General features: G+C 46.2%; 1 protein-coding gene across 3 annotated transcripts; it reads right to left on the bottom strand.

Moving 5' to 3' along the window:
- Window positions 1–16,675: 16,675 nt before the first annotated feature.
- CAPN14 (calpain 14) lies at window positions 16,676–54,869 on the bottom strand. 3 transcript variants are annotated; one of them, XM_077843696.1, is made up of 22 exons: window positions 54,745–54,869; window positions 53,295–53,380; window positions 40,796–41,071; window positions 39,457–39,526; window positions 38,531–38,649; window positions 38,258–38,394; window positions 37,603–37,777; window positions 36,956–37,021; window positions 34,678–34,763; window positions 33,397–33,471; window positions 32,157–32,320; window positions 31,061–31,236; window positions 28,983–29,185; window positions 27,999–28,035; window positions 27,481–27,537; window positions 26,100–26,157; window positions 23,408–23,472; window positions 22,237–22,305; window positions 21,517–21,595; window positions 20,786–20,902; window positions 20,376–20,431; window positions 16,676–18,064 (listed from the first exon to the last, which is right to left on the bottom strand). In XM_077843696.1, exons 1-22 carry the CDS (start codon window positions 54,797–54,799, stop codon window positions 18,038–18,040), a joined length of 2,253 nt encoding a protein of 750 aa, XP_077699822.1. In that variant the 5' UTR covers window positions 54,800–54,869; the 3' UTR covers window positions 16,676–18,037. The 3 variants fall into 3 exon arrangements, with proteins under 3 accessions (XP_077699822.1, XP_077699824.1, XP_077699823.1); XM_077843698.1 differs by lacking the exons at window positions 53,295–53,380; window positions 54,745–54,869 and adding an exon at window positions 50,526–50,618; XM_077843697.1 differs by lacking the exons at window positions 53,295–53,380; window positions 54,745–54,869 and adding an exon at window positions 43,419–43,672.
- Between the last annotated feature and the right edge of the window lie 509 nt (window positions 54,870–55,378).

The raw sequence follows: 55,378 nt of genomic DNA, 5'->3' as shown, positions 1-55,378 counted from the left end.
CATGTACCCAAACACAGTGTGTTGCATTTAAGGGAGCACAAGATGTCCCAAGTGAAGAGATGCTAATATACAATAAAACCAGAGAGGCAAGGGGCAGCTCAACTCCACAGAACGTTTGAGGTCATGTTCAAACCTGTAGGCTTTATCCCAATAGTTAGGGAAGCAGTGCCATGGGAGGATTTTAAGTGGCAGGTGGGTAAGGAAGGGTTGCAGAGGGCTGACATTATGAGATTGCTGTGTTCAAAGACTCCCTCTGGCTACAAAGAAAAAAATGATTTGGATGGGGGGAAGAATGCTGTGGACAGACCAAAGCAGCAATGTAGTAAATACAAGCAAGATGGTAGAGCTGGGACCCAGCCAGTTGTGCCCAGGTGGGAGCAGGGTATGGATTTGAGAAATATTTGGGGGGAAACTATCAAGAAAGGGCTGTGCAGTCTGCTGAGAGAGCTAATGTACATGCATAACCTGTCAGAGTTCACCTATTATTTTATTTTATTTTTATTTTTTTGAGTTAACCTATCTTAAACGACAGAGAGAAACTGGTTGAAGTGGGGGAGGGTAGTGTTAGCTCTAACCAAGAAAGCCATCATGGAGAAAGAACATAGCTCTGAACTGAGGCTTATTGAACATAATTCGATTTGGACACACTGGGATGAGGGACACTGGGGACCCCAGATATCCCCTGGGTACATGTTTCAACGTTCAGATGACGGGTTGTTGCCATAGTATACTCTATACGTAGCCTTCTAATTGCCCCCTAAGGAGTAAAACCTGAAAAAAATAAATCAGGTAATCTTGAAAGAGGACAGGGGTATTCATTTAACATTGGCCAACGTGTGTGGGATGTGTCTCCTTTGACAGCCACTGTGATGATACACAAATTGACATCCCAGAGGTGCTGCCCTTAGGATGCTTATGGTCCAAGTTCACCATCTTCACAGCCCAGGGAGCAGTCTCTAAAGCAGTCTGAAGGCCACCTGGGCAGCTTGCTCAAAGTTCGGATTCCCAGGCTTCTCCCAAGACCAACCGAATCTAACTCTCTGGACTGAGACCCTAGAACCTTCCTTTAAAGCCACCTCACCAGAGGGTGTGTATGCACCTCAAGTGCAAAAATGGGGTGAGCAGGGCAGCCCTGCTGAGCAGGGTGGCTCAGGGGTTTAGTGCAGCCTTCAGCCCAGGGCCTGATCCTGGAGACCCGGGATTGAGTCCCACGTCGGGCTCCCTGCATGGAGCCTGCTTCTCCCTCTACCTGTGTCTCTGCCCCCCTCTCTCTGTGTGTGTCTCTCATAAATAATAAACAAAATCTTTAAAAATATTTAAAAAAAATTTTAAAGCGGGGTGAGCGGACAGAGGAGGGAACAAGCATTCTCCAAGTGACTGTATGTGAAAGCATTTTACATATTAATTAATTTAACCCTCCCCATAATATGGCCATGTTTCTATTGTTACTTCCATTTTACAGACAAGGAAACACAGCTGCAGAGGTTGAAGGATTTACCTAATGATCCGACTCACGTTATAAAATGGAGGTTTCCAAAGGTGAGATCTCTTGTTTCACAAATGACATTTTTTTTTTTAAGTTCAATGTAACAGTCAAAAATGGAGACAGTCTGCCACCTTTTAGCTCAGCAACAGAATGGCATTGGTCCGTTTGATGAAAATGCCCCATGAAGATCTATGATCTTCCCAACAGACACAGGCAGAGTTCCTCTGGGCATCTCTTACACTGGAGAAGTCAGGGAGAGAAGGAACTGAAGGGAAAGAGGGGGCCAGGGAAGAACAAAACTGACTCACAAGTTGGTAAACTGAGTCAGGCGGGCCTGAAAATCACTGGAAGGGCCACTTGGGGAGTTCATACACATGCTATCAATTGACAAAGTCATTTGCAGATGAAATGGCCTCTGGAGCACTGAGACTCCCTGCAGAGCCTCTTCTTTAGGGAGAAACAGCAAGCAAAAACATCAACACCCCCCTCCCCCTTCCCTCCACTGTCTTTTAAATATAACCACCTGGGTCAGGCACTCCGCGGCCCCTCCTGGATTGCAGATCATACCCAGCAAAGCAGACACACACCCAGAAGACCAAACCTGCAATTAAGCCACTGGGAGTTAAGAGGAGAGAATTGCCAGGTAGGATAAACAGGCACGGAAACGGCAGACGAGGGGGAAGGTTTAATTCTGTCGAGCAGGGAAGATTGGCAAGCATGTCCCAACTGGAGCAGATTATTGCAGTGGAGGTGAAATATTTCATAGGATATTTTCAGAGGGAGATGCATGCAGAGGAAACTGTTCCAAATATTTTTTTTTTTAAATATCTTTGCAGTGACAAGCTAGGTAGGAGCATGTGGGTAATTGATGCATATGCATGAGAGCATAATTAAGAACTATAAGACCTGGAAGATTTTCAAGCTCTATGGCAATTATAAACTATGAAAAAATACCCTTCCTTGGGGTGTAGGGCTATTATTCAAGCATCTCTCCTCATTATGGGAGCTGGAACCTACATAGCACCGCACAGAAATGTAATAAACAAGGGTGAGCTGTCATAAACTAATAATGATTCTTGGCTTTGTGTTTTTCCAAGAGTCTTCCCACACATTATCTTATTTGATCCCTACATGTATTAGTTTCCTATTGCTGCTGTAACAAATTACTACAAATTGAGAGGCTTAAAATAACGTAATTCTTTTTGCTCTTACAGTTCCGAAAGTCAGAAGTCCCAAGTGAGCCTCCTGGAGCTAAATCAGTGTATCAGCAGGAGTGGCTCCTTCCCAAGACTCCAGGGAGAATCCCTTTCTTGCCCTCTCTAACTTGCAGTCCTTGGCCTGTGGCCCCTTCCTGCATCTTCGGGGCCAGCCACATAACATCTTCAAGTCTCTCTGCTTCTGTTACCACATCACCTTCCATCTGGAGGATCTCCTGCCTGCCTCTTGCAAGGACCTCTGTGATTATAGCAGACCCATCTGGATAATCCAGAATAATCCCCCCATCTGAAAATCCTTAATTTGATCATATCTGCAAAGACCCTTTGGCCTTAAAGGTAACATATTTATAGCCTCCAGGGATGAGGATGTGAGAATCTCTGGGGGAAGTTACTCAGTCAACCACATTGCAGAAACCCTAGAAAGTTGGTTCATAAATCCCATTTTGCAGATGAAGAAACAGATTCAGAGGGTTTCTTGACTTGCCTTTGTTGGGTAAGGTCATGCATGTATCCCACCAAGATTTATTAAGTCCTCTGTGTCGCAGACACTATTATATACACAGCGGAGGAAAATCTACTTTGAGGAGCTTACATGCTAGTGGGGAAAATAGACGAATATTTAAAGATTCACATAGATGCAAATACATTTGTGTTATGAAGGAAAGGAAAAGAGTAGTGGAAAAAAAGCAACAGAGGAATCATCATTTAGGTTTGGAGGGTTTACCCAGGGGAGACCTCTTTGAGAGGTGTTTGTGCCAAGACTTGAAGATGTATGGGAGTAAAGAGTCAAGATGAGAGGGAACAGCATATGACGCTGAGGGAACAGTAAATGAGGATTCCCTGGAGTGGGAAGGAACCTGCAATTGCAAAAAGACCAGTGTGGCTGCAGCATGATGAGTAGATGTTGCCTCTGCCTGGAAGTCTTCCCTGATTCTGGATTATGAGCCCTCCTTGGTCTTGCATAACCCCTTACACTTACCCCTCCTCAGAGCACCATGCTGATTTTAATAAACCTGAGCATTTGGGTCCCTTTAACTAGAATACCAATTGTGGATGAACCAGGCTGTGTCTGTTCATCTCTGAATGCCCAGCCTCACACAGTTGTAGACATGGAGTAGGTTCTAAATAAACACTCATGGAATAAAGGTATGAATGAATAACCTAGAAACTGCTTCCTCTATAAATCCCCTGTGCCCATGAGATCCATCAGGCTGCGGAGTTACTGACATGGTAACTACTGTGCAGAAAACTATTACTCCTTTATTTTTCCATAGCTGATCTGATCTTTCTCATGAGCCTCCCCTTCTCTTCTCAATATCCCTCCATCTGCCAGATGAGGGGGAAATCCTATATTTGGTTTATCTGGCTCAATCCTTGGTTGTATGTGTCAGCAGTCTCTTTGTATAACTTAGACTCTTTAGCATACTCAATCTTTCAGATTTCTGATCTGTTCCCACCAAGAGGACATCCAGGGAAACAAAGGCTTTTCTGCATGTGATCCTGTAGCTATTCTATGCTATGCCTCTGCTCAGTAGAAACTAAATTCTTCCATGTTGGAATGGAAGCTGTCTGAAGACAAGGACTTACCTCTGTCAGGCACTCTGGGCAATACTGAAAGTATGGAGTGAATGTCCTATGACATCAGTACCACTATTAATTGTAACTAAGGGGGAGAGATCACATCCCAAGAGAGTCAGCACTCTGTGACCAGCTAGTAAAACAAGCCAAAATGGCTGGGGATGTACTTTTTCTTTGTCTCATTTTCCTTAACTGTGAAACATGGAAAATAAAAAAATATGGATAACATTCTTTGGGTTCAATTTACAAAATCAAGGTGAAAAAGACATTTTGGGGAGGGAAGTCAAGAGATCCAGAAAAGAAGGTAAGATCATTGTCCCCACTCCCCAGCCACCCCCTACTCTGATTTGTCTTCTTCCTGACATTGTCACTTTCACTGAACATCAAGATCCCATAGAGTCAAGTTCTAGGATCTCTCTCTTGGATTCTAGAAATTCCGTTGTTGTCTGATCCGACCTTCTTTTCCAGCCTTGTCTTTCCTGGTTTTGTAACCTCGAGCAATCTGTTTTAACCTCTCCCTGCTTCAGCTTCCCTATCTGGAGCTATACCTCCCTGCCTCACCACTGTGTCACCTGACATGACACAGGCCAGAGAGTAGTGGCTCGGTACCCATCGGGTCCTTCCAGGCAGGGAGGCCTACCCGGACAGCCCATGTTATGTTAGATCCTTCTTCCAGTTTCTGCTCTGGGCCTGGAATGCCTGCTCACCTAAGGCCTCTCCAGGTATCCTTCCCTTCTTCTAAAGCTCAGGGCACATTCCCCTCGGATAAGCCAGGTCAGAATTCTTCACACCAATCTCTTCCTTGCTGAAGACTTACTGTATCGATCCAGGTAGGATCACACATTTCAGGCCTCATTTCTCTTCCATTTGTTCCATGTGATCTCTTTCTTCAACTAGCTGTCAACCCCTTGAGAACTGTGTCTTAGACGTCCTAGCACAGAGAAGGGACTCTAATCTCCACTCAGTGGTAGGACTTTTCTGGATCCTCCTGGGCCCCAGGCTCACAAAGGTCTACAAACTCAGACCACAGGCTCACAAATGCAGAGCCCATCAGCCCGGCCAGATCTACAGGCTCCGACAGCAGTGGGAGGCTTCTCTCAAATGGAGAAGGTGGTAAGAAAGCCGATTTGCCCATAAGTAAATAACTGTTGTAATTATGGAACATTATTCTCAACAGACCAGCGGATGGAAACCAATTTGCATAACAGACGTGGTTATTCATGGAAATGTTTGTGATTTATCTACCAAAGCAGATGAAGACCCTAAAATTAATGCATGCATGCCGGCTCCAGCAAGCCAAACACTCATTTCCTCACCCTCTCCTCGACAAGGCAAATGTGTTGCCAAACAGGTCGGATTCAGTGTCCTGCACTGGGGAGCTCCGGACCAAGTGCAGGTCTGAGAGCAGGAGAGGAGCGAGGATGAGGAAATGCACGAGCCAGCATTTGCCATTATGCCAGGAGGTGAGAGTTGCCAGTGCCCATGGGGCAGGTGTCTGGTATGAGTCTGGTATGTTCTGGAAACGTCTGACCGGAGCCTCTCTTGGAGGGGGATGGAATACGTGAAAGCTAACAGAGAGAGGTGGGTAGAAACACTGTTCTCTGCATACGTCATAACCATTTTTCATCAAAACAGGAGCTTTCGTGAGAAACGTGGATTTTCACATCTTGGCCCAGAATTTTATATGTAGGCGGTGAATTAAGGTGCCTCCCTTTGTCCCCAGGGAAGCTGCCACCCTAAGACACATCCAACACAAAACCATCTGTAAACTCGAAGAACGTGACATGCCACGAAAGTGCCATGTGTTAAAATGAAGAACCTTGGCAGCTGTGCATGTTTGAAACGTCCCCAGAGAATTCTGATTTAAGGCCCCACTGGTCAGATACTCTAGGGAGGTGTCCAGGTATCCTACAACATGTAAAGCACCCAAACCCCTAGAGCTCATGGTTTGAAACCAAGTAGGAGCCTCAGTTTTGAAGCAAACTGACTCCTTCCAAGACCACTTTCCCTACAGGGCTGTGATAGCGAGAGTAGAACAACCAGTAAAGACACCAAGCCACAGGGAACAAATGGGTAATCCCCAAATGAAACCTCATAAATCTAGGGCTCTAAGGAGGGATTCACACTTGAAGATACATACCTGAGGTTTAAGTTATTTGTTTCTCCTAAATATTAGCTTTTAAGTGCCTATTAGCCACATTTGTTTGCTTACCACTTTTTTTTTTTTTTAATTCTTTGTAAGGGAGAAGAAGCTTTCAGTTTCAAAACCCCAAACTTAAAGGTTGGTTCTGCTTATGGCCCATGCACACTATTACTTTTGGCTTAAAGGATCTTTATTTAAGCTCCCATGGGCTCCTAGCAACATGTCAGGCAGCAGCTATTAATGAAATACACTGACCCCTGTGGTGCTTTATGGGCGGCTTGCAGGGCAGGTCACAGAGTCTCCTTGTTCAGGCCTGAGAGGAACCCACGCTCCTGAGGGGGATTCACTGCCTAAAGGGATCTGGGCTGGGGGAAGGATGGGGAGGTCACCCACAGGTGCCAGAGGGCCCGCCCTGCACACTTGATGACACAAACCAACATAAAAGCACCTGCAAAGTTGGACAGCATGGACAGCCACGGAAGCTCCGTGCGCTCACATGAGGACCGTGGTGTCGCACCAGCGTGAGCAGAGGAATGACAGTAACTGACAGCTGATGGCGCGCAGTCGGGAAGCAGAGCTCACCGCTGTTGCACAACGCCGTCCAGGGGGACAGGGGGTGCGCAGCTGGCAGCACAAATATTTAATCACTAGAAAGGCCTCTGCTGCTGCGGCTCAGGCTCGTCTCACTGTTTAGCCATGTAATGATTTGTTTTGCTTTTCTAGGTGCTCAGTGGTGGCCCTTCTTGGAAGGCGGGTGTCCCCATCTGGTCACTCCAAAGGCACATCCTCTGTTGGCAATTGCAGATTGAATTCCCAAGAGACATTAAAAGTACATGAGCGTGATGGGGGGGGGGGCTGGGTTCCAGGAAACCCCTCACTTCTGGGTGCCCTGACCTGGGGTTTCTGACCACGAGAAACTAGCCTGCTTCTCCTCTCCAGCTTCCTGCTGCTTCTCATTAAGGGGACTTCCAACATCCTTTATCTGACTGAAAAAGCATCTGATTTTTTCCCTCAAGGTTTTATTTATTTATTTGACACAGAGAGAAGGGCGGGAGAGAGAGCACAAGCAGGGGGAGCGGCAGGCAGAGGGAGAGGGAGAAGGAGGCTCCCCAGAACAGGGAGCCTGATGTGGAGCTTTATCCCAGGACTCTGGGATCATGACCTGAGCCGAAGGCAGACACCTAACCGAGCGAGCTGCCCCAGTGCATCTAATTGTTTTTGATGCATGATGTAGAAAGCTGGAAAGGCCTCAGGAGGGGTGCTGGGCATACCTAGGAAATGAGAAATCCTGGGAACTGGCTGCCTGGAGACTGTCTTGGGCTATGGAATGAGGATACAGACATGGGATGAAGGGAAGACATCCCAACTGTGGGTTGGGAGAGCTGTGACTATCTGAGAATCCTGTCCTAAGGCTGGGTTTCTCCCCTCTTAAGAAGGTCAAGATTTGGGAATAACTGATCACACTCAGCCCTGCTCTACCCTCTACCTCCTGGGGTGAGCAGCTGCAGACTGCCTGCGTCCTGCCCCGTCTCTGGGGCAGTGCGCCCTGCTGCCTCCCCAGCCTCCCCCACACATGGTGGGCGCCACATGGCTGGGTGCCCATGCTATTAGCAAGCCCACCTGGTCACCAGACCTGATGCTACATCCCTCAACTTGGTCTCTAACAGTGATAAAAATGACATTTAGACTCTAGTTTTATTTCTCAACTTATTGAGAATCTGGACAGGGAAGAGGTATGCTATTTATTGGGCCTCTCAACAGCTTTGGTGGAAAGAGTATAGGAGTTGAAGCCAGGAGCCAATGTCTGAATTCTGACTCTACTTCCTGGTTGTAACTTGGGCAGGTCATTTAACCCCCCAGATCTCCAAGGGTGGTTTGTGGATCCTTCCAGGGCCCAGAGGAGTCAAACTATTTGAATAACAGTGCTAAGCTGTTCTTGCCCTTGTGTCCTGTGTTGACATTTACCCCAATGGTGCAGAAGCAGTGGTGGGTAAACCACAGGTGCCCTGGCACCAACCTGTCCAATTGTGACTGAACCACGTACTCTCGTCCTTCAGCAGCACACACTCATGGTAAAAAAGGGGGAAAATATGCCAATATCACTTAAGAATGTCTTTGATGAAGCAGTAAAAATGACTAATTTTATTAATTCTCAGCCCTTGCACTCATGTCTTTTTACTATTTTGTGTGAGGAGAGTACATTTAAAGGGAGTTTAGCAGCAGAGTACCCCTGGTGGGGCACCTTCCCATGAACAGCGTTCTCTGGCACACTAGAGGGCAGATTTCCAGCAAGTTCCAGGGTTCAGATTTCCACAGGCTCTGCCATTATGACACCACAGTGACTTCTCTGCCATTCATGAGCGACAGATGTGGCCTCTTCATCAAAGTCTGGATCAGCTCCGAGAGGGGGAAGGTGGCCCTCCCTCGGCCACCCTATCTCAACCCTAGGGTTAGCACACGACTTGCCCCTGCTATGTTGCGTTGCTTAGCTCTCATTATGCTTTGTCAGCCAATCTCTCCTTACCCCGATCTCCTGTTACAAAGTCTTTATCTGAAGCTTTCCTGTTCACCACACTGTGCATTTCTCTCTCCTGATTGGGCCCCGATGGCTCCTCCAACAATAAGATGGTTTCCTTCAAACAAACATCCCCTGGAAAGGAAATCCTGTTTCAACAGCCTCCTAGCATTCGGTGAGATTCCACAGAGGTAAAAAGTAATTTTTAAAGCTCCTGCCCAGAAGGTCTGGTCTTATTGGTTTGCATCTGGGTGGAGAATGCCTTGTCTTGTTTACTGAATGCCCCATCTGCTTCTCAGGCTGTGCCTATTACACATCTCACAGGATGGATGGAACAGAGGGGCACCCAGGGGGCTCAGTCAGTTGCACATCCAACTCTTGGTTTCCTCTCAGGTCATGATCTCAGGGTCATGAGATCAGGCCCTGGATCAGGCTCCACGCTCAATGGGGAGTCTACTTAAGATTTTCTCTCTCTCCCTCTCCCTCCGCCTTCCCCACCACCACTACTTGTGTGCATGTTCTCTCTCTCTCAAATAAATAAATACAATTTAAAAAGAAAAGATGGATGGGACAGAAAAAGCTTTCTGGCTGAGTGGGGAAAGCTAAAGCTGAGAACAATCTATGAAGCCACATGTTAGCCTCTTCTTCTTTCCCTACCTCCTTGAGGACCCGCCTGATGGACTGTGGCCTGGGCAGAACAGTAGGGCTTGGCCTGTACACCTGTCTCAGAGCTCCCCTGTCCCCATCACACTTTCAGCCTGGCCTTTGTCTGGGTCTCTGAGACATGCGGTGGAATGGAGCAGCCTCCTTGTCCCACCTCCCTTCCCAGAGCAGCTCATTCCTCAGCCAGCAGACCCAACTGGAAAGGCACTTATCAGGACCTTCTAAGAACTGGGGAAGAGGGCCCAGAAAGAGATAAGTCATGAGAACCTACTGCTTCCTGTAGACCTTGGGTAGTCCACTTATGTTCTCTGAACTTCTTCCCATTTCTAGTTCTGCCAATATGTCCTCTGATAAGCTAGTAGAACAATCTCTCCCAGACAGGCTAAATCATGACAGCCAGTGTCTCTCTCTTGAGGAGTCTGCTTTCTCATGCTTGGTCCTATCTACCTAGATCATCCTTCTCTCCTCCAAGCATTCATGCTGAGTATGTGTCCTCCAGGAATGCTTCCAAGACTCCTGGATTAACTAAGCTGAGTTCCCCAGTGTGGTCCTTATACCCTGTACTGGGATGACTTCCTTGCATTTTTCGCCAACCACACTGCAACCTCCTTAAGAACAGAAGCTGAATTTTCATCTCTGGGCACTAGGATTTAGCCTAGCCTATTTAAAAAACAAAACTAAGAACTATATAAATAATAAAATCAAGTACATATGGTAAAGTAAAATTCAAAAAAGGACTGTCTTACCTGTGCTTGGGTTGTTAATAAACAGTAGCTGTTACTTAGAGCCTGGTTTTACTAATAAAGAAACCAAGACACAGAGCTTGACTAGCTTAAATCTCACAGTATGTGACAGAGGCTGGGCTCTGACCCCATTTTCTTTGTGCCCTTTGCTTAGGACAAGGGGAGGGAGCAGCAAGGTGACTGGGAAATGGTCCAGGCGGTGCGGTCTTTGGCATGGCTCAGTGCTCTGCGTGGCAGCTGGTTTGGGTGCTGAGGACTGTTGGAAAGGGGGCACTGAGGAGTCTCCTCCATCTACCACACATGTAGACACAGCACCCACATCTCAGTAGCCACGCTAGAGAGTTGAAAGCGCACAGTCCTGCCCCAACCCCCACTTCCCTGCTCCAGCCCCAGGTGTCACAGGGGAAATGACCTTGCTGCAGTGAGAGAATCTGACCCCACCACCAGCGCTATTCCAGTGACCAAATGGAAGGGCTCACAACCAGACCAAGAGGCTCAGACCACATGGTTGATGAATCACTTTAAAACACAGTGGGAAGCAAAGGGGGAGAGACAGGGTAAGTAACACACTCAAAATACCGAGGGAGGTGGAAGGACCACACTACTGAATCCTGGGTGGTGCAATGCTCATGTGTCCATCCCTCTGCTGCCTCAGCCCTTCGTGCTGTTGGTGGAGTTACAGACACCAGAGTTGAGGCTTGAGCATGGAGCCCTTCTTAAAGGCAAGAAGGGTCTGAAGCCCAACTGTCAGAGAGATACAGGGGCAGGGCCGGCCCGTCACAACTGCAGCTTGCCAATTGGTCAGCTGGGAGCCATGGCTCTGTAGCTGCATTTCCAGGGCTTAGAATGGAACCATATGGGGGGCACTGACGGGCGGCTGATTGAGGAGGGAGCGCCTTGTGGGCCTCTTGTGTGTTTGCTGCATCCTGAGTATTTGGGGCTTCACGTGCCCTGTGGATATTCAGCGTGAGTCATGAATATTTGGTGTCTACTGTGCGCCTCCCTCCCTATCTGTGTTTACACGTGCTTCCCTTTATCTACATCAAGTGTGTCTCTCAAGCCGTCTGCTTCTACACTTAGCGTGATCTATCCTCATCCATTTGTTTCTCTTATTTTCTAGAGCAGCATCAAATATTCTCCAATAATCTAGCAAATGCACTTGATGCCAGGCCTGTTCCTAGAGCTGTAACCCCCAGCTGTGGGCAAAACCTCCACCATATGGTGTACAGAGCTCTCTCACACTCAAAATCTTATTTAATCTTTGTCACCATCCTGTGAGGCAGGAGTTACCACCAAATCAGAAGGTGAGTACACCAACACCTGAAAAGTTAAATGATTTTCCTGAGGCCACACAATCACACAGCCTGTTGGTGGCAGAGGGGATATAAGCTCAAGCCATCCGGCTTCTGGTCAAGAGTGTTTCCTATGTCACCAGCACCTCCTCGCAGGATCATTCCCACCCCCTGGAAGACGCCACCTTTCACAGCAGAACTCACAGAATTTAGACCTCTTCTCCCAGATTCCAAGCCTCACAGCCAGGCTCTGGCTGACCTGAAGCCACCATTGCTCCTGGAAGCCTGGGTGTCAGACACACTCATCCACACTGACAGGACAAAGATTTGGAGAAATGAGCAGGCCTGAGCGACAATCTCCTAGAACTGCTTCCAGACAATGCCTACTAACCTAACTACATGTTACAGCCTCCTAGAGTCCACAGGAAGCCTGCCTGTGGCCCACTCCTTCCAGAAGTTCCTTCCTCATGCAGAGATGGTAGCAGTTTGAGGAGAGGAGACCACCATGGTCCTCTCAGTATTAAACCCCAGGCCAAGGACACCCTAATAATCTCTGATTTCTCCTTTCTCAAGGAAGCCAAAGACCAGAAAAAGAACGTTCTTCATGAATTACCATCTGAGATGCACCCAGGGAGACCCAAACTGCACGCAATGGGAGGCTTAGCCCAAAGGCCAGTCTTGCTGAGAGGCCTGAACCGGGCCCACTAGCATGTGTGGTACCAAGGGTGAAAGGTTGGAGGTGGGCAACCTAGGGACCCACACCTGGTCCACCTGCTGTGCCTGAGCACATGCTGTTGCCCGCTGTGTGGCCTCGCAGGGCTGACTCCCACCATTACTGTTGGTGAACAAATTGGTCTGAGAGCTGTGTGAGTAGAATGTCAAGCTTGGTGAGGCTTCCTCTTGGGGGACACTTGATGTGAGGCCAATGGGAAGTCAGAACAAAGACGACAATCATTTCGATCCTTTCATTCAGCCAAAATGAAAACGAATCCAGGACCTGGATCGTTTGTACGAAAGCTTTCAAAGAGATGGTTTCGAAGCAGAATCGAAGCTTGGGTATCAGGCATCAGAACCTCGTGGCCTCTGCTTTGCCGTGGTTCAGAAACCGTTTAGCTTTTCCCCTAGTAGAGAGGGCCCAGCAGAGGCCCAGCTCTGTGCTGAGCAATTGAAGTATGTGATCATGCGTGATCCACAGGGCGTCCTCTGGACTGTAGATATGAACACTTGGTGATTCGTTAAGGTAACTTATACCAGTGGATGGTAGAGCTGGACTCAAGTACGCATCTTTTTTTAAGGCAAGCCTGTGTTCTTGTAAATTCGTTATGTCCTGCCAGAGGCTGATTTAGAAGTTTTACAACCCAATCTCCTCCAACTGCACACATAACTTTTTTAAATCGTTGAATTGAGAAGTCAGAGAACTCATCTATGGCCGCGTGGACAGCTGGTCAGGGGAGCAAAAATACAGCCAGACTCCCTGACAAGGTGAGGTCTGCGCCTTCCACCATACCACCCTGCCTGGGTTGGGCTACCCCCTCCCAGCCTCTTCTTTTGCAAGCAGGAGAAACTGAGCAAGCTGAGGATAGAGATAAGGACTTTTCCGACCTGGCCTCGCCTTGGTCCACATCTGGCCCAGGACCCGCTCCCTCCTACTGCTCACAGAGCTTCCACTGTCTCTTGCAATCTGAAAGTAAATGCTTCGGAACTTGACCCAGAGAAGAATGTCTTCAGGGAGAGTCTGATGAGCTTTCCAGCAGTGGTTTGAATGCCCTGGGAGTAAACTTTCTTAGGCCTCAGCAGAAAGCCCCTTTCAGAGGAAAATTGTATGTTTCTTTAAGCAATCCTTATATGCTAACATTTTTGGTTAACATCTCGAATATGCACTGACTTTTTCATGATGGGATTCACCTGAATTACTTCAAAAGTTGTTCACTCATCAGTAAATCCCAAACATGAGCTAGGTGTCAAGCTGGGTGCCAAGCAAGATGCTGGGGTTCGTGGGTGTGTGGCCTGGGAGTGGTTGTATCTCTCAAGGAGATGCTTTTACACTAAGGGCTTAAAAACATAGTTTTGCTTTTTTCAGAAACAAACAAAAAAAAGCTGTACATTACTCATAGGACAGTGTTTCTAAAACAAAGTGCAGGGCATCCATTAAAAACTAAGCAGAAAAAAAGAAGCAAGAAAAGGAAAATGAGCCTGGGTGGGCTGAAGCTGGCCTTTTGAGCTGGGTGAGGCTGGCAGGGCGCTAAGGCCGCCCCATCTCCCAGGCTAGTGGGCGAAGTGGTCACCTGCCCGCCCACAGGTGGGAAGGAGCCCTTGCACGGGGACAGCGCGCCATCTAGTGCTGGAACAGCCTCAGCACAGGCCACCAACCGGGGGAGTAAAGGCGCCCGCCTCCAGGGAAATCAGGTGCAAGGCCAAAAGCCAGAAAGGCTGGTTGGGTATCTTATGACACTCACCTTGTGGGGTGAGCGTTGTCCTCACCATTTTATCAGTGATGCTGTGGAGATTCAGAAAGATGATGTCCTTTGACCGAGCTCCCCTGAACTAGGGCAGGGATTTGGACTCGGTTCTTCTATCTGCCTCCTGTCATTACCTGCACCCTGCTGACTTCCTAGCTTTGCTGCCGAAGAAGGGCCTGAACGGCTCAGGACCAGGCTTGAGGTTCTCAGGGGATGCCTCGGCCCTGGGTAGAGGATCCGGATGCCATGAGGTGACAGGGCTTGCGGGGCCCTGGCCATGGCCTGCTTCTGCCACCTGGGCCCCGGCGGCCCCCTGGAACAGAGCGAGGCTCCGGCTCCCCTGACCCGCTGGCCGCCTTCCAAACATACTGCTCCACTGCTCACATCCGGGCCTTCCCCCCGCCCCCTCCCCGTGCGGCACCCTCTGTGGGGAACTTTGCTGTTTTCTCTTTAGTTTCTAACATCCTTACTAAGCATCATCTCCCAAGAAGCCTTGCCCCACCTGTCACAGCGCCAGGCCACCTGCCAGTCACCTGCCACCCCAGTAGACCTTCACTCTGGTCCCCGAGGCCTAGCACGGTGCCTGAGCCGCTGTGGAAGGCTGACAAGCGTCTTCCCGCAGAGGGCCGAACGTTTGGCTGCACGGCTGGATGGACAGATGTCCATGAGATGGAAGCCCACTGCCCAGCCCATCAGGGTAGGGCACTCCAGCGAGGACACAAGTGTCCCGCCAGGGGCTGCATTCCCCACTGTGGACGTGCCACACCTTCTCACTATACGGTCAGTTCTAGATCACAACTCAGTCGTCCAGCAGAGTTTCTGGGACACGTGCTGGCCAGCCTGCATCTCCTAGAAGACTCTTCCAGAACTTGCCTGGTCTGGTCCAGAAAGCAGCCAGCTAGCAACCTGGACTGGGCTGCATCAACTCCCTCTGCTCCCAAGGTCCCAGATGAGCAGAAGGCAGAGCCGCTGTCGTAGGAGGAGCTTTCGTAAGGAGACGGCCACTTTCTCAGAGGTCCCCGGGCCAGGTCCCTGACCTCGGAGCCTGGGGCTGGCCTCCTGAGGCCACACTTCAAAGACACGGTTTGAAGAGTTCAGAGAGGGGACGTGGAGGAAGAAGAAGAAAGTGGAAATGTACTGTGAAATCTGGAGTGTTTACAAAAAGCTGTCATTATGAGGGGCCATGCTTTTTAGAAACAAAAGTAAATTTTAAGAAATAAAAATAAATTATAACAGTTGTAAAAAATATGTGTACTGCCTAAGAGAAAAAAAGAGATGCTTTATTTATTGAGTGCCTGTAGTATGCAGGCATTATTTATCTTCCTAATGACCAAGTGATGTAGACATTTTGGGCTCCATTTTACAAATGAGTAAACTGAAGCCCAATGTCATCCCTAGAATGTTCCTTCCCAATGTCTCCTCACTTTCACTGCTGTTGGATTTTATACCCCTGCGTTCTCAGGGCACTGGGAAAAGATAGGGTCAGCAGCCCTAGATGGCCATCTTTCCAAAGCTCCCTGAGAGCTGGGCATGTAACCTGCTCCAAAACTAAGCCCAGCACAGCTGGCCCCCTTCGACCTACCCATGACCCATGAAAAACTCATTTCCTCCTTTTCTCCCATTATAAATATAAATGCATATATTTCACTGGGGGAAACATCAGATTGAGCATCCCAGAGGCTAAAATCATTTCTCTAACCCAGCATGACAGTGGCAGGAAAGCAGTGCTATTTACAGTTGGCTGCTGACTGCCCTGCCCCAGGCTCCAGCTGGAATCTAGAAGGTTCTTATTGGTAACTGAGGTTTGTACAAACCATGAGAGCAAGAAAAGAGAAAAAGCAGGATAAATAAAGGGCAGGTATTTTAGTACTCTCTTACAACTGGCCTTTTCTTTTGTCAGTAAGGGTCTTTATTTTTTTATTCCCCTCTGAGACTTTAAAGGCCTGGACCAGTGCTCATCCTGATATGCTCCGCCTGCTTATGTTGCACGGGTGGACATCCCAACCTTTGGACTCCCTGACCTCACCTATCTTGGCACCTAGGACTGACTCCTTGCTCTTCCTTTACTAGGTTTGCACACTTCCTGCTTGTCTCCATCAGGTTAAAACTTTTGGCTTTTGAATTCCAGGAAATGCAGGAGTCCACCTCTCAGACCTTCAGCCTGACTTCACTCTGACCCTTGTGCAGTACATCCTGTCCTGGATCTTCCTTTGCCTCCCGTGCCCTGGAGTGACAGAGGATGGAAAAGGGATATTTGGGCAGGAAAATGCCTCTGCCCCCTGGTCTCAGCACTCAGCTTTGGGGGCACTGGGAGGAATGGGAAAGGTCAGCATGGCGTGGGGGTGTCCCTAAGCTACTACAGTGATAGACTCATATGAATCAGGGTAACACATGGGTGACATAGAAGGGCAGTTCAGATCATTGAGAAGCTAGAAGGGAGGCTCTATCAGACTTGATTAACTTCAATATAAATGGCATCTGCACCAAGCAAACCATTGCACTGCAGTCCAAGTGTCAGGAATGGGATGAGGGTATCACCTTCTCACCCCCCAAAAATCTTCCAAATTGCCTTCATGGGACCGAAGCAATAGCTATTTAATTCAAACAATTATGTACAATCGCAGAATCTAAAGACAATGATACTGACAAATAAATAGACATAAAGATCTTGGCTATAACATATAATCATCATTTTAAAATCCGCAATACTTCATATACCTGGAACTTTATGGAAAACCATTTTACATTTTGTCATTTGGAATCAATAAAGTTTTTTCTAAGTAAAATACTTTTCTACTTCCTTATGCCATGCTTAGAAAGCTTTTGCTCCTTCTACAGTGCCCATTTATTGGACTATCAGGTTTCCTTTTGTTCTGTCCATGGACATCTTTTTATCCTATCATTCAGATTCCTCCTTTAGTCTTTTATTCGCTTGGAAACCAGGCAGTCATGTCTGAACATGTCTAGAACAGCCTGGAAATCAAGAATAAACAGAATTTTAACAAATGGCTCTGAGTTGTGATTCTATGAGTAGAATGTAGGGTTTGGGGAAGTGGCCTTTATTCTGGTTTTCCTCCAGATTCTGGGTTGGGGAGTGATGCTGTGAAAGCAAGGCAGCATGGTAGTTCAAAAAAATCAGAGATACCAACCACCACTGATATAGCATGGATTTGTTGTTCTCTAAAGTAGGCACACAGAGGCTTTGGTGACTGATTTTAAATGCATCTGATAGTCCATAGGTCAAGTAAACAGATGGGTCCCTGTTACATGCAGAAGCTCTTGGAGAATTCAGGTGTTAAATTCATTGGTTCCTGCCCCAATTTCGACCGTCTGGAGATATTGTAGCAGAAAACCATCCAGTGATCTCAAATGCCAGAGTCAGCTCAACCCACCTAGACTCTGCCTATCCTCTCATTTTCTGTGTTTTGAAAGTTCAGTGTAGCTCCACTCCACCTCCACACAGTTGAAATTTAGCCTATGCCTACACCAATTTCTAGATGCTGGTTCAGTTGTTTAAGGACATATTAGTCCCTCTTCAGATCTTGAAACCTAGACTGTTACCCTAAATGGGATAACATTTGGCTAAGGTCATTTAAATTGGACAGCCATGGAAGCGATATTGTTGAAGGTTGTGGCACCAACTCCGGAGTCAGATTGCTTAGGCCACATCAGGTAACATATCTGCTTGTGGAAAGGTTGCAGCCTGAGAATGACAGTTGGTCTTCACAAGTCCAAGACAATCTTTGCTAACTCCTTTCCCTATTTGCACACTCCCTATCCAAAGGGATATCTTCAGAAAAGTAATCTTCCCAGCGGAGAAGATGATGACCGGAGATGTGGTCCTGAAGAACAGTAACTGGGTTGAGTGTGGATTGGTCTCAGCCAAAAGCTACCTTTGAGGCATATGCAGAGTCTTCACTGAAAGCAGACAGGGCTCCTTCTCAGGAGTACAGAGTCATCATCAGCCACTGGACATAATGGGGAAACAAATTATGGTCAGTTCAGGCCCACTTCTGACATTCAGCTGAGGGTGCTTTATTTTTCAGTCACCAGACCTGGGAGCCTGACATAGGACTTGGGACCTCCTCCCCCTCATTCTTGGGAAGCCATGGAGACAGAACAGTAATGGATGGTTTAGCCAGAGGGACCACACCATCTGGTAGTAAGTATAAATCAACCTGAAATATAATCAACATTGACTCCTAATGGTGCCGGTGAATGATGATACCCAAGATACAGGCTGATTCTGTATTCAATTCTCAGTGCAATTTTCTGCCATGAATTCAATTTGGCATGCTCATGACAGTGGTGTGCAGGTGTGTGGACCAACTGGGTAGCAGAAATCCATTAAAGCATATTCTACATGTTTACATTTATGGGCCTATTTGTCTGACAGCTTTATGTGGGTGTGATGAATAATCCCCCCCAACTCACATAGAGGAGACCTCTAGAGAAAACACTCCCCAGGCCAATTATATCATAATGCTGCTGATGGTGATGATGGTGATGAAGGTGACAATGGTGGAGTTACCAATGGTGTCAGAGAAAACCAGCATGAAATTCCAACAAGTTGGCTGTCACTTCCTATAGACCTCCTTGGATGGCCCTGAGGATCTCCTTCTCGTGGAGCCAGAGATGATCAGAACTGAAGAGGATCTTAATGACCACCTAGCTCCCAGCTCACTCACATGTGGGGACACTGAGGCCCAGACATATTGAAGTTGATTTGCCTAGGGTCCTACAGCTAGTTACAAGCAGTGCTGTGGCTTCAACCTGGGTCTCAGTCCAGTTCTCGTCCCATGATGGCACATTGCACCGCTGGAGCCTGCTCAGGCTGTGGGCTGCCTTGTTTCAATTGCACGTTTATGTTGTCCTGCTCTCCCAGCTCTGAGCCTGCAGTAGATCAGGACAGAAGCTTGGGGATTTGAAATGGAGGTGGAACCAGAAGATTCTAACCATTGCCCCTCCAGCTGATTCCCACCTTTACATTCAAATATGACTGTGATTGAGGTGAGTCACATACTGAGGGTCCCAGTATCTTGGAAAGACAGTACATAAAATGGACATTTGAGATCAAGGAAGAAACCTTACCTGTTATGAGGCCCTTCTAAAACAGCCCAAAGAGAGGATGTGTTTTTACAAAGAAATAGCAGATGATTTAACTCCAAACTCTAATGTCTTTGAAGTAAACACTACCTAGTGCCATATCTGACACATAGCAGGTGCTTAGTAAACCCATGTGGTTTGTATGATCAGGGAAGACCATCAGTGTCAGGCACGGATTTGTCTTGTCAGCACATCACCTCATTCACTCAACAAACATTTGTCAGGCTCCTACTACATGCAAAGCACCGTACGAAGTTTAAGAGGCTACCCAGACAAGCTCAGAATCCCGGCCCATAAGGGAAAGGCTAAGCCAGCTCCTGAGATAGATCTGATCCTGATCTTTTCAGACTCCATGTAAGCCAGTTTTTTCATCCTTTCTACTCTAGCCAGGACCACACATACTGTTCCCTCTAGCCTGAGCCTTTCCTATTCTCCACTCTGCCTCCCTGGCTCCCTTTGATCCTCAAGCTTTCAACTTTGATGTCACCTCCTCCAGAAAGGCCTCTGTGAAATGCTCCACTATTACCATCTGTGCTGGAGTTCATTGCTGGCCTGGGTTCTTCACCCTCTCTGTGACCATGCCCTCTGCAAGTGACTTTGATGTGCCTCTCATGACAGAAGACAAGGTTATTTCCCCAAGTGTTGGAAGTGGGCTCAGCCATGTGACTTGCTTTAGACAACAGAATGAGTTCTAGGACACAATGTGCCTGATCTCGGAGACCCTGCATGTATAAGCTCGCTCCCCTGCATGTCTGCCATTGTCCCGAGGCAGCGAGACCAGCCTGACCAGAGCTTCCAATGAAAGTACCCCAGCAAAGCCCCCTGTTCACCCACCAATCACAAACCAGCCAGCTGAGGCCCTCTGACTCCCAGACATGTAACTGGGGAACTCAGTGAGTGATGAAGTTGGATGGACTTGTCCCATGGCATTATGCTGCTCATAGTCATTGGGTCCACTGAGTCAGTGTCTAGGCCCCTTGCACATGTGCCCAGCACAGAGTGCGTGCTCAGTAAAGAGTGGATGAATGAATAGATGGGTGCAATGAATGCAGGACTACATCCCCAACTCAGTCGAATGAAAACCCCAGAACCCTGCTCCTTCACAAGAGCCTGACCTGCCATGGCCACCTCTGCCTAAGATGATGTGAGTCCACCCCAAGGAGAAAGGCTTACCTCTGGCTTCTGAAGGTATATACCTTTGCCATCTTGGGTTAAGTTCTGGAAGGCATCTGTGAAAACACAGGAGAAAGGAACACAGTTAATGTGGGTGGAGATATTACGAACTGGTTCCTCCCATCTGTCCCCTCACCTGGAAACTCAGTTTCAGCCTATGTGCAGCCACATGTGGCACACCTACAAGGGTAAATGAGCTGCCTCAGACCTTTGCCTTTGGGACAGCTGTGGCATACATGAGTTTGGGGCAATGCAGGTTTTTCAGACACAGAGCCAGGGGACCTCATAGCTCCTGGCCTGGTGTTTCTGCGCTGGCAGCTGTTCTCCCTCCTGCTTGAAGTGGGGATGGGTGGGCAATCCACGAGGAATGCAGAGGAAGTCTTGGCCCTTACTTCTTCCCACCAGCTCACCCTCCATGTTCTCTGCACGCAGCATCAAGTGGACGAAGCTGACAAAGTCTATCTGGAGGTTGGGGCCACCGTAGCGGATCAGCATCAGCTGGCAGACGTCATCACTGAGCATGATTCCTGCATCAAGCACAGACTCGCCATGGGTGCTGGGGACCTCATGCCCCTCCCCTCCATCTGAGGCCCCTTCAATTGTCCCTCCCCTTCCAGGACCTGAATCCTGATAACATGGAGGTTTTCTTTTGTGTGGTTCATTATTAATTGTTTAATTGTTTAGTCCATTAACTTTATCTCCATCTTGACTTCCCATTCCTGCCCCCTTGGGCCACCAGGATGAGGATCTTTTTATCAAGTGGGATTCTGGCCTTCAAGGCAGGAGGTAGTCTGCCCAAGAGTGGTCAAGAACATCCGCTTTGGGGCCTGATAGTCCCAGGTTCAAGCTCCAGACAAGTTACCTAACCTCCCTGAGCTTTGACTTCTTCCTCTGTAAAGTCGGGATTATCACACGGCATGGATGATTAAATGAGAGCATGGATGCCCCAACCCTCATTAATGTTAGCTGTGACCATAGTGATAGGAATAATATATGTTTCCGTTATTTGCAGATCCACATCTTCGGGCCTCTGGACTCCAAAGCACCTTTGAGCATTAAGATTACTTCAGAAGTCGCACACCGCCTCCCCTCCCACCCTGGCGAGCGTGTGCCCTGAGGCACCTGCTCAGCCTGCACCTACCTGCATCCCTCATGGCAGCCTGCAACTGGGTCCTGTTCAGATACCCCGACTGGTTATGGTCGTGCTTGTGGAAAACCTCCTGTGAAGAGCCCACACCAAAGGCTCAATTTCCAAGCACTGTCTGAGAGCCCACCATGCTCCAACATCCATGCTGCAGCAGACCAGTGGCTAGCATGAGACTCCACCAGCAGGGCCTGCTGCCCAGGTCAAGAACAGGCATGGGGGCTGGGATCCCGAGGAATGGAGTAGTTTTTTATCATGTGGATGGACAGTCTGGGTATAGCTAAATGTTCCTGACTTAGGCACATTCTCCAAACCTTGAAGGGCTTCCAACTTTCAGACCCAGGAGACAAGGGGGATAGTAGTGAGTAATAACTGGAAAAATAGGAAGAAGCCAATTGATGCAGGACTTTCAGTGCCATGCGAAGTTTAGACTTTATCTGAAGACCATGGGGAGTCTCAAGAAGCTTTCAGTAAGGAAGCAATGTGATCAGACGTGCATTTTAGAAATTCAGGAAACTATTGCAATGGGCTCTCTGAGTTTAGGAGAGAGAGAGAGAGAGAGAGAGAGAGAGTAGGGGGGCCCACTGAAGGAGGGTAGAGCAGACTGGGTGAACACCGGGGTACACAGGGCTGAAAGGGGAGTGGTACCTAATGCAGCTTCACAGAACTACCATCTCTGCTCCTGCCCTAGGAGGTGTGGGTAAGGCTTGTTCTTACCTGACAGAGCATAAGCTGCTTCCACAGGTCCCTGAACTCCTGGATGCTCACGGTACCGGACGCATTAAGCTGATAGAGTGTTAAGGTCAAAGCCACTGGGGAGTTGCATTCCCCTACTAGTTGGGTCTAGTACCAAGTCACATGCTTTACTTACGTTATTTCATTTTTACCTCATAGGTGAGGTAGGTATTTACTCCCTCCCCACCCCCTGTAATGGATGATAAAATGGGGCCTGCATGATTCTGTTGAAATTCATCCTGCCGGTAATAAGGTTGGGAATTCCTCCAATGCCTGCACACCTGACCACCACCCCACACTGTCCTCTGCAACATTTCTGCAAAGACTGCTTTTATATTTGCAACCCGCCCCCCCAACTATCCATTCTTTGTGCCTCTCTAGATGCATAATTAAACTGTGATTAAATCATCCACTTAGAAAGGCAGAAGGTTTGCTAGAAACCTCACAAGACTGAGAGCCAGGAAAGCATAGTCTGTAGCATGCCACTGAACTCCCTGAACTCTGATCTCCTGATCTGTAGATGGGAACAGCCACTGCCCCATCACCAAATGGAAACCTCGGAACCCTGAGCCTCCTGTAGCAGCTTCTTGTTACCCAGAGAATTGCCCCCAACCACCACACCACAGCCGCCTCATCCTCACTGTCAGCAAATAAGATTCTTGCTACTCATAGCTAATATTGAAGACTTCTTCGATGACAGCACTAAGCACTTTGCACGCGTTACCCTATTTGTATTCTCACACAGATACTACAGAGTAGCTTCTATTTTTATTTTTTAAAGATTTTATTTATTTATTCACGAGACACACACACACAGAGAGAGAGAGAGAGAGAGAGAGGCAGAGACACAGGCAGAGGGAGAAGCAGGCTCCATGCAGGGAGCCCGACGTCGGACTTGATCCCAGGTCTCCAGGATCACGCCCTGGGCCAAAGGCAGCGCTAAACTGCTGAGCCACCTGGGCTGCCCCAGAGTAGCTTTTAATAGCATCTCCATGCTGCACACGAGGGCCCGAAGGCACAATGAGACTACCCGACTTGCCTGAGATCACACGACTAGGAAGCACTAGGGTTGGGATTCAAACCAGGCAGCCTGGCTCAGACTGAAGCTCTCCACCAGCAGCAGGGGCATCCTGCCACAAACCTGAAAAGATACGTCCAGCAGGGCCAGGATTCCCTGGCAGGCATCCAGGCTGAAGCGAGGTTTGGCACTCCCCAGACCTGCAGGGAGATAGACAGAGTGTGCATGGGGGGCTGGCCCTAGGATGGCACAGCCTTTTTTTGAATAGGAAAAGACCATGCTGTCTAGGCCACCTGTAGGTTCTAAAGACCATCATATATGGAGGGTAGCAGAGAATAAGAACAAGAGGGCAGTGGAGAGAGAGAAGGCTCAGTGGTGGTTCCTATACTCAAGGAACACTGTAAAACCCTGCAGAGTCCCCCCAGTTACAGCCTGCCTCTGCTTCTACGGGGGTCAGATGAGCATGGCCCTGTGTTCCTAGGACATAGGAATGTCACAGAGGCATGGACTACAAATCTGAAAGAGATCTAAGAGATCAATTTGTTCAAGTTCCACCTGAATTGGAGTATCCTATCCTCAGATGTTTGGTGGAAGGTCTCTCAGTTTTGGGTGTTCGCTTTTTCACATGGATGGATAGCTCCAGTCAGGAGCAATTTATGTTAATTGCAAAATTTGCAAAATTCAGTCCCTAGTCCCTAGTCCCTAGTCCTAGCTCTGCCTCCAAAAAGCCTAAACAGGCATATGTCTGCTCTTCGATGTCTCCCCTCCATTCTAAATGTGGCTTCTAAACAGTCTTCGCCTCCTTCTAGGCCCTATGCTTTGCCATGTTCTCTCTAAATGTGGTACCAAGACCAGAATGGACTCCTTCAGATGCAGTTTCATGAAGCTGAGTACGATGGGCTGCGACTTCCCCCAAATTTCCAGCAGTATTTCCCAAATTACATTCCAATGATGACGTTCTGTAGAGAAAGTGTTTTGAGTTCAAACATACTTGAAATATTGTATATTTATAGAACCTTTTCTCCATTTACCATGCATCTTAGCATATAGTAGGTACTGAGGAGCCAACAATGAAATTTTGTTTTTGTTTAATGCAGAATTTCCCGAGTGCAATTGACCACAGAATCTAACCCCTTTTATTTCATGGAACACTTCCTAATACTACGTCTGATACTTCTCGGAAAGTAGTTTCAAAAATACAAATCTAAACGTTTCCATTAAATATAGCCTGAATTTAGATTAGCTTATTTAGCAGCAACTTGAAACTGTGAGCTTGTGTTAAGCTCCAGGTCAACTAAATTAACCAGATATCTTTCACATAAACTGCCACAAAAATGAGATCTCTTCTGCAAGGAACTTACGCAATCAGTTTTAAAAAACAATGAAATGGCAGTTTTTAATTATCACTCTGACTTTATTTCATCTTTTTGGTTTGGGCACAGCTTATTGTGAGCTTTCTGAATTTCAATTCTGCTATCTAGTTTATTAATGATTCCTTCCAGCTTTGTGCCATCTGCAGATCTGATAAGTCTACCTCCCATATCTTCTTCTGAGTCATTGATAAAAGCTGAGAAAGTAAAGGGGACCAAGGGGAGAGACCAGGGCCTCTCATCATACTGATAGACTCTCATCCATGACATAGAATTATCCCTCTGGTTTTATATTTATATAACTCTTGGGAATGGTAATCAGACTTGTGAATACATCTCATATTGCTACTTTCCAACCCATATGCCATCATTTACCATCAGATACTTTACCAAGTATTTTGCCCAAAACCACAGTAGTTCTCTGATCTGGCAATCCAAAAATTCTCTCATTGGACCAAATGAAAGCGATTTGTCCACACATTCTTTGGAATGCCATTTTGCATACTTGTGATCAAAACCGTTTACAAACTGTAAATGTGCTCGAGCTATCCCTTCTAGATGATTTCCCTCAAATTCATTTTCTAGGGTGTGGAGGGAATTCTTAGATTCCATAATTTCTAGAATCTCTCCTTTTGGCTCTCTTATTATACCCGAACTTGACTTTGAGGAACCATCTGGAAATTATTTCAAGCCCTGAGTTATACAATACCCTGGACTATAATTTGTTTGTGTTTGAAGTGTTGGCTTCACACAAAGGAGAAGCAATCACACATCTTAGGCGTCAAAGACCTTCTAATCGCTTGGTTTGCTTTCTTCATTTTGAAATTCATTCTCCTCCTTGGAGAAATCATGTTCTTCCCACTTGAGATATACATATAAAATTTTTTCCACAGACTTTGAGCTCTTCTAATAATTTATCTCAGGCTTAATATGAAGGTATCCACATTAGCCATTTGTAGCCTTCTCAGGGGATGTGCTCCCCTCTTTCAAATTTGTGTAGGTTGGTCAATTTAGATACAAGTTCATTAGAAAGCTCCTAGTGGGCTAGTCAATACATATATCGTATATAAATACATTTATATGCCAGGCTGGGTACAATTCTTCCACATGAAATTTATATGCCAAGAAAGAAGTACTTGGATATTCTTCTCAAACTAGCAAAATATTAGAAATCCTTATTTTCATAGTCCTATATCTCTACACACCCAAACTAAGCAAAGCAAAGGAAATAAAACCCAAAAAACAAACACCAAAACAAAACAAAACAAAACACAACACCTATTTCCCAAGCTGTATAAATTTCTCTACTACTTCCTCAGACCACATGATCCACCCTGGTGCAATACACTGCCCCTTAGGGGACCCTCGTGCAACAATTCACAAGGGAAAGAGAGCAGACCCAGAGTTCAAATAAGCTATGTCCCCAGAGCCCTATAAGATAACTCTAAAATACTCACTTGACCAGGTCATGTGGTTCAGGATCTTCTGCAGCTGCATTGCATTTATTTCTGGATACTGACGTGGGAGCAGAGTGGCAGGAGAAAATTATCATTACCAAAAGCTCATTAGGTGCAGAGGGGCTGCGGGAGAAGAGGGCTAGGGAGTCATTCCTATACCAGCTCAGCACTCTACTTATGCTACTTCTGGGCAGAGCAAGTAACCCTGGGTGTCAAGTCCAGAGAACCCCAGTGGGGCAAGACTCATAGGAAGCAGTCTAATAATGATGTTTTTCAAATTGCGTTTTATCAAGATGCTTTAGGAGCTCAGTAAACAATTTGGTTTGAATTTTATTCTTAATATGCTATCTTCAGCCAAGCCTCCAAATTTTAATTTTAGAGTTTATCAGAAGAAACCCTTTATATTAACATTTAACTTTTAAAAAACATAAATGAAATGTCAGTATCATCAGTGTGAGCTTATAAAACAGTTACACGTTCATAATACATCATTTTAATCTGTTTTATATGTATTAGAGTGATTCTTAGTGAGATTCCATTTGATGAAAGGACTATAACAGAAAATGTTTGGAAACCCCTGGTATGGAAAAAAAACTTTTTATGAACGGCATGTGTAAGACTCTGACTATCCTCTCTGGCTACAGTAGGCAAAATGCCAAGAGCAAATATGAGAGAAGATCGGGGGCGGGGGGGAAGGGTAGGCATGTTGTGAATTAAATCTAGTGTTACTAACACAAGGAGCTCATGCTCTTCCAGTTTTGATGACATCACTAAGCTGTTAGACCCCAGATTTCTAGCGTACTTCTTGTCCTATTCCTCAGTGGATTTAGCATCCTGCAGATTAGGGACAGAGTGGCTTCCAGAGTCCTGCACTCATGCCACTGGCCTCCTGATCTGGGTCAGCGCAAGGAAAGACCTCAAGGGGACAGGTGTGCAGCCCTAGACCCTCCTCCTCCCTAATGCCCTCTTACCAGCCCTATCTCTTCTCTAGGAGACCACCCAAGGGGTCTTTCTCCTTGGACTCCCCGAGATCCCTAGGGCTCGTCATTACCACGCTCTTGCAACTGCCAACACTGCTTCCTAACTCTATAGTACATTTTCTCAGGGATTAAAGATCAAAGCTGCTTCTCCTACAACTAATCAATGTCACTTCCAAGATCAGATACTCATTTTGCAGGAGTTTTCCGGAGAAGATCCACTTCTACTTACTTGTCTAAAAACTTGAGGACTTGAATAGAAAGTGGCAGTTTGGGGAACAGTAGTCTCACGTCACACTTTGTACCCAGGAGCAGGCAGAGACAAACACATCCCCCGTGGGATTCTATGCTCCACTCTGGCCCCTGCTTTGCCCCCTGCTCACCACCACATCTGGCCAACTTACCTTCTCAAAGAGTTTTGTGAAGAATTCATCCTGCCCTGCATTTTGGTCCACTATTTCCTAGAGGAACAGACACATGGCAAGACTTTGTCATTCACCTGGATAACTGGACGCTCATGCACACAGGCCCCAGAAATCCATAAGTTGGACCTTGAGCATGCTCTTAAGTTTTCTACCACAGCATTCACACATCCTTTGCTTCTCCAGTTCTCACTGCTTTTGGGGAAGTAGCAAAAACAGTGAAACAGGTAAAAGAAACACCTGTTTCTTTTAAGGTAGAAAGGAACAGAAGCGAGTCAATGTATAACTCATGTACCTAGAGTCTGGACCCTCCATGCCCTGGTGCAAAAGGAGCAGAACCCAGGCTCTTAGGGCACATAGATAACGTAGTATGGGTGCCATAGAGTGGGGTCCTCAGGATCTGTGGACTTCTTCCCCCAACATGTGAATGTGAGGGGAGAAGCCCACCACCCAGGCTTTGGAAACAGTCCCAGCACATGCACTCCCACCTGCCTACGTACCTTAGAGAAGACAGCACTGGTGTGGCAGCCAATTTCACTGAGGGAAAACAAAAGGCAGGATTACTTCTTGGGAGCATTTTGGCCAAAATTCTCCCTTCCTGGGGAACGAGTTCCCTAGCTGATGTGCCATGTGGGCTTGCCCAGCTCTCACACCCTCCCCCCTACTTCTCCTTGGAGTTGACAATCCAGCCACATGGCCCAGCACAAGTGGATCCCCCACATGTCCCGGTGCTGTTGCCCATCCTGATGCCTTTGCTCACACTGAGCCCTGTGCCGGGCCCACCGTTTACCATCCCCACCCACACCGAACTACTCCTACTCATATATATGACTCAGCACTGACAGGCAGTGAGGCTTGAGGTCGAGTCAAACCACCTGGAGCTAAACCATGAAATAAAAAAGAAAGAGAACTGGATTCTAAGCGTCGAAGGGCTGTTGTGTCAAAACAATTATAGGCAGAAGAAGCTGGGCTGGGACATGTGTCTCTTGATTCCGTTGCACACACTTATGGCATCTGAGCCTGCTCATTGATGACAGCCTCCCCTCATGTGAACAACCCCTATGCATCTTCTAGAAGTGAATACCTCCTCAAAGCCACCCCTGTTCCCCCCAGGACCATGAGAGGTTGGCTCAGATGCTCCTCCTTGTTCTGCTAACCCTCTGTGTAGATAAATGCTTGCACTGGACACAGTGTAGCATAAACCACTGCTCATACATCCCTGTCCTTTCTAAGCCTCAAGCTTCTGGAGGGTAGGGGCCAGGCTTGTTCTAGCTTTTTCTCTTGATTGCCTAGCAGGTTGTTTATTTCTTAGTAGAGTGTGGAGGGAAAGGGGAAGGATGCTCTCCATGCAGGAGCTCCCCGCTCTCCTTACCCCTCTCCTGTGTTGGCCACAGAGACCCCATCCTCTGCCATTTCCACCTCCTCCTCCGTACCTCCCCTGGCCCGAGTGGACCCCAACCTCCAGGGGAATCCCGTGCCCTTACTGAAAGATGTGCTTCCTGGAGAAGACTCTCAGGACAAACTCTGACTCCTGGCCAGCCTCGGAGGTGCAGGGCACAATGAGGTACGTCCCTGGCTCCAGATGCAGCTCCCGACTCACTTCTTTCTCTGTGAGAAATGCTTCAGGCCAACTTACGGGGGCATTCTTCCAGAAGAACTCAGGAGGCAGTCTCTTCTGGTCACCATAGTACTGTGGGTGGAGGACGGAAGAGCCCTAGTTAAAATAACTACATACAGATAAATTGGGCATCCTACATCATCTCAGTGAAGGGAAAGGGAATTGGACAAAAATCTCAGAAGATCTGAATCAGGCTCTGGCTCTGACATTGCCTGGGCATGTATTTTTTGTTTTATCTCATATTCTCTCTCTCTCTCTCTCTTTCATTTTCTTTGTCTCTCTTCTTTCTCCCTCCTTTATTCCCCTCTCTTTCCTTCTTGCTGCCTCTCCTCTTTGCTCTCCCTCAAGGATTGTGGAGGGAGAGGAGGACCATGTACTGGATCTTCACTCCAGTTTATGTACAGATAACAAAGACATTACTCATTCACATAAAAATATTTATATCATAGGCTCCACTCAAGACTAAGGAAACGACATGTATCTTCTGACGACGCATGCTTTCTTTTATCAGACAGTGAGAACTAGAGAACCATCTTGTTGCCATCTTTGCCCTGGCTACTAGGAATCTCAGAACTAAATTTTATAATTAGCCATATTAGCTGTCCTACGTTTAGTGTTCCTTGTAGACTCAACTGCTTACCTTATCCAAATGTGACTTTTTTCTTGCCTTTTATATTTTTAACTGGCTTATAGCTTTGTTCTGTTTACAATTTTACTGTGGGCTGACCCAAATTCTATTTAGAAACATGCATGATATAAATAACTTAAAAAATTTATAGGCTACTTTAGGAGCCCTCACTGTTTCTACAGGAGGAAAAAAAAACAAAACTGACCCAAGATACCCAATGCAGAAATGGTTTATTTTACAAAAACCCTTTTACTCCATTCAGTCTAATCTGAGAAAATGAAGTTTTCCACTCTTGTTTATGATGGGAAACAAAGTAATAGCTGCCACCTCGCAGAGGCTGAGTTATCTCTAAGCTTCTCAAGTGCTCCCTCTAGGCTGCCACTGCACATGAGATCCACACTTATTCTTGTCCTCTGCTTGTTTCTGTCCCATATTCCCAGTCTTTGTCCCTTGTCCCCAAGGAGGCGGGCTGCATGGTCTCCTCATATCTCATATGCTACAAATCTGTCTTATTATGGGCTTCACATCTCAGGCAAGATGGTGATTTACTGTTCTTCCTATGCTGTGATGGTCTTCAATATCACCGCTAGGTATTTATGCAGGGATTTAATCAATTCTAGAATGTATTTGTTCTACACCAGGCTCAGAGACCTCCCTGTAGAGGCAGAAGGATTTCTCAAGGTCCTTAGGTAAAAAGAATGGCAGGTGCTCATCACTTCAGCACTGTTGCCAGACGTCCCCACAGCCCCTTACATAAGGCTGCTATGGTCAAGCTGACATCACTCCAAAGCAGGGCCAGCTGCTCAAGTGTGACACTTACTTTGCTCAACTGAAAAACAGAAAAAAAAGAAGCATCATTGGGCAGGGAAGGCAACTCTTCCAGAAACACAAACTAACAGAGGCCCACCCAGGGGTTCCCTTCTCTCCCATAAGACTTGCTGTTCTAGTCAGTGACATTTTCATCCATCATCAGGAATTCTGGAAAAGGGTGAGGGAAGGCAACCTTGACTTTTTGGGAGAGGGAAAGAACACAGGTATTGATTGTACAAACTGTGTGCCAGGCACAAAGAGAAGCATTGGTACACAATGTTTTTCTAATCTACCCTTTGCATAAATATCAGTGTCCCCACTTTACAGCAGAAGCTGATGCTCAAGTGTTAACAGGTGACATGCTCTAGATCACATATTCCTAAGAGACAGAGCCATGGTCTGCACCCAGGTCCATGTGTAGACAGAGGCAGATGGTGAAGAAGACAGGGAACAGGAAGGAAGGATGACCAGGGCTAGGAGATGCCCTATGAGGCCATGGGCCGTAGAGGCCCACTTACCCGAAAGAGGTAGAAGCCGATGGCAAGGTGAGGCTTGCAGTTGCGATGCCTATGCCTGGGCTTCTGGAGCAAGGACACCAGCACGTTGCAGGACTTCAGGAACCTTGTGCTCTCCTGAGGGTTCCAGACAGACAGCAGAAACTGCGGGTTCTTCCAGAATGTGTCTGGAGCAGAGCACAGTAAGGTGAGCCAGGCCCCTGCCTCACCTAGCATTGCACCTGCCTAGGGATTCCCACCCAGAGGTCCATCTGCACAGAGTGGGGTCTTCAGCCTCCCTGTATCCCCCTCCCACCCCACCTCTTCCACCCCAATCTCTATGCTCTATAGACACACAGACCAAGAGTTATTCTCATGACTATAGCCTTTTTGCGTAGCACAGTTCCTCTCATAGACTTTGTGCCCCATAAACATTGACTGCCTGAGGAAGCGACTATATTAACTATCTGAGGAGAACATGTCTATGATCCCAGGCAGATTTGCATTTGAACAGAGACCAAGCCTTAGCTTAAGGGCAGCTTCAGCCTTTGGGGGGACCTCTGTTGCAAGAGGGAGAAGCCAGAGCCCAGGGCACCTGGCCCACTGGGATCATACCCCATGGATCTTTCCTTCCAAAGAGATGGCTCAGCATCTCCCTTGTGGGTAAAGGGACACAGTGACCAAATCTCTCTCCTTTGAGAATTCAGACACGTTTGTCTCCTGTAACTGGTGAGCTGGGAATCCTTGATTTTGTTTCACCACCAACCTCCAGGGAAGGAGGGCCTGATACATATGATAAAATTACTATTTTGATCCTGCCTTAAAGGGGTGGTTATTTCAGCAAAGAGATGGCTTTGTCCTAAAACCAAAGATTGAACCCACCCTTCTACAATCCATGGGTGCCAGTGGCCTCTCGGTGCTGAGTAGGACACAACCCAGGGCCAGAGCATGCAGCTAAGTCAGCAAAGTCCCTGAAGCCTCAGCCAGATGCCCTGGGCAGGGCGCAGGCCCCACCACTCTCCACAGTGGCTCTGCCTGCATCTTCACCCTTGCCTGGCAAACCTGCCACTGAAACCCCAAGAGCCCCAGCTCCTGTGCACATGCTTACCTCGGGGCAACTTCATCTGGCCACCAGCTGTGCTTCCCTTCTTCCATTTCCCCTCCCGCGTGGTACATGCCCACTTCTGGCCCACCTCCTGACTCAGCAGGCCTGGGGTCAGCTTACAGATAACCAGAAGCATGAAATGTGTTTGAAAGTCCTTCAGTGTCATCCTGTGGAGAGGAAGGGGGATAACAGTATGATGTCTACTCATCAGGACCAAAGCAGGGGCTGGAACCAAGCAGCCCTAGCAGCCCCGGCCCCATGATCTCACCCTTCTGTACAGCTGAGCTGGCCTTGGACATAGAAGAGCAGAGCTGGCTAGGTCAGTGTGAGGATGCAGCGGGAGAGGTGAGCCATCAAGAAACCACCCTCCAGCCCCAACCTATAGCTGGAAGCAGCCTCCTGCAACATGTGAGTGGGGGGGAAATGTTCTTGTTTCGCTGACCGCAGTGATAAAGCTGAACTGAGACGTTCATAGCTAGCCAATTGAGATATAAATGTTCAATAATAATTGCGTAAGTCAGTTCTCAACTGTTAATTGACAAAAATCTTAGCCCCCTACTCACTAACTTTGTGACCCAAGGCATGCTATCTGAACTGGCTGATGCTCAGTTTGCTTATCTGTAAAGTAGAAGTTAATAGTATTTTCAGGGTTCTTGAGTTCAGTGACCACTTCCAAGGAGAAAGGGGTCACAGTAGTCTAGAAAGAGTACAAAATGGGGGAAGGGAGGCCCATGGGAACAAGGGTGGAAGTTAATAGTAAGAGCAAAAAGTGAAGGAAAAGGGGAGCAGATGGGGCTTGCATAAGACCCAGAAACAGCATCAGCTCAGTGCGTCTTCAGGCTTTTCATAAAAGGGGATAAGTGACTTTGGGGGGGTGGGAGTCATGCCATGATGACCTAAGGTAGCTTATAGTTTATGTACATTCTTTCCTCATCTCCTTTGTAGGACAGGAAAGACAATACCTTGGGATTGAGTGTACTGGGTGATACAAGAGACAGAACAGAATTCATAGAGAAGGAGGTGGCCACCCTCGCTTTTGCTTTGAGTGTCCACTGAGCACCATGCCAGCTGTCACTACTCTCATCATAGAGACTGTGACTGTTTGCAGGGGCTGTGAACCCCTATCAGGTCTTCTTGATCTCTGCACAAGAGGTGCCTGACATATGTGTGGCCAGTAAATATTTGTAGGCTAGGTGTCCAAATGTAAGCCAGGGCATTTGTCCCGAGTCCCCAAGTCAAATACCAGAATTCTCCATCATCACTTTTTCTCAGCAGTAGAATCTTCTCTTTGGGGCTCAGTAGCTCCCATGTACTTGAGCTGAAAACAGAAAAGGGTGCTTCTGTAGGGAATGAAGGATCATGGAAGACATGGGAGATATACTCCAGTAAATGCTCGATAGTGTATTATTTATCTCATCTTCATGCTGCTTGGCAGACTAATAATCTCACATCATGTCTTCTAAAAATAACATATCACATTAACCCAAGCTCTGGGCCAGGCCCCTCACATACTTTATCTCATGTAAGGCTAACAACAAGTTTACTAGGTAGGAATTTCTATTGCCATTTTAGAGATTGGGAAATAGAAGTTAAAAGAGATTAAGTCACTTTCCCAAAGTCACAAGGTTATGAAATGTCTGAGCACATTTGAACCTACATCGGTACTACGTATTTTCAGAGCTCATCATTTTGAACTTCTATGTTTGACCACGAAGGAGTAAGGTTTTCCTACATCACTTTTCCACCATAAATAACTAAAAATGGAACAAAATATTTTTTTAAAACCACTGTTTTCAGACGTTTGACAGCAGATAGCACAGGGTTATGACCCTAAGAGTGGGGGAAACAAATGAGGTGAGCCCTAATGTCGCTCAGACTCCAGCCCGAAACTAAGTCCCTGGAGTGTGACACGGGAATCACATTCTGATCTGGACAGAATGCCCAGGGGTCACAACACAGAGCCAGAGGATGGGGCCAATCCAGATCTGTCTACCTCTGACTCAATGAGACCAAAAGCACACAAAACTGTGCCTGGGAAAGAACATTGGATTAGACTCCAAAGACCTTAAGTAATTCATTTACTAAGAATCAGTTTTTACATCAGTAAAATGGGGATGAAACTCCCCACCTTATAAGAGCACTGTTCAGAGGATTAGAGATAATAAATATTCAAAGTGCTTGGAGGAAATATGCCAGACTGCACACAAGGGACATCGCAGCACATTTGAAGTCAAGGTAATTTTTAGTTTTAAATAAATAAGGGCAGGAAAAAAATTCAAAGTGCTTAGCACAGTGCTGGCAAGCTCTCAATAAACATTAGCTCAATTATTATAATGAATGAGAAAACCATCTATATGTCATTAAGCGTCTCATAAATGTGAGTGATTGACCTTCACAATCCGAATGCTCTCCCAATTCAGCTGGAGACCAAAGAACACTTTTGAATTTGTGTGCAGATGGCAGCCTCCTTTGCAGGCTTGCCCTGCTCCATCCTCACCCCTGCCAGCCCGTCTCCCGTGTTCACCTGTCACTCCAGTCTCCTTTCCATTCCACTTTGCCCCAGGGGTTCCGCAGCTTGACTAGATATTCTGGTCCATGTTTGCAGGTCACCTGCACAAAACGAGAAGCAATTTAGGTGTCTGGGCTGAGTGCCAAATGCAAATGTTGCAGATATCTGGGTGAGATCCTTCCCTGCCAGATGAGACCTTGAAGTGGAAGACCAAAGGCCCTGAGCATGGGGAGAAGAGAAAGTGGCTCTGTCTTTTATGAGCTGCTGAGATCTAGAGCAAGTTCTTTACCTGTCTGGGTCTTTTTCCTCATCTGTAATGCAAGGCTTATAGCCACGTCTGCTATAATGCATTGGATGGTGGCCCCCCAAAGATAGATCTACCCAAAATCTGTCAGTGAGATTTTATCTATTTATTTATTTTTAAAGATTTATTCCAGTGAGAGAGAGAGAGAGAGAACACACAGTAGGGAGGGGCAGAGGGAGAGTAACAGAAATACAAGCAGATTCCCTGATGAGTGCAGAGCTCTTCTCGGGGCATGATCCCAGGACCTGGATCATGACTTGAGTTAAAACCAAGCATCAGACATTTAACTGACAGCACCATCCAGGCACCCCAGTGTAATCCTATTTATTAAAAGGGTCTTTGCAGATAAAATAAAATTAAGGAACTTGAGATGCAATCATCCTGGAGGGGCACCTGGATGGCTCAGTTGGTTAAGCATCTGCCTTCAGCTCAGGTCATGATCTCAGGGTCCTGGAATTGAGCCTGGAGTCCAGCTTGCTGCTCCGCGAGGAGCCTGCTTCTCCCTCTCCCTCTGCCGCTCCCCCTACTTATGCTCTCTCTCTCTCTCTCTCAAATAAATAAATAAATAAATAAAATCTTTAAAGAGAAGAAAAGAAATAACCCTGGATTACAGTGGGTCTTAAATCCAGTGACAAGAGAAGGGAAAAGAAGAGGGGAAGACACAGAGGAAGAGGCCATGCAGAGATGGAGGAAGAAATTGGAGCTCCGTTTCCCAAGCTAAGAAATGCAGGGAGCCACCGTAAGCTAGAAGAGGCCAGGAAGGATCCCCTTTAGAGCCTGCAAAGTCTTGATTTCAGACTTCTGGCCCCCAGAACTGTGAAAGAATACATTTACATGGTCTCAAGTCCCCCAATTTGTAGTAATTTGTTATGGCAGCTCTAGGACGCTAATATATCCCCTCACAGGGCTGTTGTGAGGATTGGGTTAACAGTCGTGAAGCAGTTGGAACACTGCTTAGGACATCGTAAATGCTAAATTTTGCTATGTTAAATAAATATAAAACAAAATACAGACCTAAACATATCACTCTAAAGATTAATAAAATTGAAGGTTTGTTACGAAATAAGAGGATGGATGAAAAGTTCTTGGCACACACACAGACATGACCAGTGCAGATCCAGGAGGAAGAAGATGATAGGCGGGAGCTAGGTTCAAGAAATTTGAAAGAATAAAAGGGATTTGGAGGATGCGGGGACATCGAAGGCTCTTTAAGATGGAACCTGCAGATTTCTCACCCGAATGCTTTTCCTGCAGCCCCCTTCCCCAGAAGCACCCCTCTCCCTTAGATAAATCTCCTGACCTTTCCAGAGCCAGCTCAATGCCACCTCCTCTACAAAGTCTTTCCTGACTTTCCCCAACCCAACCAGTCAAATGTCTTCTCTCCTACCTCTGAGCCCCTAAAGCCTTTCATCTACTCTTTCTTCCCTCCACTTTCTACTTTGCTTCCATACCATTTTTACGTATGGTTTGTCTCCATTCCTAACTGTGACCTCTGTGTAGGCAGGGTCCCTGTCTGACATCTTTCCCTCCATGCTTAGCACAGCTCGGAAGGTGAATAGCCGTGGAAGGAACCTGGGAGGCTGATGAAAAGGAGTGTGTGAGAAGAGAAAGAAGCAGTAATTGGGGCAGGAAGCCCCAGTTATGCAGGTCATCAGTGGCAGCCCAGAGCAAAGGGGGTCTCTAGGAAAGGGCTGTGAGGCCCAGCAGGGCTGGATGGCTGATTGGCAGGGCCGCCCTCAGGCAAGGGGGGCTGGGAGGGTGCCCTGCAGGTGCCCCTGGCTGGACCCCCCCCCCATATCTCCAGAACACAGGTGCACACGTTCAGGGAACCCACCACCTGCTTTGGTGATAAAACCAAAGATCGTAAAACCCTCCAAGAATGTGCCCCCTAGACTGGGAACAGATAATAATGCTCACTGAAGCCTAGGTGAGAAGCCCAGGGAGAGAGGGGGGAGCCCAAAGGGAAACAGAGAGGCTGGTTCCACCCACCTTTCTGATTCCTGTGAGGGTATAGGCATGACCGCCCACCAGCCCGTTCTCCAGCACCCTCTCCTTCTGTGGAGACAAGAGAGCTCCTCTCAGCCTGCTGCTGCCTACGGCTTCTTTGGGGGTCACGGGGACCTGTGTGGCTGGAGCAAGGGCTTATGCAGAAGGCTGGGACAGACCCACGCTGTGTCCTCACAGTGGCCAAGGCTCTTCAGCACCCATAGTCTCGCTGGAGCCTCTACGTCAGGGGGCCATTCTGCAGTGATTCCTGTCCCATTGTACAGAGGATGGACTCAGAGCAGCTAAACCATCACACAGGGTGCCATGGTGGTTGTTCACAGAGGAAGCACTCACTCCAGGGCTCCCTACTCTATCTAGCTCCCCGTGCTTGGTCGTTACTAAATCAGGCACTAAAGACCAGTTGTGCTAGTAAAGCACTTTGCACCACATTGATGCTTAGTCACTGTTAGCACCTGTGTCCCCATACCATCTGCATTCTACTGCAGCTTCGCCTGCCCCGAGGGCTCAACTTGGCTGCTCTGGTTTGAACATGAGGACTCTAAAAGCAAGAGCTGGATGGGGGTCTTGGGACTGGTGGGCGAAGGGGATAGAAGCAAGAGAGGACATGCTGCTAGTGTGTCCAGCCGCACCCCTGAGTGGGTCTGGCAGCCAATGAGGGTTCTGCTGCAGGTAGCTCGGGTTAGGATGTCCCAGAGGTTGCCAGAGGCTTCTGCTGGAATGATGGTCATGGTCACTCCTCCAGTGAAGTCCACAAGTGCTTCAGACACCTGTCCACGGTGCAAGTCTTCATAGGAGCCAGAGAGTCTGCCCAGGGAAGGAGTAAACATGGTAGCAGAAGGGAAGGGGAATTTATACTGTAGCCTGGAATGGTCCACATGAGTCTAGTGAACCGCCTCCTTTGCTCTTCTCTGGGCATGTGCCTGCTACCCCTTCCTTCCATCCCAGGGGCAAAGGGGAAAATGTATACCCTGAGTTCCTATTCTTGTTAAAAACCTCAATCCATTAGGGGAAGGCAAAATTCCCAAACGCTTGTTCAGATGGGATAAACCCTACACAAGAGACTCTGGATACACCACTTCCATATTCACTGAGTCATGCCTCAGTGTCTCACATCATAAAATTTACCTATCTCCTCTTGCACTCTCCCAACCTTGATGAGAGGGAGACAGAAAGACAGAGGGAGGAGAAAGGGTGGGAAGGGAAGGGAAGGGAGGGGAGGGGAGGGGAGAGGAGGGGAGGGAACAGAATGGAATGGAATGGAAAAGACAAAAAGATTTGTCTTACTTAGCATAGGCCTTTTCCAGAAGAGCTCCCCAGAACAAGTTCTTGTAGATAGAAGAGACAAAGACCAGCTGGCCAGCTGCATTCACAGGAAGTCGGTCATCTATCACCACAGGAACCCACTTCCCAAAGTGCCAGAACTGGAAGGGGAAGGTACCCACTGGTGAGTGAAGATTGCCATGGAAGATGGTCAGCCCAGGAGGTAAAAACATCACTCTTCTAAGAACCCTCTTTCCTTTGGCTTCCTCCAGGCATGGGCACCAGGAGGTTACTCACCCAGAACCGGAAAATGCCAGCATACTTCTCAGTGAAATTCTGATTCAGGGGTACGACCCGGCTCAGGATGTCCTGGTGCAAAGTCAGAGCTTGCAAAGCAGCCAAGAACCAGCAGTCACCTAAGCCAGAGAGCATAGTGTCTGCGTGGATGTACTTACTGCACATCCAGGCACATTCTACAAGTGTCTGCCGGGATCTATTGAAGACTTATTATGCCTCGTCCCAATTGCTTCCCTCTCTGGGCTTGTAGCCTAGTTTAGTAGAAGGGAAAGATATACTGGGGGGAAAAGACAGTGAGTAAGCAGAAGGTGGGCAGGAGCATTGGCTGGAATCTCAACTTGCCACCAAGAATTGAGCCACATTCCTGGACCACCTTTTAGCTTCCTGAATGCCACATCCTCAGGAACAAACACAACCAAAATCTTCTAAAGTCCTGCCTCCGTAACTGGTTTATGTTCTTCTGGGAAAGCCTCAACACTTCTGGGATCTATTTCCACGTCTGTGAAACAGGTATCACTACATTTGTGCCTTCCCTTGTGGCCAAGGGTTTTTCTATTCCCCTGAAAAGAAAGTTGGGGATGAGGATAGACTTGCTTGAACTCTACCTGGGCATCTAGTGAATTCTGTGCCAAAAAGGACTCATTGTGGGGACTAGAGCAGAATGAGCACATCCTCCCAAGACAACTTAGACCTGTAAACTGGTAATGAGAATTATCCCAGGGCAAGCTTTGGCATTCCCATGCATCCCCAGAAGACCAGCTGTTATTATTTTCCTGGCAAAAGACACAGCACTTCAAGGTGGAGCTCAGGGTGGCCATCTCTCCCACTGGGATCTCTCAATTCCCCCCTTTCCAACCCCACTCTGCCTTGGCTGGGCCTGGTTTGAAGCTGCCAGGCCTGTGTCTCCAAGGGCTGTACAGACTTACCTACCACTCCCTGGCACAGGTCCAGCCTTTTGGCATTAGGAGAATAGAACTGGGGATTGCTGTGCAGCTCCTGTGGGGATAGATAGAACTGTCCTTCTAACCAAGAAGAAGCTCCTTGAGCTACAGTGACCATGGCTTCCCATACCCCAAGACCGCACTTATGGGGACTTAGATTTAGAATATATGTGAAATTGGGGCTATCCCAGAGAGTCTGGCGTACAGATTCAGCCCGTCTCATTTCCCATTGCTTCTGGCAGCCCATGTCAGCCGGAGTCCTGGAGGACTCTGTGTGGATACTGAGGTATAACACTTGTGTCCAAAATGCCTCTCCTTAGAGTTTCTGTTAAAATGGAAGTATGCCTCTTAGGGGATGTTTACATTTTTCCTAGAGATCTTCCCACTCTCCTTATTCTAGTCCTACATCTCCCTCCCATTCCCCCCCCACCCCAAAATAATGTCATCTTTGCATTTCTGTTTCCATGCTGAGATGTGGGTGAGGCAGCCATAGGAGGTAAAGCAGATAGTCCCTGCTCTTCCCCCTGCATTAAGACCCTCAGGTTCTGCATTGGCACAGCTCACCCAAGGTCAGGTATGTGATAGACTCTGTGTCAGCGGTTCCCAAATTTTCTGGGAAAAGAAGGATCTTGGAGGCTCTCTAGTTTAGGAGGCCCACTCAGGAATTTTGCACACATAAGGGACGTAGTCTGGGGCCATACACTTTGGTGAGAAGGTTGAACAGGGCCCAGAAGGGCAGGGAATCTGCAGCCCAGGCTGAGGACTCCACTTCATTCCCTAGCCATGTTTGGGAAATCTATTGTGTAAATCAAGTTGGGCGAGGGCTGGATTGCCTTTGAACACATTAAGTTGTCTTTTAAAGAAACTGTCAAAGCACTTTAGAAAGTGAATAGTGTTGTTGTAAAATGATTAATAACTTCTTAATTTATGTGTTCCGTGGGCCTGACTTGGGATTGGGAGTGAAGATATGTGAGAATGTGCCTCTCTGGCCGGTAACATCGATGGCAGCTCAGGATGCCCTGCCATCTTGAATGAGGCCCAACAGTACTTCAGCTGCTGCTGCCCCCCCCCCCCCATTTCTGGGTAGAGGCTGAGGAAGAGCCACATCTCAGGCCCTCTCAGCGCCACCCCTGGTTTTATCCATCTTGAAAATGGGAATGTGGGCACTCGCCCATGCCCCTCATGTGGGGACCAATGTCAGTAAGACATGGCATTTGGAACACCATCTCAAGGAAAGTCTGGGTTGACCTGTGTGTGCGTGTGTGTGTGTGTGTGTGTGTGTGTGTTTGCGAGTGTGTTGTAGGGAAGCACCGTCTTCCCTTACCGGAGGCCTCTTCCACTGCAGGCCTGGAGGCAGCTTCCTCAATAAAGGCCCACTGCCCACAGAGTGCAGGCTGGCTGGGAAGCTGTCATCTTCAAAGAGGCGGCCTTCCATCAGGCACACTTCCCTCAGGGCATCGTAGTCCTGCCTGGGGAGCTGTGAGGAGTCCCCCAATGAGTTCTTCCGCCCCAGCTTCCATCTGGCTCGGAAAGGTAGCCACAGAGACATGGCCAAGTGTAGATACAGACCCCAGGGGTCTTCCTGGATGGTCTCTGTTGCCTGGAATGGAGAGCCCACGTTCAGTTTACTCACTGCCTGTTGATAGCATGCCATTCCCCTGGAGAGGAGGAGGAGGAGGAGGGGGAGGAGGAGGAGGAGGAGGAGGATAGAGCGGTGAGGCAGACTGCAGCACCTGGTCTGATTCTCATCCTAGGGAGTGAAGGTCTTTGAGCACTTGTTCTGGTGGGGGCTCTGGGCTCCCCCAGCCCAGACCTGAGGAAAAGGAGGGATCTCTCCAGGCTCAGGGCTGGGACCTGGGGCCCTGACTATACCAATGTCACAGGGACATTGCTGCTTGGGGGTGGGGCAGGGAGGAGAGCAACAGGAAGTTGAAGCTCGGGTCATAAGGCTTGAGGGTCCCTGTGTCAGACAAGGAAGGAGCCTCAGCTGCCCCTTCTATCCTGCCTGGCAGGGCCCACCTGCTGTTACCCCCAAGCTCATACATGTCCTTCCTCCTGCTCTAATGTCCTCCTCTGTCTTCCTTGCAAAACCATGTCTCTTGCTTTCCTCCTTCTACATATTCTTCAAATTAACTCCTACCTTAAAGACATTTTTGGTAATGTAAAAAAAAAAAAAAAAAACCACATACATATTATGGTGAATACTGACAGTTGCCTGGACCTACCCATTCCTTCCTTTGACTTATTAATAGGATTCTAGTTTTAAACACTTGATTTCCCAGAGCTACTTGCAGGACAGGTTGGCCACCAATATACAGCAGGCCAGTGAGATAAAGGTGGCAGTCTCCCAGGTGGGGCTCTTAGAAAAGCTGTGACTTTCCCAAATTTCCTTTTGACTTCCTCCCATTCCCATTCCTGGAAAGTAGAAGTAACACCTCGAGAGGGACCACTAGGAAAAAGCCACATACTAGAAGGAGTCTGGATCTTTATGACTTCCTTGAACAAATGGTCCAGCCTTGGTGGCCTGCCTCTAGACTTATTACATGAGAAGGATAAACCATCTGCTTACTTAAGCTTTGGTAATGACCAGACTCTGCAGTGCTCTCCATGTTAGCCAGTGTTATGTGTTTCTATTGCATGCAATCATAGCATTCTCAAGTGATACTCAATAGCCTGTAAAATTTTACATACACTTGTGAGAGATCAATGGATCCTTCTTTGAAGCTTGTCAACAAGCTTCACATTAAGAGTTCTGCCGGCCAAGTGGACTCCACCAAACCCAAAATTTTAGCATATTTTTATATCTCCTACATCTGTTTTTGTGCAGTAATGAGTCATCATATCCAGTGTTTCCCAAAAATTATTTTAGCGGTGGAGTTCCTTCTTCAAGTGAAATCCTACAGAAAACCAAGTATACAGGCTTAAATGTGCAGGTTGGACCACAGTGCATCTTTGCAAGATTTCTCATTTTATGGTTTGAAAACCACCAATCTTATCTATCCTCTCTCATTTTTCAAGTGTTAAAACCAAAACCCATTCATCCATTGACTCACCAAAAATTTTATTGGGAATTGGTTATTGGCCAGGCTTGAGCTAAGCACCATTCATCAGAGACAGTACCAGCCCTCATGGCTTTTCTAGCTTCATGGGGATCAAGTGATTTTCCCAGTGCTACACAGGGAAATTTCATCAGAGCCCTCTCCTGAACCCAGGGCTCTCACTCTCATAACAGTGCTTGGCACTCAATGCCAACTGCCTCCATTTGCACCGGTACAGTACTTGGGACAGAAAGTATATGCACTAAAAGCAGCCTACAGACAAGTCTATGCCAAGTATGAGTACTCCCTCCATCTGTAGGAGCGATCTGAGGGGCCTCTTCACTTGTCAAGATCTTGTCTATCCTCCAAAGTCCAACTTTATCTCCTCCACCAAGAAATCTCCCTTGTGTGTCTGGTCTTCACAGAGTTCTCCTCATCCAGACTGTCACTGTCTACCACATAGGACACCTTACTGCCTCCTAACTGGTGCTCCTCAAATTATCACTAGTGAAACACCTATATTTTTTATTTTCAGCTTGTCATAGAGTTTAATGAAAATAAATCAATACAAAAATGAAATTTTTAAAAGATATATAAAATATAAGCCCTCCTTTAAAAAAAAAATTTTTTTTTCTGGGATCCCTGGGTGGCGCAGCGGTTTAGCCCTTGCCTTTGGCCCAGGGCGCGATCCTGGAGACCTGGGATCAAATCCCACATTGGGCTCTCTGCTTGGAGCCTGCTTCTCCCTCTGCCTATGTCTCTGCCTCTCTCTCTCTCTCTCTCTGTGACTGTCATGAATAAATAAATAAAATCTTAAAAAAAATAAATAAAAAAAATAAAAATTTTTCTTCTGATTCAACAGAAATAAAATTATTTGATCAATTACTATAAACATTTCTAAACACTTACCCTTAGTTTTATTCTTAGCCCATCATGTACTGCTAGTGATCAGTTCATGAAATGGTCTTGTTCTTGGATCCCGTTGTGGGCTTTGCTCTGACTGATTCACACACAGAAACCTCCTCTGCCTAATACCTACCTGTTTTTATCCCCCACAGGATTAACACTGATGGAATGCTGTTTGCCTCACACCCTTACCTCTCTTGGAGGTTAGGGCAGTCCGATTTCTGGCTGTTCTTATTTGTCACAAATGCATGCATACTTCCTGGGGGAAGACCTGGCACCCTCCTAATCTGGGTTACAGGAATCCAAATGCTGTTACTGGGGCTTTGTGTTTTCCCCTGAGTCTCTTCCTGATATGGACTATCACAAACACAAGGCCACAAAGAGGCTAAGTCCTACTTTTTAGTCCCTTCAAACCTGAACAGCAATCCTTCACAGCTTGTGCTGTGATAAGTAACAGTAGGTCCTTTGGCTTCAGAACCAGACCCAGGCCCTCCCATGCCCTCCCTCCCAAGGGCTGGGTCACACTCAGATTGCTCTCCATGCCTGAAAACATTGCATCTCATAACAAGTTTTGGTGCCTTGCTGGGGTTCAGAGGACAAAATGCCCATCACAAGATGCTTTCACCCTCCAAATTTCAGAATGAGGCCAAACACATAAATATCTTGTCTTTAAACAATATTCTTAAGGCCCCTTAAGGGGAATCTAGACCCAAATGTGGGGAGTTGGCAGTTCTTATGTGTCTTCTATAAGTTACAACCTGTGGCTGAAGTTGGCTCATTCTCAGATTGCCACAGCATTCTGCAAAGGGCCAGGGGCATCTTGGTTGTAGTTGGAAATTAATTTTAACTATTATAAGTAAATGGTGTTGGAGCAGACCCATAATATCAGACCATGCAAATGAAGAGGGAAAAGCTGACTGAGACACATGATATTCGAGTGTGCAGCCTAAAGGCACACTGCCCATGCCTGAGCATCTATTTACTCAGCAAATAGAACCTCCATTTCCCTTTCCTACATTGGCTCTGCTTGCCTTCTCTATAGACATTAGATGCAAGGTGGAGCTCTATGATGGTGAGGGGTGTCCCTGGTGCTCATAATCCAGATGAAGCCTTTTGGTTCTAAATTGCTGATGAACACTGAGGGACATTACCAAGTAAGACACCTGAGTGCTCCATGCCTTGAGTCCCTGCCCTGATATTCGGTTATTTCACATGTGTCCTAAGCACTTACTATGTGTCAGACACTGTACCTATACTAAACACACACACATAAAGGTAGTTTTGGGGATCTGGAAAGGAAACAAAACAAATAAGAACCACATTCTCATTCACAGGTGCTACAGACCTGTAGAATCCTCCTAGGGGATGATTAATTTGCAGAGAACTCTGGCATCCTGCCACTCCCACCAAGCTGTCAGAGGTAAAATTGGAAAAGAAACCTAGGCTTCTTGCACAATGGTCGGTCTGCATGATAAAAAGCATTGGATGGGAAACATGATCAATTCCAGGCTTTTGACAGCTGGAACAAAGGAACAAGACTAACTGTCGGCTCTACCTGATTTATCTTGGGCAGGGATTGTATTTCTTTTGTGTCATAGGCTGTGGTCATGGAGCACTAGATTCGAAATTAGAAAACCCGGGAGGCATCTGGGTTTGCCCCCTCTTACTTGTGTGACCATGGGCAGACCCCTTACCCTCTCTGAGCTGGCTTCCTTACCTGTAAAATGGAGCCAACACATACATACACGTATACTGTGTATACTCTTAGGACTCAAAATAGATGATATAAAGTAGTTTGAAAAAACTTTAGTCTAAAGCAGGAATTGGCAAACCATGGCCCATGGGCCAAATCTGGCCACTGATGGTTTTTGTAAATAAAGTTCATTGAAATATATCTACACTACCTGTTTATGTACTGTCTATGGCTATCTCCACAATATACATTACAACAGCAGAGTCAGGTAGTTGCAACAGACATCATACAGTCAAAAATCCTGAAATATTTACTGGCTGGCCCTTTACAGACACAGTTGTTTAAATCACAGTCTAACTCACATAAACTGATATTGCACAATGCTAGACATGGTGGTAGGCTCCAAACAGGAATTCATAGAATAAAATGTGATTAACTAGGTCCATCATTAAGAACTTATGTTAATGCAACAGAGTTTTATCTCTAATTGATTCACTAATTTTTATAGACTCAACACTTAGTTACATTTATGTCTCAAAAAGACTTAAAGATGTAGCCTACCATTTCTTTTTGCTAAAGTCTCATCTCTAACTCATTTTTAGATGTGATGACATCAGACATTCCTGGGAAGTTCTCAGGTGGTTTTGTGGGTACTGATTATGAATAGGAAAACCCACATCTCTATGTACAGATCACGACCTGTCTGTAAAAGAGGAAATTGTTCTGCTATGTAGGGGAGCAAAATTCGCCACCCCAAGGTGTGTCTCTTTGGCATGTGGATTACATTAGGCTATTTATTTTTAAGAAACAGAAGATTCAAGAAATTTGTCTTTTTTGGCTCTCTCCTAACTGCCGAAGAGAATTTAGATAGAGGACTTATTTCAGAAAAGGGACCATTACTATAAATAACTACAGGACAATATGAACTATATGCGGTAGAGAGGATGGGACCTAGAAAAGTCTGTTGGTTAAAATTCCTCTCTATCTACCATTGTTGCTTAAGCCCAGCAAACATTTTTTTACTCTTACTCTTTTTCATCTTTGGACAGATTGTCTTCCTTTCCTTTCAAGCCCTAGATCTTTGCATCCTTTTCATTAGTTCTGGATGGCATATAAATATGCTTCAATTGCTGACTACCTGTGGACCTCATATTTTTGGAGCCCTCTTGCTTACATAATTAAGTTTGATTTTCTCCTGTTCATCCGTTTCATGTCAATTTAATTCTTAGACCAGCCAAAAGAAGCTGGAAGGGTAGAGGAAAATTTTTCCTCCCCAACAGCAAAATTAATGGTTTGAAAAGATCATGAAATTTTTTACTATTTAGGTATGTCTAATTTAGATATAGTTTGCCACAGAAGACCCTAAGCATTCCTTTATTTATTAGGGAAGACATTTGACTTTGAGGAAACAATGAATGTGGCCCAACTATGAGCTATAGAAGATAAGAATGGTATATATTTTTTTCTGGCTTCCCAGAGCTAGGCAATATATATCATGAATAAACAGATGCTTGATAAATGCTTGCTAACAGGTTGACTAAATGAATGAATAAATGGTTCTTTATTTGCAAAATGTAATGAATAATAAAGCCTGCCCTCTCTGTCCCTCCTGATGTGAAGCTGAAATGAAATACAGGATATGAATTTTTTTGTGAGCTGTCAATCATTTGGCTGCTCTTCTCTTGTTCTGGTCACATCCCCAAGAACTGTTTTAGGTTGAGGTTGCTTTCAGGAGCCTCATTAACAGCCTTTCCTTCTAACCCATGTTGGCTTTGGGATTATTTTCCAGGGGAATTATGCAGATTCCAGGGCAAAGCACCCTGGGAAACAAAGCAAAATCAAGATCAGCCTTCGCCTTCAAAAAGAAAAAAGTCTCCAAAGAGAACATATACCTTGGGAGTAGACAAGGGGAGAGGCAGGAAGTGCCCTGTCTTCGCTGGTGATGCTAGGGGTTCCTATGGGCTGGCTTACTGCTTATTTGGAGATGTGAAAATTTTGTGGAGCTCTCTACCCACTCCCAACAGCCCCATCTTTCATCTGACTTCCTGGAACACTGAACAGGCATAAATCTGTGGCTTTGTAGAAGTGCAGACACCCCACATAAAGATAGCTTTCCTTGGGCTTAGGAATATCCACTTAGCCTGCGTGGAAGATGTCACTGTATATGAATCAAAGGCTAGAAGGAACTTGGTGGTCGCCCCAGTCAGCACTCCTGTGTACAGGTGAGACTTCTGAGGATGTCCAATGAGCACTCAGCCTGCTCAGCCTTATGGGAGTGAGCCCCTCATCCAGAATCCCAGTGGGGTCACTCTATTCCCTCAGGCCTGCTTCTGGTTTTATAGCTCCCACCCAGGAAATGGCCAAACCCTAGCCTGTTCTTATTTCTCCATCACCTTCCACACTTTCAATGGATTAACCCTTTCAATTTTTCTCTCTTCTGAACATTTCAAACACATTTGAATAGGAAAGAGTTTTAAAACAGATCTAAATTAGTTCCTCTTTTTTTTTTTTTCAGGAGTATTTATATCTTAAAAGAATCACAGATTTAGTGATACATTACCTGGTCAGAGAGAGGTAGCTTTTCTTCTGACTGGTCCTGCATTTATCTTCTAAGTGGCCATTCCACATCACTCCCTTCAGATCCACACAGCCCATGGCCTCAAACCAAATGGTCAGGCTCTTGGTGTTTGGGCACCTTTCTGTATAACAGCCTACAGCACACACCTCTTCTCTATCCCAACTTCTCTTTTTATGTGCACACAAATATAAGGTGTTTCTTGCTCTTTCTGCTTCAAATGCATCCACCTTTCAAAGTTCAGCTCAGGTTTCTCTTCCTCCCCAGAGTCCTCTCTGCCCCTCCAGCACATTTGATTCTTCTCCTCACAGCTGAGTCACCTCAATGATGTACCAATGTTTTCACCTTAGAAAAGGTATTCTAAGGGTTTCTGATCTTGTGTGACAGGCAGAGACCATTGTAAAAGGAGCTGCTCAGAAAGAACAGTCCTCAATCTGTTTTGACCTAGCACTTGCTTGCCCATTGTCCAAGTATGTAAACTGGGTAGAAGGATGCTGGGTAAGAGTATCCCCTGCCTCCTGCAAAGGCTCAGTCCTGGACTTGAGGAATGATGGCTTTGCAGCTTAGGTTAGGATTTGCACTCTAGAATGCCAAGCTGTGACATTAGGAACTAAGACAAAACTCTGGGGAAAGTAAGTTAATCAAAAACATCTTTTAGAAAATGGTTTGGCCATGAATACTAAAGCTAAACATATATACACCCCATGACAACAATCCCTGGGCATTATCCAACAAAAATGGTTAAATTTATGCATCAAAAGACCTATAATAACAGTGCTCATAACAGCATTATTCAAATTAGGTCTGGACTGGGAAACTATCCACATGCTCATGGACATGGATAAATAGTATTGGGCTACATTCACACAACAGAATACTATATGGCACTGAGACTGAACAAATAAGAACTACTTGCTACAATATGGATAGAATTCACAAACACCAGTACTGAGTGAAAAAAATCTAGACACAGAGACCCTATGACAGCGTTTACATAACTTTCAAAAAAAGGAAAACCAATCTATGTGTTAGGAATCAGTTTACTGGTTACCCTTGGGGTGAACACATTTATCACAAAGCCAATTATACCACTAATATATGAGTCTATTCTACTCTTTTCTATTGATTGGTTTAATGGTCAGGAGATTTATAGGGAGATTGAAAAGTGGTAGATTCAAGCTTTATTGAGTGCTTCCCCATGAGCCAAGCATCACCCTTGATGATAGGAGTACAAGATGAGTTAGAATTTCTGCCCACAGGGAAGTCATGGGCCAGTGGCCAGGCTCCCACTCTACAGAAGGCCTTCTTTTCACTGCAAGGTGCTCATTCTGTATAATGGTCAGCACCCACCAGCCTAAGAATCTTCATTCTAAAAGTCAAAGACACCTTCTCATCCTGCCTGGTCAGGGAGAGTCCCCAGGTTGAAAAACCTAGGTCTACTTCACCAGCTCATGGTTAAGATCACTATTCCAGCCCTGAGTTCCTATAGACTATACCTGGCATTTCTGGAGCAATAATGTTTAGCCTATATCCAGATGACCTCCCACCCAAACCATAAAAAAGGATTATGAACTGAGCTGAGAACTGCCAGCCTTCCTCCAGAATCATCCATAGCCCCAGTTAGTGACTTCTCATGTCCAGAGGCCAGCAAATGGCTGCAACCATGGTGATTTCTTCTTTAAATGAGTCCTAGTGCCATACTGATAACTACTACGTGAGAGATGTAGGGGAGGAAAAAGTTCTCTTTGAAGTTTTTAGGGTCCTGGCTGGGTCTAAAAATAAATCTGACAAAAACAGATTAACAAGAGAAAAGCACACAAATTTTATTGAATTTTTACACAAACATGGGAGCCTTTATAAAATGAAGACTTAAAGTGGCCAGAGCTGGAAACTTTCCTATCTTTTAGATAAAGAAAAAATTAATCTGTGAATAATTGACAAGACAAAGAAGTTTGGGCTAGAGGTAGCCCAGCTAGAACTAAGTAGTCCTTATTTTCCTTAACTAAGACAAGAATTTCCTTAATTAAGATAAGAACAAGGAAGATAAGGGTTATTTTCAGTAGGTTTATATGAAGATTCCTCTAGTACCTTTTTCTGGGCCTATAAGAGTATGTCTCCAATAAAAGGAAAATTTACTTCCCGCCTTTAGGCAGAAAAGGGAGAACTTTTCTATGTTTACCACTTCTCAAGTGCCTTCAGTTCAAAATAAGTTTTATATCAAAGAGGCATATTTTGGGGTGACATATTCTGGTCTCCTTCAGGAATTATTTCCCTCTCACAGAATGTAAGCATCATCACTGGTGTCTTCCTCACGTCTGCTTTCACAGAAGTCAAACTAGCCTCACTGTCTATTAGCACCCAGAGAACAGCCTGCCTCCCAGAACATCAGAATCCCACAAAAGGTCCCAGACAAGAACCAGCCACCTCCAGATCCCTTCCAAAATCAAGGAGGCTCAGAAAATCCCTGGAATGGTCTGAGCCCTGGGAAATGACAGCACCTAGCGACATCAATTACTCCACAAAATAACCACTGATAACAACCAAAACTGGAGGAACTCCAGAGATCCCCTATGCCCAAAGATCCCCTTATCTTAATAATGAGACTGAGGCCAAAAGGCTGAAGTCTGTCCCTTAAGGTCACGTGTATTAGGGACAGCAAAGTTGAGAACACAATTCAGGTCTTCAGACTCCTGAAGGTCTGGAGTCTTTCCATATACACTCTAACCTACAAAGTTCAAACTAGCAGAAGCAACTACCTCTTTCTCATTGTCTGAACCCAGGCACTCCAGGGGCCCCCAGGGACTCTGGGCTAAACTTGACCCTTGGAGGTCAAGAAATTTACCTGCACTGAAGATCTTGTTCCTTTAAGAAAATGGACAGGCTCTAGTCCCAGTGTAATCAAGCCTGCTGCCTGAGACCAGCCTTATATATGGACCTTTCTAAGCATATGTACTTGTCTGTAAGTCTGGGTTTCTGGCTCCCAGAGCCTCAGCTCCTCCCCACTGTAAGTTCTCTGGAAGGGAGTGGAGCACCCAGGGCTTTGTGACGGTATTGCACAAATCCGATTATTTTCTTAGAAAACCACACAGACAGAATTTGTTTCAGTAATGCCTCGACAAGAGAGAGTTAGTCATCTTCTCACTTCCAGATAAGGGAAGGTATTTGGAGATATGACTTAGAACATTATTTCATTACAGGAAATAATACAATGTTTATGGTCTTTTGTGGTCTTTAGAGTTTGATAGAGCCCGCAGGGATATTCTCTGCTGAGAAGGAACACAGTGATTCCTCTGTGCTATTAAGAAATCTCCCTCTTCTTTACCAACCCCATGTCCTGGATCCCCCATTTCTGTCCATTTGTCTTCTTGTCTTTGGCCACTCAGGACTAGAAATGACCTCCATTGATTGTTTCCTTGTATTCCACACTTGTTATTCTTCTCTCCAAACATTTCTTGGCATTTATGTGGTGACTCCTCTTTAGGTTTTCTTGGCTACCCCAGGACCTTTGTGCTAGGCTCCTAGCATGGCTTGTGCAGAGCTCAGCACAGAGACTGAGTCAGCTCTCATTTGCTTGACTCCATGCTTGTACTCCATTGCTCCCACAGGACATGGAGCAATGCCTGGCACCCACTATCAGTGGAATTAATGAGTCCCTTATATATCTGGAACTCCTTCCTCCTCTTCCTTCCAACGGCTTCTCTGCTGTAGCCTTTGCTCTGACTCTAATCCTACACACCTTGATTTTTTTGGTGCAAATATCCCTCACACATTTTAATAGTACTGGTAAGAAAAATAATACTGGTAATAATAGATATGATGGACTGAATATTTGTGTCTTCCCATAAATTGACATGTTGAAGCCCCAGCCCCTTGGTGTAGCTGTATTTGTATTAAATGAGGAAATAAAGGAGGTCATAGTGACAAGTAATCCATAGGATTACTGTCCTTATAAGAAGGGACACCAGAGATACCAGTGTGTGTGTGTGTGTGTGTGTGTGCATGCACACACACACACATGGAGAAAAGGCCATTTGCAGGTACAGTGACAGTAGGCAGCTGTCCAAATGCCAGGAGAGCTCTCACCAGAAACTGAGCCTACCAGATCTTGATCTGTGACCATGAGAAAATAAATTTCTGCTGTGGGCAGCCTGGGTGGCTCAGCGGTTTAGCGCTGCCTTCAGCCCAGGGCATGATCCTGGAGACCCGGGATCGAGTCCCACGTCGGGCTCCCTGCATGGAGCCTGCTTCTCCCTCTGCTTGTGTCTCTGCCTCTGCCTCTCTGCCTCTGTCTCTGTCTCTTATGAATAAATAAATAAAATTAAATAAATTTCTGCTGTTAAAGCCACTTAGTCTATGTTTTTTTCCTATAGCATTCTGAGCAGACTAAGACAATAGCCAAAATTCCAACATTTATCGAGCACTTGTGACATGCTAGGTACAATGCTAAGTACACCACATGCAGAATCTCAATGAATCTTTGCAACCCTGTGAGGTGGTACTATTACCCCCATTTTACAAAGACAAAGCTGAGGTACAGAGCAGTGACCCCACCGACAAACCCACAGCTGGTTAGTAACAGAGATGGAACTCAGTCCCAGGCGCATCATAATCCCCTAGCTTTTCACCACATTGATCAATAAACCACATCTTTCTGTCACCAGTAAGTCAAATCCAAAGCGTTCCTCCTGAGTTCAAAATTTTTTGAACTCTTTGCCGCCCGCCACCCCCCTTCTTGTTTAAACAGCCAGCCCTCCTTACACTATTTGGTCAGAGGGTGTTGTGTGGATAGCAGGAATAGTGGATTTAGGAATCAAAAGACAGGGGATAAAATCCGGTTTGGTTAAGAAAACTTCAATGTTCTCTTCTGAAAAATCAGCATAATGATTCATCCCTATTAGTAATATATCAAGTCATGAATGTGAAAATGTTTTCTAAAAACCGTAGCAATCTATGTGCATGCAGAGGACTGCTGCTATGACTGATCTCCAAGTTATGTCTCAGACCTAACTTTTTCATTTTTATGCCCTCACACTGGCACTTATCTTTCCTCTTATATTGGTTGTTATTTCAGGAACTTCTGGCTGGGGCTGCTTCTCAACCTTGGATACCTACCTGCTCCACGCCCAGTGCAGGGCTGAGACTCACTCACTCTATGTCAGAGCTATTTTTGTTAGGTCCCCACTAGGTTTGTCATGAACTGTGTGGAAGAGGGCAAAACCCAGTGACCATTTCCTCCTCTGACCCTCCTGTGAATTATTGTTCAGGGTGAAAGAAACAAGGCCAGGGAGGCTCACTGGCCTCTCACATGAGCCCTATGACTTATAGTCATTCAGAAGTCAGATGTTCCCTCCTCATCTGGGGATGAATCCTTCTATCTTTGTACAACATGGAGATCCCTTGACCCAGTAGTGTGCTGTGGATAAAAGTGGGTTAAGTGAATTCATGATTTACGACCAGGAGGTCATTCTCCAGGGGAAACAAGGCTTAAGAAGTGGTAAAGTCCCCAGGAGGCCTCTAGTGGCCTATATAAGCTCCAAGGCAGCAGGGCCTGAACACTTGTTGGGTTCTGGGTCTTAGAGGAAAATCCAAAGGGAAAGGAGTGACCCCTTACCTGTGCTATGCAGCAGAATATTGGAGAAGGAGCACTGGCATGAGTGTTAAGAAATGCAGATTCAGGTCCAAGTTCTGTCCCTGATTCTGTAAAGCCAGGCAAATAGGTTAGTAGGGACTTAGTAGGTTGCATAAAACAAGGAAGTTGTACTCCATCATCTCTCAGCTTTTTGTTATAACACTCTACGACTCTGTTTGGGACCTGCCTTGAACAAACATTCAAAGGAAAACAAGTTTGTTTCTGGCACCTTCTTACCCCACTTCAGGGACTCTTCAAGTGCCCTAAACAAACCTACTCTTTCCACAAACCTAAGTGCTTTCTCCAAAGTGGGTCCTTCCTTTTCCTTCAAGCAAAATTCTCATTCCTTCAGGGCACCAGAAAACAATCTGATGGAACTAGTTCTCATAAATGCCTCATAAGTGAGAGCTAGTTCTCATAAATCTGATAGAACTAGTTCTCATAAATGGAACTAGTTCCCATAACATTCTTAACCTTACTATAAGGATTTACATTTTTTTTCTTTTAAATAGAGAGCTCCTTGTCCAAACAAATTCCTGATTGTTTGAATTTCAGGCAGTGAAACAATAAGTGAAAAAGTCGAGTTGAGGATGAAGTTAAGGTGCCAAGTGTAGTACATATAACCGCTCACAAGTGTTCATTCATGTTCATATGGGTCACCTCCATTGTTTAATTCAACTCACATTAAAAAAAACAAGTAAAACTATTAGGTGTCCAACACAACCATAAATGGGAAAGACTACTAAAATACTTATGGATAAATTCTTATCATTTCTTGTGTTGATTCCTTTCTCTGTGGATACAAGAGTAAAACAAGAAAGTCAAGAGGCATTATGGCTCTGGCAAAGGTTACTACTGGCAGCCCTCTAGATTGGAATTTAAGGTCTTGGTAGTTATTTATGGCAGCACCAAAGCTTCATGGAATCAGTTGACAGATTATACTATTCTCTGATATTTTTTTCTTGCTTGATTTTTGTTTAATCATTTATGTGTTTTCAAAGCTAGGGTCAAACAAGGTAAAGAAGAGGGACTTGATTTGTGAGTTGGAGAAAGGACCACATCAAGTTCAAAAGAATGAAAGGAAAAATTGAGTGATTCCATATATGACTTTCAAGCATTAGAAATTTATCCAAAAACCACAACTATAAAAAGAGGCTTTGTGGGCTAACTCATCTCCAAGATTCCAACATAAATTCTAAGACCTAGGTTGTCAATATTTTTATATTCAAAACATTCAAAACATTCAGAATGTCATAGGAAAATATCCTTTAAGAAATTCATTACAAAGTCTGGAAAAAAAAAAACAGATAAGTTTGCTTGTTTTCAACAAGAGAGTGTTTTCCTACATTATCAAAGAGCTCACCAGAATTTCAAGGACACTTATTTCTAACTCATAACCCAAGTGAACTTGAACTGACAGGGTTTGCTGTACCTGGAAAGGGCTTGGAGGTGCACTGGAAGCCATGCAGATCAGGGAGGCAGGGCATGATGATCTGAGGGCAGAAAGGGTGAAGAAATGTAGAAATATACTAGGTTAAGCACCAGGCGGGCAGGCAGATCGCATCAGAGATAGTCCAAAATAGCAATAGTGACCTGGCCACAGAGCACAACTGGATTCCCAGAAAGGTGGCAGAAACACATCTGATATCCATCTAATTGGAAGGGAGGTTCTGGGCAGAGAGGACCTATGAGGTATTAGGATGCAAGTCAATTGCTTGATCCTAGAAAAGCAAACAAGCAAAGTTGTTGAAACAGACTTCAAGAGCCCACAGAATCTCTCAGTTGGGGCCTGGATATTTCCCCAATCTTGGGGCAGAATTGCTCACTAAATCTTGGGTGGAAAGAAACTAAATGGAAGCAGAAGCAAGAGCCTTCTTCCATCAGCCTCCATTCCAGTTACATCTTCTCTCTCCTACCTTCTCTGATCTAGTATTGGACCAGCAGAGCAGGTTTGCACAACAATTGGAGTCATACTGGGGCAATATCTAGGACACATATATGGCAGGCACCTAATGTTTCACTCAGATGGGTAAGTACATGTTAGCATTTCTGTAGCAAGTTTGTAA

This window comes from Canis aureus, chromosome 12, assembly GCF_053574225.1.
Source record: "Canis aureus isolate CA01 chromosome 12, VMU_Caureus_v.1.0, whole genome shotgun sequence".
NCBI classification, from domain to species: domain Eukaryota; kingdom Metazoa; phylum Chordata; class Mammalia; order Carnivora; family Canidae; genus Canis; species Canis aureus.
Note: the sequence above shows the minus strand (reverse complement) of the source record. Positions and strands in the feature narration are given on the sequence as shown.

What these genes read in the sequence shown, in the direction of transcription:
- CAPN14 (XM_077843696.1), bottom strand. Translation starts at nt 54,799, where the DNA reads ATGCCCTGCCTCCCTGATCTGCATGGCTTCCAGTGCACCTCCAAGCCC. An exon ending in CCCTCACAGGAATCAGAAAG is followed by an intron (nt 34,764 to 36,955) that starts GTGGGTGGAACC and finishes CGTTTTGTGCAG; the next exon opens with GTGACCTGCAAACATGGACC. An exon ending in TCTTTCGGGTAAGTGGGCCT is followed by an intron (nt 29,186 to 31,060) that starts CTACGGCCCATG and finishes CACCCACAGTAC; the next exon opens with TATGGTGACCAGAAGAGACT.